Here is a 55,449-nt window from a genome sequence, read left to right on the forward strand (position 1 = left end):
AGCAGTGACACTTGATCAATGGCCGAAGCTGGTCCTCAGAATTGGCAAGGGGGGCCAGGAGAGGGAGGCCCCTCCCCTCTGATTTCTGGGCAAACCCTGCAGGAAGTCTGAGGGCCTAGAGCCCTCTGCATGAACGTATGGGCCAGCACCCCAGGACAGGATCATTAACAAAGGGAGTTCCCAGGGGGAAAAGAAAGCATCACATGTCCACACTATCGCATGAAAATATTTATTTGTGGATAATCAGAAGTCAACAGGACCAGCACAGACAGACATGGCCTCTATACGCTGACAGGGAGTTTTGTTATAAACGCACCCACACGCGCACAGGACGCAGGCCTGGGAGACCACCGTCCAGACCCACAGAGACAGTCCCTCCCTTGCAGCTGGGACCAAGGGGTGAGGCGCTTTGTTCTGAGACTATGTTACACCCTGGGAAGCTGCCCAGATCTGAGCTCCCTTCCAGGAAGGAGCAGGTCCACATGGGCTGGGCTCTGCCCCAGCATTTGGTCCCGTCAGTCCAGGTCTGCCATCCTTCGCCGAAATCCCAAGTAAAATTCTAAGTTAGAACATATGTAGCCATACAGTGAAAAGCATTCAAAACACCACCCACATACTTCTTGTCCCTGGGTGGGGGAAATGAAGAATTCACTTCCACTTCCCCAACATTAGACCCATACCTCCCACTGTCAAGACCGTGGTTCCAGGCATTGGCGGGGATGCGCCAGGGCTGGGGGCCTGCTGCAGGCTGGCTTCCACCCCCCTCACTCCTCGGGACACACCAGAAGGCTGCTCCCAGGGGGCAGGTCCCTGCTTCCATCCCCCAGCACTCACCCTCCTTGTGCCAGCTCAGTCTAGTGGCTTCCCACCAGCTAACCCAGCCCCACGCTCAGAACAGTATGCGGGAGGGCGGCTGGCTCTGCAGAGCCGGTGGGTGAGCAGGCTGGGCCCTCGACTCATTAGGACCAGTTTCCCCGTCAGGGCCAAGGCCGCTCTGGGGGCTTCCTGAGCACAAGGGCTCAGGGTGGTACTGTCTCCTGTCTGTTCCAGTCTGCCCAATTCTGCCGGACGAAGGGCTGGCCCTTGCTCTCTGGCTTCAGAGCCAACCCTCAGGACAGCGATGCCCCAGGCCAGGGAGAGTGGCCCACAGCCTCATGTAGGCATCTCCTACCACAATGGGCTTCCCGCTGCAGAAGATCAGAACTGGCCCCCTACTGGCGTAGGGCCAGGTGCTGAGGGGAGGCCATAGGTGGGGGACTTTGTTCACCCTGGGGCTTGGGGGTCCCCCAGCCTCATCCACAGCCGGGAGTCAGAGATGGCCCAGAGCCTCTGGCTCTGAGCACAGGGCTCTGCTTGGCTCAGACACTGGGAAAGCTGCTTATTCTGTTTATACCTGTTTATTCTGCCAGAATTTAAAAAGAAAATTCTAGGAAGAAATTTCCATTACTGTAAAGTTTTAAAATATTCTCTAAGTCAGATCTAGAGTTTCTCATTAAATTCTGTCCTAAACAAATGACCACACTGTTGTTTGGGAGCACAGATCACTAACGAAAGGCAGGAATGTGGTGTGTAAGACACTGTTTTTAATTAGTGTCTCCGCACTTTGAGAACAGAAACCATTTCACACTGAGAATAAACTGCAGAAGCCCACAGGAAGATGCACGCACGACGAAAAGCCCACGACGTTAGGAACTGTGAGGCCTGGCTGCGTGGCCACGCGTCCAGTGGAGCCTTCCAGCCAGCGGTGATGTCAGGACGAGCCTCTGGAACTCTACCGGGAGGCAGGACATGTGCAGGGCCCCCACTCCCTGTGCAGCACGATACAGACCGAAAAGCCTGGCTCCATCACCAGGAAGAGAAAACTAATACACTGAAGAAGGGCCTCCTAGAAAGGCGGCTGATGTTTGCAACCCGCCAGGGTGGGGGCCGGGGCCTCCTGCCCACCACTGCCCTTCCTTCTTTGCCCTCACTGTCCCTCTACTGGCAGAGGCTGCAGAAGACCCTCCAGCCACCTGATTCTGCACCTGTCACCTGTCACAAAGCGACCACAGCACAGAGATGTGCACGCCAGCTCTGCACACAGCGAGGCCGTGTGTGTGGGTGCTCGATCACTGTACTTTGAGAGACCTGCCTGAACAGTGCCCGAGGGCAGAAATGGAGAGAGTAGGAGGGGTCTCCTGGAGGAATGACGTCCATCCAGACCAACTGGGCCCACGTTCAAGTCTTCCCAGGCTTAGGGTAGTGGACCTGGCCTCCCAGAGCTGCCCTCCCCAGGGATGGGGTCCTTCTGAGTGCCCTCTCCAAGGACACAGGAGACAGCTCTCCAGGGAAGTCTTAATGCAAAGAGCCACAAGAAGTGATGAGAAGGGAAGCCCCCTGCAGCCTGGCATGGGAGGTGGCCTGGAACGAAAACAGGTGGGCTCAGCAGCCGTGCCCCTCTGACAGGCAGCACTGAGTGTGGGGGGCCATGTGGCTCCCACCCAGACTCAGAAAGCCAAGACTACCCTCACAGCATCCCCGTCTGCACAGAAGCCATTCTGCTCGCTCACAAACGCCACTCCCTTCCTTCGGCCCAGGCAGGGGCTGAGTGGACCCAAGCCCACGGGAGACGCACGTGATGAAGGCCCGAGGGACAAGCGGGCGGCAGAGGAGGAGGACACGGATTCCTAGCTGTTCTGGCACCAGAATGCAGTTATGTGGTCACGGGGCGCCTCAGATGCACATCGAGATGGTCCCGGACACCCCAGGCAGCTGGTCCCATCAAAGGGCAGGAGGACAAGGAGAGGGTGTGCGTGCCATGGAGGTCCAGTGGCCAGAACACTCTCACCTCCTCTTTCGTACATTTCAGGTGAGGAGCGAAATGAGGTTCAAGCCATGAGATGGATTGTGGGTCAGGGTGGACTCAGGGTAGCCAGTCATCCCAGGCCCCACCCGCCTGGCTCCTCTGGGATCAGAGGACTCACCCTGTGCTTTAACTCCACAGGGGCCTGAGGCTCCAATGCACAGCGTTTCTTTTCTTGCCGTGGATGACGACAGTGGGGAGGTGACTGTTACACCAGGACTCAGGTGTCACGGTGTAGGCTGCACGCTGTTGACATTGAACACACCCTCCACTGACTCAGCACAGTCACGCCAAGTCAGGCTCGGTCCACTGGGGCACGAACCAACGTGCTGCAAATCAGTTGCAACACGTTTAAGAACAAACAACAAACAAGGCTTCCTTTCGACCATCACTGACATGTATTGCGAAAGAACACAGACGAACAGGACGGCCTCAGCAGGCGAGGCAACGATTCAAGACTAGTTAAAAGAAAAGGATTCATATCTCATAACTCGACTTTAAGGTCTACAGGAGAAGGTTTGAAAAACTGGAAAGTACTAAAAATCCATAGTCTGATCATCAGCAGACGATTCAAGGCCAAGACATCTCTCATCTCGAAACAAATATTACTTTGCATGTTACTGAACCATGGGAAAGGAAGAACAAAGATGAATTCTAATTTGGACCCAACCTGTATCAAGAGCCAAGCCAATGGACCCTGGGTAACTTCTGGATGGGAAACTCCACACACAGACCATCCAGAGCCTCTGCTGTCACAGACGGAAGATGTCCACGCAGAAAGGACCTAAGACAGCACAAGGTGGGCAACAGCACGAGGAAAGGTACGCTTTGGATACAGTTTCCCATGGAAGCTGTTATTTCTACGTGAGCCTCCACCCTGCAAAGGCTCTCGGGAGCCCCCAGTGATTCCTGCCCGGTACGGAGGGCTCAAGCCTCAAGTTCTCCTTGTGGTCCGGGCCTTACAGCCAAAGGAGACAGGAGAAGGTCTGGGGCACGCCAGAATCCATGATTTTACAGAAAGCTCAACAGGGGGAACAGTCTCATCACTCTATGTCTAATAAAGGAAGGGAATGAATGAGAGCTCGTGTCGGGGACTAAGCCTCCAGAATAAGACCTAAAGGACCCAGGAGCAAATCGTGTGTGCAGGGTGCGCCTCCTTCAAGTGCACTGTACACGCAGAATAAGCCCCACGACCAGGACCGGGTTTGCAGGGCGGCTTTGCACCATTGCGCTGAAGAGGGATACATTCAGGTTCTTTCTCTAGTCTTACACTTGCTCTTGATAGTGAAAAAGAAAAGAAAAGCAGCTTTTCCCACTGGCTGGCGATGTGGCCGTCTCCCCAGCTCTACTCGGCAGTGACAGGATCTTCTGTAGAAGGCGCCACAGAGGCCCAGGGCCCTGAGTGACTGTGGCTGCCCCCGCTCACCGTGTTGGGGAGGCTGCCCCCCTCCAGGCCGCCAGCCACAGCCTTCCTCCTTCTCCAGGCCCAGTGGGCTGCGCCCCGAGGCACAGAGGAGCCTGGTCCTCGGAACCAGGAGACACGACAGGGACACACATGCCCTGACCCGCTGGCCGCCATGGCGAGCCGAGACCCACTGACCCTGTGCGCGGGCCGCCGGGGCACGCTGATGCCTGAGAGTTAAGACATTAAGAACGTGAGCAGAGCGGAGAAGAAAGAAGAGCGGAGTCGCACAGCAAGTCGGTGGAGACCGGCGTCTCTTCCCCTTAGGGCTTTCTCAACTAAGTGAGGACAATTCTAGTGGAGAGCTGAGAGGCCCTCTGGAAGACACTGGAACTGCCACAAAAGAAGGTGCGGGCTCCAGGAGAGGGCCTGCCTAGGGGGACAGCGCTGTGGATGGGGGGACAAGGGCTGTCCTTGGAGTATGCTTTCCCAGTGGCCCACATCCAGGCCCCCCACATTCTGCCATCTCCCCACTTCTCTCCAGGCTGTAGGTTCCCGGGAGATGCAAACCTCTGCACCCCCAGACCAAGGCGGAGGGCTGCTGAGATCAAGATACGCTGAGTCTTCAGGAGGGGCACCCGGCAGTGGACAAGTGGACTAGAGTCACGGCCTAGGTGTGGCCTTCGCTCGAGGCACCGAGAGCTGCTCCTCTGAAGCTCTGCCCCCTCCCCTCTCAGGTTTGGGGAGGGACGAGAGCCGGCTTCTGCAAGCCTCTCGCTTCCTGGCCTCTGGCCGGCACAGAACGCAGAAGGGGGGGGTACGAGGTAACTGGCCGGTGGGGTGAAATATGCCGACAGTGGGGGGCAGGAGCCCTCTGTATCTGTCTGTACACTAACACCATGGCACAATGCATTTGTCACCAGCAGCAGGTGGCAAACACAGGGCTTAACTTGTTGTACCATAAACTAGGCAAGTTTTCACAAGGACCCGGACACAGTCATCACCCCCAGCACCAGACTTTTCTTTATCTCTGCCACGTCCCCCAGTGAGTTACAAGGTGGTCCCGCTGATACACGTGAGATTTACGGACCCACTTGAGTTTTCGGGGTCCTGGAAAGGTCCCCACCAAAGTGACAGTGCAGGGTCTGTGTGTGTCTGAGACTGCTGGCATTAACCTGTCCATACGGCAGAACGAAAGCGGAACATCTGAAATCCCCAGGGATCTAACAGGCGGCAAAGTCAGAAATAAAAACATTCTGATGCAGGAACAAAGAAGGAAGGGCAAAACAGCAATAAAGATATTTGGCATAATTCTTCTGATGTGGACAGTTAAAACCGGGCACGGTCTCAGAGACGCACAGACACGGGGGCTTCCCCAGGCCCAGCCCACGCGGGACGGGGATCCCACAGACCCCCGAGCCAGCCGAGGAGGACACCCCTGAGACGGTCAACACGGAGCTGGTTTTCCAGGGAGGCCCAGGAGCCTTCGGGGGGAGGGGAGCTGTTTCCAAATTAGAAATTTCTGTGATCGCTTTGTTATTTTTAAAAAGCACAACTGGCACGTTTTCACAATTAAGACCAGTGGATGCTGGACACTCATGAAAGAAAAAAAATCTCAAGTTTCGGTCACAGCTCTAAGGCAGACGTTACACTTTTCACAGGAATGAAAATGGAGACACCAACACGCTGTGCGTCGGGAGGTGGTGCACGCGGCCTCACAGCACCGTGGCCTGGACGACGATCTCCGGGTTCTCGATATCCTTTTTGCTCTGGACCATCCTCAGCTCCAGGTGGGCCGGGTTGGGCTTCAGTCCTTTCCCAGCCTGGGCTGCAGAACGAACAGAGCGTTAACGGAGCGGGCGGGGCCGGGAGAGGCGACGCTTAGTTTCTCTCCTCCTACTGCCTTCGTCCGAGCCCCCCCCGCCGTCTGGATTACTCAGGAGTTCCTCTCTCAGAAGGGGGCTCCGAGCTGCTGCCCAATGACCCCAGGCCTGAAGGCCAAGGCCAGGGAGCCGGCGGAAGGCAGGGACCCCATTCACAGTGGGACAAAGTGGCCACACCAGAGTCCAGTGGGTGTCTCCCTCTCCCACCTCTCTGACTGAGGGTCCCAGACACAGCGCCGGCCAACGAGCCCGCCTGCGGGAAGGCTACGCGGTACCTTTTGCACATTTGATGGTCCGCTGCAGAACGTGATGCATGGCTGACACGGTCTTCTCACAGGCCACCTGCAGGGAGGAGAGAAGCACTAGATCCCCCCCCACTCGACTCTCTGCTCCCTCTGCCGCCCCAGTGGGATTTCCCACCGACACAAGCACCGGCCCCGTCCTCTGAGTCACCAGGGCCCTGACCACCATCACATGCTCCCCAAACCACCACGGGACAGCCCACCGCAAAGATCCCAGCGCTGAGCAGGTGCCTGCCTACTAAACTAACCGCCTCCCTCTCGACCACAAACAGCTCTGGGGCGGGCCTGTGTCTCGCGACCTGTCAGGATTGCCTGGTATGTCGTAGGTTCTTAATAACTGTTCCTGGAATGAACTGGTCACAAAGAAGCTACACAGGAAAGAGCTCCTGCCCCAAACCTGGCCAAAGTCATCACCTGCCGGTGTCTCAAAGTCAAAGACTCAGGCTTTAACTGGTGCTGAGGATGCAAGTGGAATGCCCGCCCCCTCCGCCACCTACTCGGGGAGCCGGGGCCGCGCTGAACCCCGACTTGGCCTTAGGCAGCCCAGCAGCGAGGCCTCCTCCAGGCACCAGCTGGTCAAGATGTGGCTGCCTGGACCAGACGGAGCTCCCGTGGCTGCTAATTAAACACGGCAGGTCTGCCTCACCCTGGGCCCAGGAGGGAGGCAGGAGGGGGCGGAACTGGCGAGGAGACGGGTACCTGTCAGCTTCGTGTCACAGCACTCGCCCCTGAGCCTCCCTCGTAGGGGAGAGGAAGGGGTGCAGCCCCAGGCCTGCATTTCACAAACACGGAGGGGGGCGAGCATCTGTCCCAGGGGAAATGGGGCCCCTCCAGGTGCCCGGCAAAGACAGCTTCAGGGGAATCCACTCCCAGATTCCCCACCTCCAAGTTCTTCCCTCCTCAAGTGGACACAGAGGCCAGTTCCTCTCTCCGACCCCTCCCCTCCCCACCCCACCCCCCCCCCCCCCCCCCCCCGCCCCGCATTCTCAGGCGGTGGCAGGCGCCACCCACCCGAACCACTGAGGTGTGCAGAGCGGGGCATGCAAAGGGCCCCAGGGCTGGTACGGCCCCGTGCACACTGGCTTTCTAATTCTTTGGTTTCGGCAATGTTGAGGCAGGACATGTGCTGGTCGTCACCGCCGGCCATCAGAGCAATCGGATAAGATATCACAACGCAGCTCTTCTGCTCAAAGCACAGAAGGAGGTCAAAGAATGCGCCGTGACTCCTGGGGTCACCGTGGAGCACAGAGAAAAGAGCCTGCACCCCACACCCCGATTCACCAAATCCCGTCTAGCAGCGGACCGTGCTCCCAGCACTGCCTGAGCAAAATGGCTCTCTCTACACAGATGCATTTGTGGGCATTTGCACACAAATCAGGGGGCACCAGCATGGGGACAACGCCTGGAAACAGGTCTTATCCAAGCAAGTCCGACTCCAGAGCCCGCCCCTTGTGCCCCAAGGGGCTGCGAGCCGCCAGTCTAAGGTCACCGCAGGAGTTAATCTCAGGACAAACTTGCACGGTGCTGCTCTCCTGGAGGATGCTCCTAGCTACTGAGGCTGAACACCACCTCTCAGTTGTAGCCAGAGCCCTCAGGTGCCCTCTGGGTCAGGACTTCCCCACGGGCAGGACCAGGACGACTCCGGGATGCTTTAAACACGTCCTGTCTAGACCCCCACAAGCACCCTGACCGCCCCTGCTCACAAACGAGAGAGACGGTGGGGAGTGGGGTTGGGGCTCACCTAGACGGGGACTCTGGAGCCCGGCCCAACCACCCTCCCCGCCCCCGGCTCACGGTGAGCCTCGTCTTCCCTCCCCGTCTGGGGCCCATGGGAAGCAGCTCCCTGCAGAGGCGCATGGGGCAGGGAGGGGTGCATCCTGCTGACCTTGAGATTATTGGGGTGCTTGTGCGTCCACGCCAGGAGCATGGCGGCAAAGAGGTCCCCGGTGCCCACGAAGACCGCGTCCACCCTGCGCATCTCCATGCGGATGCGCTCCGTCACCACGGAGCCATCGGGGCTCCCTGGGGGAGAAGAGCAAGGCTGGCTGGGACCCGAGCCCCTCGGCAGCAGAGGGCCAGCCCCACGGGGGCACAACTGGCCTGCCCTCCTCCTGCCCTGCAGGCCACAGGGAAGCTAGCGCTGCCCGCCCAGGGCTCAGTGCCTCCTGGTGCCCCTAACGCCCCCCCAGCAGCTGCCCCTGTCCCAAGGGGGGAAGTGGAAGACTGGAGCCCCGGAGGACCACACAGTCAGGCAGGCCTGGGGGGACAGTGTGCAGCTCAACAAGAGGCCAGCACACATGATATGACGAGGACGGAGACCACAGCCCCGGGGGAGTAGCAAGGGCACCTAGAGCTGTGGGGACCGTGTGAACTTAACGGAGTGGGGTACGTGTGCTTGAGGGCGAGTGCATGTGAGTGTGTGAGTGTTCTTTCACACAGACACAGAGGGATCGGCCAGCAGGCCGCGTACGGGCTGCCTAGGTGTGAGCCCCGCCTTCCGTGTCATTTTAATGCTGTGCGCAGAACACTAACTCAGGTGGCACTTCCATGAGTGAACCACCAACACAGTGGGGCACGGAACGCCCTCCCAGTGAGGACCCAGCTCCGTGGGAGGGGAGGCATGCGGACGCCTGGTCACCCGGGAGCCGGCCCATTCCATGTGGCCCCCGAGCCCGTAAGACGAGATGTGGACCCTGAGCTGCCCGCGTGGTGGTGGGCATTGAGAGCTGCTCGGTGACCACAGGGGAGCCGGTCAGCACCCTGTGCTCCATCGCACCCCGTGTCACAAAAACCTTTCTTTGATTCTGTTTTCAGTCTGATCTTTCTTGAGGTGACGGGAGTTCAGGAAACTGACTACCTGCTGAGTATGGCATGATTTTCCTCCTATGGAACCCAAAAGCTTCTCAGAAAACTCAGGGACATGGGGCGGGCGGAAAGGCAGAAGGGAGCCCAGTGCTGTGGCAAGGGCCAGCGCAGGACTCACGCATCCTCTGGCTCCCCAGTGCAATCAGGTAGTCGTTGCCCCTCGGGGAGGGCAGGTCGGAGCTGGTGATGACCACCGTGTCGGGGCCCATCGAGTGCAGCACGTCCATCACCTGCCGGAGCACAGGCAGTGCATCAGCTGAGGCCCAGGCACCCACACGGGGCTCTGGCGGCCGTTGCCCCAGGCCCATGAGCCCAAACAGCCAGGCACGACGGGAACTTGTGCCTCCGATGTGCTCTTGCGTGGTCTGGCTTAACGGGATGCAGATGGCAGAAGCCGAGAACATGGGGCACCGCAGCCCGGTCCCAGCCTGCCCTCACCAGTTCCTGCCCACCGTGGGGCAGTTTTGCTAGCTCAGAGCGGCCGTCCCCATTCCCTGCAGCTTCAGGTCCAAGGGTGCGTGCCTGCTGGCCCCCATGCTGCACCCTCCCTGTACTCACATTCCACAGGAAGACAGCAACCATACCCAGGCCGCTGTCCTTCCTCATCCCAGCTCCAGGGTGGCAAAACCACACACACCACCAAGCAACAACTGTCCATTCTGGGAGCCACTCACTTGCTCATTCATTCAGTCAACAAACATCTGTAACACCCCAGGGTCTGGAGCTCCCTGCCCTCCGAGGGCACAATGTCATGTGACAAAATACCCACCAGGCTAAACCAAGGCTCAGGAAAGTACCGGCTGAGCCACAGCGGCAGGCCTGGTATGGAGAGGCTGGGGCAGAGGACAGGGAGGGCCTTGTCACAGGTGGGAGGCCGTCTCCGCTGTCCCCCGTGGGGCCAGCGCCCACTGAGCTGCTCGGGACTCCCACCCTCTCGTGGGGTCACTCTGAGAACCTGAAAGGCTCCTGTGCGGACCCTGAATTGTGCGCACACACTCAGAGTTTCTGGTGCCCCGGGGCCAGCGTGGACTCCAAGTCACATTCTCCAGGCCGGGGAGAGGCTGGGCCCTGAGTCATGGCATGGCGGCCGCTCCCCTCCCCTCGTAGCCGGGGCCACAGAGCGGTGAGGAACTGATACGTCTTCCTTGTGCAACCGCCTCAGAGAAATGCTTGTGATCACACAGGCAGGCGGTGGGTGCCCTTTGCTCCAGAGCCCAGTGCAGGCTGTGGGCGACGTGTCCCCCGCCATGCACGCAGGCACATGCACTCACACACGTAAACACACACGGGGGGGGCACCCACCCAGCACCCACTTGCTCTGGGCACCACACGTTGTGCCAGGTCAGAGAAAGGCCTCAGAGCGGGAGGAGGGCACCCTCCCACCCCGTCCCCCTGCTCCAGCGTCCCCTCTGCACATCAGGGAAACAGAGGCACTGCAGCCCCATGGGCCCGGGTGTGGCCACAACTGGCCGCCTCCAGCTCTGACCCAGGGACGTAGCTCCTTGGAGGGTATTTCCTGGACAGGGAAGAGAGCTCATGCTTCTGACGAGGCCCAGCCACAGACGGCATGAAGCTGGTGCTGGCCCCTGGCAGCACACCGGACCCAGGTTTGTTGCTTGGGCAAGCAGCCCAGAGGGTGGCAAACCATCTAAAGCTACAGGCAGACAGGAGGCCGACTGTCAGGAGTCCTGGAGGGAAAGTCAGAAGAAAGCTCGCCCTGGGCTGCAGCTCCTGCCGCACACTGCCAGCCCACCCCTCCTGACGACTGGCCCTGCAGGTCCCGGACGTGCCCTGCCAGCCCCCACCAGGGGCCAGCCACTTCCTTGCAATCAATCTCTTCCTACACATGCACACACACACAAGTGCGTGCACACACACACACATGCATGCTGCACACTCTCACACGTGCGCACACACACCACATGTATACACATGCATGCATACAGACTCCCCCCACATGGGCATGGACACACGCACCCACCCCTCTTCCTGGTCCCTGGTGGACCCTGACAGCTATAGACGATTTTTGGTCGACACCAGGGAGAAACAAGTGGACGGTACTAGCATGTGCCTGGCGCCTGCTCAGTGCGTGTCTGCTTCTCTGACCGTCCGCCAGGCGGCAGAACCTCACCCTGCAGTGGGCCTTCCCCACAGGCAGGTTGGGCCAACCCCACAGCCTGTGGAGGGGCCCCTCCCACAGACGCACGGGTCACGGGCACCAGGTGCAGCTGCTGCTTCTCTCTGAGCAGGAAGGCGGGGACCAACGAGACCAGGGGACAAGCTGGGACGCAGAAGTTACACATGGCGTGGGTGTGCTGCAGGACCCGGCAAGCCAGACGCACGGCGCTGGCACAGAGTGAACGCTCAGTAAACGCTGTGACTATTATGGGCTGAACTGTGTCCCCTAAAAGGAAACCATGAGGCCCAGGCCCCAGTCCCTCAGAACTTCCTACTTCCTTATAAGGTTCCTACTTCCTTATTTGAAAACAGGGTCTGTGCAGATCTGATCAAGTTAAGATGAGGTCTTTTGGGTGGGCCCTAAACAGGGACGACTGGTGTCCCAATCAGAAGAGGCGATCAGGACACAGACACACACGGGGAGAATGGCAGCGAAGACAGAGAGGCGTCTACTAGCCCAGGAACGCCAAGATCACCAGCAACCACTGGAAGCTGTGGGAGATGCCAGGAGCAGATTCTTTCCCGCAGGATTCAGACAGGGCGCGGCCCTGCCAGACCCCTGATTTGGGACTCCTGGCTGCCAGACCCACGAGAGCACACTTCTGCTGTTTCTGCCAGGGTCTGTGGCACTTTGTTACGGCTGCCCCAAGACGCTCACACGGCGACTGCTGCACGAGCAGAGCAGACCCCGACAGCATTGAGCGGCGGGTGGCCAACCAAGTGGGCCAAACAGATTGACATCGCGTCCCCTGGCCCTGCTGGCTGGCTGACTGGACCCAGGATGCTGGCCACTTGGAGTGCCCATCTCCCATCCCCGAGAGCATGTGGCCGCCCCCTCCCCGCCATGAGCAGTGCCTCCCGTCCCACACCAGGCCCCGGAAGCTCTCCTTACCGCTAACGCCTCTTCCTGGCTGTGGATCTTTCTGCCGCTCAGCAATCTGGAAGACAGGCAGGCAGGTGAGATGTCACTTCTCTGGGTTCTGCCTGTGACGTTCCCAAAGCTGTGGTGGCCCTGGACATGTCCCTCCATCCCCACAGGGGACTAACTCAGCACCTGCTGGCCATCACCCACCAGGTGGCACTGTGACGTGTCTGGGGACCAGTCAAGAGTAACATTTAGTTTTCAAAGGGGAGTCTCACACATCACAGGGGTGTGGTGAAGTTCCAGATTGTGGCTATGTTTACGTGTGACAAGAGCGAAAGACAGCAGCCACATCAGGCCTGGCACTCAGGCAGCAGGTATCTGCCCGACTCCGGGATGGCCTGCCCCCAATCTCCGTGCAAGATTTCTGCTCCCCCCAAGGCAGGACCTTCGGAGGAGCCCCTCAGTGGCCTGAACGAGCAAGCCCAGGGCAGACATGGGGACGCTCCCCACACACCCCTGTAGCTCTCCCCTTGGGGAGGTCTGAAAGCATCAGCCGTTTCTAATTACTTACTCAGCCTCAAACTGGTTGGGGGTTATAATGTCTGCAACCGGCACAACCTTTTCTTTGTAAACTGGAAGGAGGTCCTCTGGAACGTACTGAGGAAGAGAGGAGACAGGAGCACAGGCTGATGCACCCAGAGGAGGAGGAAATGAAACCCAGGAACGTTCGAGTCCAGGCTCGGGGACCGTGACTGTGCAGAAGAGACATTCACACCACAGGGGCAGCGTGTGGGGACCCAACGGCTCCCAGGGGCCTGAGGGAGGGCCAGGGCGCCTCCTTCCATCCCTAACATCTTAGGCTTCTACGGAGGCCCTGGCGTGACTTTCTACCTTCTCCACTTTACGACGTCACCCACTCTGTCCCACGGCAGGTCGGTGAGCTGTGTCCACTGCCTGTGTACGGCTTGCAGGCTGAGAGTGATTTTCACTTTTTGTCTTTTAAAGTACGCTTTTTGGTGAGGAAGATTGGCCCTGAGCTCACATCTGTTGCCAATCTTCCTCTTTTTTTTTTCTCTCCCCTCCCCAAAGCCCCAGAACATAGTTGTATATCCTAGTTGTAGGTCATTCTAGTTCTTCTATGTGGGACGCCGCCTCAGCATGGCCTGATGAGTGGTGCCACGTCCGCACCCAGGATCTGAACCAGCGAACTCCGGGCCACTGAAGCAGAGTGTGTAAACTTAACCACTCAGCCACAGGGCCAGGCCCCGATTTTCATATTTTTACAGGGTTGGGAGAAACAAGTCAAAAGATGAGTAACATTTTGTGACACAGAGAAATTACAGGGAATTCAAATTGCAGACAGTCCATACACGAAATTTTACTAGAAAACAGCCATGTCCGCTCATCTGCAAACTGTTTGTGGCTGCTTTTGGCTATAACAGGGACCACAGCCCAAAAACACCTACTCTCTCGCCCTTTACGGAAAACCTCTTCCGCCAACCCGCTTCTCCTCCTACCCAGGGTTATGTCTTCACCCCGAGTACAGTCTCCCAGCCAGGCATTTAGAGAACCGGCGTCCCGTGTTTCGATTAACAGCAACGGGTCCACTCACCCCCCTGATATATGCATGAAATTACTAACCATGGAGCCCTCGCCGTTCCACTTGTCACCCATCACCGGATCACACACTGGAGAGACACAAAGGGCATCTTATCAGCAAAAGCTGCAGCGGATGAGAAAAGAGCCCTCGATGCTGACTTCTGTTGTTAAATCTCACGTATGCAACTAAAAGCTGGGAAAAAGTGTGGCCTCCCATTCTCATTTATCCTGTCACCTGGCACTGAGCATTTTGTTGTCCTGCCCCACCCGGGGCATCCATCCCCACCGTCCCTAGGGTCAGTGGTGGTTGTGCACCTCACTGCAGGGCCTGGCAGCCCAGCCTCCACATGCCGACACTGACTACAGCATGCTCCTGACCTGCTTCTCTCACACAGACGCCAGGTTCACTGTGAAGACGTTTCTAACCCACGTTCTCAAGACTCACATCTGTGGAGGCCCAGCAGATTCACACTCACGGGCTGGGAGAGGCGGCACGTGAACGGGGCGCCCAGAAGGAAGGGGGCTGAGCTGCCATTCACAGGGGCCCAGGCCGACCCCACTGGAGAAGGTGGCGGCCCTGAGGGCACGCGGGGTGAGCGCAGCGCCTACCGTACACGAGCCTGGGGTTCTGCTGCTTCAGCTCCCGCACGATGTCCACCACCATGGCCAGGAAGGACTTGTCCCTCGTGTAACCTTTGGGAGGGAAATCCAGGCCACCCTCACAAAACAGAAGGCTCACGCCAGCTGACCGCAGCAAAAGGGAAATAACCGCCATAGAAAGTGTTCCTCCCTGGAGAACGGCGGGCTGTTCTCAGATCCTGGGGCCACAGTTAAAATGAAGTGTCCCCAACAACCGGGGTAAGCAAGGGGACACCAGGCATTTCCCAAAAGAAACGTCAAGTTTTAAAGGAAAGGAAGAGGCCACAGTGACAGGTGTACAAGGAATGTTCTCCTCCTTCTGTCCTTTCACTTGCAAGAATAAGCATATTCACTTTTAACTACGTATGTAAATACAAACGGGTACTTCTTTTTTACCATGAGGGTTTGTAAACAAAACCAACGCACCAGGTGGCAGCGTATCGCTCGCCTGGGTGTTTTCACCCCCCGACACCTTCCCCAAATCCCACCTGTCCCCTGCCGTGGGCTCCAGAACCCCAGTGTGGTGACTTGGCTTGGCCAGGACAGTCATCATCCAAGCAAGAACAGCCTGGCCAGGATCCCAAGGTCATGCTATGGGGTCATGGCAGTTACTAGAGTTCCACCGGGTTCTTGGTGGCACACGCCACGCCCCCTTGAAGGAGGCAGGGACCAAGGAGAAGCACGGGAGTGGGGGTGCTCCGGGCCTTCCCCAGCCCAGTCCCGGCTGGAGTGAGCCCCACCAGCACCAGCGCTCAGCTCCCTCCGGGCCTCACCTGTGAGCACATAATCATATTTGTTCACGTTGTTCAGCTTCAGACCTTCGTACAGCTCATGGAGTTCATCCGAGTTCAGCACCTGACCCTTCCAGTGTGTGTAGCCTGTGGAGAGAGCCGGACTCTCAGGGCCCTGACACATGGGGACACAGGTGAGACACAGCTCACCTGATGGCCTGCTGAGGCCCACACAATCGGCCAGTCACCCCCGATGACGCCAGCGGATGGTCCTTTCCCCAGGGGTTGCTGCAAGGACTCAGTAAGGTCACCCAGGCATGGTGCCTCGGTGGGCCCTCCTGGGCCATCAGCCTCAAAGAACCCCCTGGAAGGTCCTCTGGCTCTGATACCGTCTGGGGTTGTTGTTACTGACGTCAGGGTCCCACCCTCCCACAGCAGTTCCCTCTGGAATTCACCCAGTGCAATGAGGGCGGTCAGCTCTCCAGGCCAGCTAAGGACGCCTGTGGAACCTGTGTCACGTTGAGAGATGGGACGCGGGGAGGGACACGCCAGACCCACAGAGCTGTGTAACTTCTCCCTATCTGTAGCAGGGCTCCTGGGGGTGACCTCCCCCCCCCCCATGTCACAGTCACTTGCTTTGCCAGCCTCTACCATACATGTTTCCCCATCCAGGACAAGTTGTTCCATCACTGTTACCTGGGCACCTGGCAGGTGAGGGCTTGTCCTGTCCTTGCCCGCACCCCTCCCCGACAAGGCTGAGTTGCAACAGAGCAAGTCTTGGACCAAATCGCAACCAGGAGCCACATGTGAATTAGAAACAGGCCCAGGGGCTCGACCTGCTCTCAGCCCCGAAATGTACCCAGGTGAAGCATTCCCTCCAGGCAGACAGACATGGGGGTGGTCTGCGGGGGGACCTTCCTGCCATGCGGGACCCTTGCCCACACAGGCTCAGGTAGGGGCAGGGTGGAAGGTCAATGGCTAGCCCATACATGCGGGGTGGGGCTGCACCATGGACACCCCGCATTTCACCCATGAAAACGCGTTCCTGGCATCCCTTAGGCCCTGAGGGATCTCTCTGATGGATGCGTTTCTAAGCACGAAAGTCAAAACCTCAGGAGGGTGGATTCCCACGATAGCCAAGTCCATGTGGACCACCAGGCGGTGGACCCCGGTGGACAGGCCCATGCCCTCACCCGGCTACAGGCTTCATTCAGGCGAAGCCCCACAGGCCAGGCAGTGCAGGCCCAGAGGAGAAGGAGCGATGGCTCCCTCCACCGGGTGGCCTGTGGGCATGAGGGCTGGCTCCCACCCGAGGCGGAGCCATGGTGAAGAAGCAAGTCTGGAACAAACGCCCAAGAACACCTGTCAAAGCAATTCTCCAGGGACTGCTGTGGCCTCTGGGACGTCAGCCAGGGGCAAATGCCCACCCTGTATGTTCCATCAGAAGACAGCGGCGTACCCATCAGACCGAGAAACTGACTGACCCCTGTTAGCCGGGTAACCTCAGGGGCAGGAGGGGCAGGGGTGTCCACCACGGGCCAAGACCAGCTTCTTGCTGCTCCAGCTCAGGTGTCCATTAGGAGCTGGCCGTGTCCCGGACAGGCGTTTGCTCCACAAAGACCTGGGCTGCCACAGAAAGCCCGCAGCCCAAGGGTGGGGGAAAATGGTCCTTCCTGCCCCTCGGTTTTCCAAACATCCTACCAGACAGGGTGGGACTTAAGGCGACTGCACACGTAGTATATTTGTGTCCTAGGGCGGCGGTGACAAAGTCCCCCAGACCAGGCGGCTCCAACAGCAATTCTGGAGGCCAAAGTCCAAGATCAAAGTGTGGGTAGGGCTACTTCCTCGGAGGCCTCTCTCCTGGGGTGTGTAGATGGCATCTCCTCCCCTGTGTCCTCACGTGTCCTCTGTGTATCTGTGTTCTGATCTCTTCTTCTCATAAAGACACCAGTCAGGTGGGACGAGGGCCACCCTCGTGACCTCATTTTACCTTAATCACCATCTCACAATACAGTCACATTCTGAGGTGCTGGGTTAGGACCTCAACACACAAATTTGGGGGGACACAATTCGGCCCGTAACACGCAGTGACAAAGGTGAGTCACACAGACCTCCAGGTCTCAAATGCAGGGAATCACGCAGAGCACGCAGCCCCTCGGTGAGGCCGGCTTCCCAAAGAGACAAGGGGGCTTGGTCCACACCTTTGAGCCCTCCTGCCCAGTTGCTCCTTCTCCACGGCTCAGGACAGGTCCAGAGCCTTCCAGACCCTTCTGAAACAGGGGAGGGGCACTTGGACCCTCTCTCCAACCCATCAGGTTATGGATGAAAAAACAAACTCTGCAGAGGTCGAGCGAGTGACCCCAAGGGACACAGCTCCTCAGGCAGCCAGAGCGGGCCCAGCAGGCCTGTCCCGTCCCAGCCTGCTGGGAAGGCCCCTCACTGTCCCCAGCCTGTCCCCAGCCATCAGGCTCCTGGTGTCCACACCAGCTACCTCTCCTCCCAGGATTTCACCACTTGGCCTGGCAGCTGGTCACACTAAAAACTGTAAGCGCCAAGCCAGCTGGGCCTGCCCTGCCCACTGACCTCCAGTGCCACCAGTTTCTTCCAGCTGTCCCCGGGGCAGGGATCCTGGCTAACAGGCAGCTCGAGGACACCTGTGCGGAAGGAGCAACTTGAGCACACTGGGTGGGCAGGCGCTGCTTCAAAGCCTGGCGCTGCCCTGGAAGGCGGGCCCTGGGGGAGCCTCTCCACGTCCCAGAGGGCAGAAAATGAATTGGGGTGGGGGCCTTGCCTGTTGAAAGAGGGCCTGTAAGAATGCGGGCTGGGGAAAGCTGAGCAGAGAGCCATCCTGAGACGGCTGTCCCCAGAAAGGCCAGCTGCAAGGCCGGCCCCCACTGGCGTCTTGTAACTTGCATTCCCCCATTCGCAGAACTGAGAAGAGAGGCTCACTGTTTGCAAGAACAATGTGCTTTGTGCCACCACCTGCTTTGCCTGAGAGGCGAGAATTCGGTGCATGCCAGGCAGAAGCTGCCCACAGGACCAGCCCCCATAAAAATCCCAGGCGCTGATCTCTGACGAGCTCCCCGGTAGACGACATGTCACATGTGTTGTCACGGCTCCTTGCTGGGGAGTTAAGTGCGTCCTGCGTGACTCCGTGGGAGGGGCTCTGGAAGCGTGCACCTGGTGTCCCCGACCTCCCCTCATGCTTCCATTCCCTGCGCTGAGTTAGCTCGGTTAGGCCTTTTGCCGTCAGACAGCATAGCCATGAGTCCTCCCAGCCCGTCACCGAAACTGGGGGTGGTCCTGGGGACCCCTGGCACAGTGGGGATCCACCCTAGGAACACCAGGGCTATCCCTGCCCCCTGCAAACGTTCCCTCAGCCTCCCTCAGCCCCCAAAGCCTGCCTACCCCAACCCAGCCACCTCTCATGATCAGCCTAGACCCTCCCCATCCACGGGGGTCTCGGACGCGGATCGCAGCACTGCAGCATCCGGAATGCAGATTCTCAGGCCCTGCCCAGGCCCGCGAGCCAGACTCCCTGGAGCCCCGCACTCAGTTTTCACAAGGCCCCAGGCGATTCTCAGACACACACAAATTCCAGAAACCCTGATTGAGATCAGGAGGCAGCAGACCATGGCCCCTGGGCCAAATCTGGCCAGCCACGGGTTTTTGTACAGCCTCCAAGCTAAGAACCAGTTATGACATCTTCAAATGGTTGGGAAACAAGAATACTTTATGATTTGTGAAAATGATATGAAATTCCATTTCTGGTGTCCATAAATAAAGTTTAAACTCTACTGGAACACGGCCGCACCCACTTCTTTACTCACTGTTCTCTGGCTGCTTCGTGCTCCAACAGCACAAGAGTGGCAAAGCCTCAGTCATTTAGCATCTGGCTCTTTACAGGGAAAGCTTGCCAGCCCGGCTCTGGAGTACCTGCTCCCCCAGGAAGCAGGCTCTCTGGCCTCAATCTTAAGAGTGATTTCTGACTCTAATCACAATGACATCCCACTTCATGCCCACTATGATGGCTAGTATAAAAAAGACAAATAATAACAGGTGTTGGAGAGGACGGGGAGAAACTGGAGGCCTCGGACGTCGCTGGTGGGAATGTAAAATAATGCGGCCACTTTGGAAAACAGCCTGGCCATTCTTCAAACAACTACACACAGAGTTACTATCTGATCCAGCAATTCTATACCTCGGTGAAAACAGGAGAAAACTGAAAACACGTCCACAAAAACACTTGTGGAACAGTAGCATGATTCATAGTAGGCATGATTCATAACCCCAAATGTCCATCACTGAATGAATGGATAAACAAAATGTGGTAGATACAGGCAGTGGAATACGATTCAGCCTTAAAAAGGAATGAAATACTGACTCATGCTAAAAATGGATGAACTCTGATAACATTAGGCTGCATGAAAGAAGCCAGTCACTAAAGGCCACATATCTATTGTATGATTCCAATTTACGTGAAATGTCCAGAACGGGCAAGCCACAGACAGAAAGTGGATTGGTGGTTGCCAGCACCTGGGAGGAGGAGGAATGAGGAGGGACCGCTAACAGGTAGAGTTACTTTGGTATGGTTTCTGCTGGGGCAATGAAAGTGTTCTGGAAATATACTGGTGATGGTCGCACAACTCTGTGACTACACTAAAAACCAGTGAATTGCACACTCAAGTGGGAGAATTAATTCCACGGCATGTAAATATCTGAGTAAAGATGTTGTTTAAAAAGAAAAAAGGGATTTCTGACCTGGAAGAGTGGGCGGATGTCGGCTGGCAGGACTGCGTACTTGGGACCAGAGCTGCTATACCGGGCGACCCCGACCCCAGGAGACAAGCAGAAGCAGGCTGAAGTGGTCAGAGCCTCTACATGGCTCAGGCGTCCCAGTGTGGGATCTATGGGGAGGCTTGTGGAGCAGGGTATAGACAGATTGTGGTTGAACCCTCAAGGCCGGTCATGCATAGCCTGAGCTGAGCACCGAGCACACAGTAGGACCCATGGTGGAACTAACACAACAGCGAGGCCTTTGCCAGACAGCTCGAGAAGCACAGTGCTGGACAAGGGTGCTCATGAATGGGGACAGCCTCTCTAACCGGGTGATTCACACACGGCTCATGCAGTAAATCTTTCTCCCCGTATAGACAGGCCTTAACAGATGCTTGCTGGAGGTGAGTGCAGTAAAAAAAATAATAAAGCGCCTCTGTTCTTAAAAAAAAAAAAAGGTAAAAATAGCAAGTACTCTTGGGTCCAAAGCCCAGGACAGAACAGACAGGGCCCCATGGGCGTCCTATACACACAGGGAGCGATTTGGCTCTACTCCCCGGGAATGGCGGCCGTGGGGCTGCATGGGAGCGGCTGAGTTATGAGTCCTCACCACCAGCTCCCCAGGTACCACGTGCCACACTGCCATGGGCGCTGGGATAAAAGAAACACCAGCCTCAGTTCTGAGCAGCAGAGTGTGGGCAGGGGGGAGGGGAACAGCAGAAAGGGGTACCTGGGCTCAGGGGCACAGTGAGGCCTCACCTAGCTACTCCCGGTTGGGGTGGTGGCACCTGAGCCACAGGGTGGCCCCGGGGAGGCCTGCCCTGGAGGCCCCAGTTAGGCTGCACAGACAGCGCCGTGGGCCCAACACAAGGTGCTCAGAGCCGCCCACAGATGGGAGCTGCCTGAGGGGTCCCCTGGCCAGGCAGGCCCTGAACAGCATCTGGGGGCGGCTGGGCTGGGGGCAGCGGGCTCTTCCCTATCCCGGGGGACTCCCAGGACCACAGGGGTGGGCCCCCCTGGAAGGGAAGCCCCCGTCCTCCTCCTGGCTCTAACCAGCCCCATACCTGCGTGGGCTCCCAAGCATGCGGGAGGGAGTCTGTCTTCATCCATCCATCCCTCCAGGGGCAGACCAGAGGCCCCCTTCTGTCTGGGAGCCCTCAGGACGGCCTGTCCACCACCAACTGAGAAGGTTCCACGGGAGCCCAGGAGACAGCCAATCACTAGTGAAGCCCCCAGAAGCTCCCGTCCTCACCCGGAATCTGGCGCAAAGGGCGCAGGAGTTTCTAGGCCAGGTCTTTGCTTAGCTGAACAAATGCTGATCGTGGCACAACATAACATTCAGCAATAAATTTAACTCCATTGTTTAATGTCCAAGCCAGTTTGGCTTATTTACTTAAAAAAAAAAAAACAAGAGGGCAAGAGGGTGGTTAAAACAGCCAATAAAACACAAAGGATTCAGAGAAGTTCGCTGGATCGAGTTCGACTTTTCATTTGTTTGTTTTGACTTAAACTTTCTGGGACTTCTCCACATTTCCGAGCACCCTGGACATTCGGCAGAAGCAAAGGCAGGAAAGGACCACAGCCTTTTCACCAGGGCCCGGCATGCAATTGCTCCCTCTCGATTGCAACACCCCCTCCCTTCCAAGAAGAATCGCACCCAAGAGAATTACGGAAAATCTTCCCCGTGCGGGCTGACCCTGAAGCACCTGCCCTCGTATCCTGTTGGCACCAACGCCAGGCTGTTTCTGGGACGTTCTGTGCTCCCAGGGTTCCTCCTGGGTTCAGGTAATTTCAGAAGAGGCGACGTGGCGACGTCTCCAAGAACCGAGAGGCTTTGTTCTCCCGCTCCGCACGGTGTGGGGATCACGGGCCAGCGCAGCCCGAGCTCAGGAGCTCGCCTGACAACTCGAGGGCTTTCCGAGGGCAGTGACCTTCACATACCCTTGAGCCAGCAACTCTGCTTCAAGGAGTCCGTGCACAGAAATCCTCGGGTCCTCGTGCACTGAGACACCCACACAAGCTGCCCCAGGCACTGGTTTTAATAGAGAAATCAGGATCCACCCACTTGTGCACCAGCAGCATGAACATGTGGGGCCCTCCCCACGGCCCGCGGTGTCACCCCAGTAGACAGCGGGGGGCATGAGCTGGCACATCACTCAGAGGACAGCACAGCCCTAGAGTAGGAACTGGGATCACTGTCCTTGTTTTACGGAGGAGGAAATTGAGGCACCGAGAGGTTATGCCACAGGCCCCAGGTCACCCAGCTCCAAAGCAGCCAAGCGGAGATTCAGAGGCAGCAGGCCAGACCACGGCCCCCGCCCTCCCATGCTGGGCAGCCCTCTGGTTCCATTTCCCCACCTGTCACATAAGGGGTGGGACCCCAGATGTCTACAGGGCCGTTTCTCGTGCCCACACTCAGCTCTATGATGACGCTGAGGTCAACACCTTACCTGTGTGGTTTGAGAACTGGACAGAGTTCACCGCGTCGATCTCAAACCCCAAAACCTGCAAGACACACAGAGAAGGACCAGGTCTGAGAGAGCCGGGCGGTCCGCTGCCCCACAGCAGGTGCCCGATGACCGACGGCCTGGGGCCAGGCTGGAGGAGGGGAGTGGACTGAGGCCGGGCGAGTGCAGGTCCCCAGCACAGGCTGGAGGGTCTCCGACGTGGGGAACAGGAGGGTCTCCCCGAGTTGGGCCAGGTATTTGTACTCTTGGTGCTGTACATGTCTGCTGATGAACTTGTTCACTCCTTTATTTAAGAAATATGTTGGGGAGCAACCAGCCCAAAGGGCAGAAACTCAGAGGCCACAGCCCTCCTGCTGGAACTCAATGGAGAAGCACTTTCAATCCCTCTGGAATCCCACCAAACGAAAGTGCTCAAAGAAACCCACGAGCCGTCCATCGGTCAGGGTGCTGAAGGGCGGTATGAGGTTTCAAGCCCCCACTCAGACGAGGAGGGAAGGCCAAGGGCTCCCCCACTCGGGGACACAACTGACTGCTCCCTCCCCAGGAGCCTGGCTGGCAGCCCCTCTGTCATCACATGTCAGCTGGGGAAAAAGAAGGCACCCAGCCTGGGTGCATACAGAGCATACAGAGCAGGCGACGGAGAAAAGCTAAAGCCATCACTGAGCGAAGAGCTGAGTTTATGGAAGGTGGGAGCTCTTCCTTTAATGACAGGGAAGAAATGGCCCAGAAGCCAATGCTGACAGGTGTTCGTGGTGAGAGGGAGAGAACCAGAGAGAGCCTTCCTGGTGCTTATCTTTACTCTTCTGATTGTCCACGTTCATTCAGTATTGATTCTCTCAGACGCTATGACATAGAGGACACTGCAGATCCCTCGGGGGGACAAGGCACACTCTCTGTGGGGGCCCCCGCACCCAATGGCTGTCAGAGGGGGCAGACATCAGGACACTTCTCAGCCCATCTCTTGGCCTCCATGTGCCACCCTTACCCTGGGTCCCTGCCAGGCCCCACAGGCTTCTTCCACCTGCCTCTTCCAGGCTGGCCCCCGCCGACATTGTCGCAGGCGGACCCAGGACGATGGCCCTGCTGCGTGGTTCCCTCCCTGCCTCTCAGAGCGTCCACTGCATCGCTCCGCAGAGCCAGCCATCTCAGCTGCCGGAGGACCACCACCCAGCGCCGCACAAAGGCCTCAGGTGCAGGGCCCTGTGCTTGGGGATGAAGCCACGAGCCATCACCCACCAGGACGCGAGGCCCAAACACCCAGGAGCAAATCAATCCAGCGTGAGCCGTGTACCAGGGCCCGGCCAGGTCCTCCAGACCTGCGGGCACCAGGCAGCCACCCCCAAGAGCAAAGGGAGTGGCCTCGGGGCCATCAGCGCAGGAGGGACATCACTCAGGCCCTCCTTTCGCATCCCCCACCCTACATGAACGATGTCACCAGGGGAGGTTGGGGACTCATATATGGACCCATCCACCATTTGCCCTTTGGACACTCGAGTGCAAACAAGCTCTCAGCCGGCCCCGACTTTGAAGCCACATGAAACCACGTCATGACAGACAGGTGTTTAAATTGGGCTCCATGTGTGTTGACAGCTGAGCTGTCCTGCCGGCCCCCACCACCGGGACAAGGTCATCATCTTTCCTTTCGGAGGCTCTGGCTTTGCCCACAGCTGGGACGTGGGACTAAACTGGGAGTGCTGTCCCCCCACAAGGCCAGACCACGAAAACCACGTCATCCGCCAGGATCAGCGTGAACAGGACCAACCATGCCTGGAAATCCGGGACGCAGCTCACCGAGTCCCGGGACCTCTGCCTCCCCATCTCTGTCTGCTCCATGCCACCCAGGCCACCAGCAGGGCCTCTCAGAGCTACCCCCCACCTCCCAACACCCTTCCTGAGGGAAGCACACCCCTTGCTGGCCGCTCCATCCCGGCAGCTCCCTGGGGCACACACGGGGCCCACCCTGCCGCCTGCCTGCACCAGGCTGCCCGGAAGGGTCCTCCACCTTCTCCCCAACTCTCCCAGCTCCATCGCCCCCACTCCGCTTCCAAGGCCCCAGCCTCTCGGCCATGGCCTTCCAGGCCCCACTGCATCCGTGCTGCGGGTCAGTCGCCGCTGCCCTCTGTGACGGTCAGGGCTCCAGGAGGGCAGGACCTGTTCTTTGGGACACGTGGGGACAGAGCAGGGCTTACTGAGTATTCGCTGATTTGATACACACACCACACGTATTTCCCATGTCTGTGTCTGCCATCCTCGTCCCCTGCTCTAGGCCCCAGCCCCCCACAGGGGGTGCCCAGTCTCCCCTCCATTCCCTCCCGGCCAGCCGGGTCTCAGCTGGGGGCCCCTGGGACGTCCACTTCCACAGCTGAGGCCACCAAGGGCCACCACAGACCTCGGCCCCGCCCGGAGTGTGGGGATTGGGGTCACGGCTAGAGCTCAACTGATGATGACGGAGAACGGACTGGCCGGGGACTGAGGAGAAAGAGGCCAAGGGGCGCTGAGGGGCTCAGCGATCAACAGCCAGGACTTCCAGTTAACGTGGCCGCTGCCCTTGAGACCCTCGCCCTCCCCCAAACTCCAGGAAAAGGAGGACAAAGGACCTTTTTATAATTCTGGTCCACAGAGACAAGGCAGGGAGGGGGCAGACGGTGGGTGAGAGGTTTCAACAAACTCAGTTTGTGTGTATATGAGAGAGAGGCAGACAGACAGGGAGTCAGAACCAAGGGGAGAAGCTGGTCCCAGGGCCCACCCCTCCGCCATCTTGCCCTGGCCGTCCCTGCCTTCTCCTCTGTGTCAACTCCCCACCCTCTTTTCCCCTTCATCTGACACCACCAACCAACCTTCAAGCCTCCTCGTCAGGTTCAAAAACAGGCAAAGCTCTGGCGTGGGCAACGAGGAGAGCGGGGAGGCGGGGGCGCGACCGGGAGCTGGCTTCTGGGTGCTGCGCATTCTCTTCTTCACGTGGGTGGCGGGGACATGGAGCGCTCACTTTGTGAAATCGCTAAGCTATACATTTATGACTCGTATTTAACAAGTCTTCTTAAAAATTTTAGGCCGGTATTATCAGGACTTAAAATAATAAAACAAAAGTCAACAGTCTTTTTAACTAAGAAGTTAAGATGGGCACTTTGCAAATTGACTTGCCAGATTTCACGGCCTCCTATACACGGATATAGCCTGCAGTATTTCAAATGCTTTACAATTCTAATCAATTCTGAGGAAACAGATTGGAAGCAATGATGACACAAATCCCGAAAATCCTGCCAAAATATCCTGCTCCACTGCTTCTGGATGTGCAGATAATTAATCCTTTGGAGCTGGCAAATTGGAAGTCGCTATTTTCCGCTTCTAAAAGACAGAGAGAGCTAAGCCGCCAGGCTGGCATCTCCATTTCAAATACCAGCAGCGACATCAGCTTACTAGTCAGTGTCCCATGCTAGTGTGAGTGCACCTCTCAAACGGCAGGTGCGGGGCTGAGCGAGACTCAGAGAAAGACCACGCAGAGGGGCCGAGCTCCACCACGGAGCCCTCAGACCCCAGAGGAAGGAGAGTCCTGTGGTTTAAATCTAGTCTGCAGCTCAAACGCGCCCTGTGATGCTGGGGCTGCGACCCTGGAAATCACATCCCTGCTCAGCCAGTGGCTCCCAACGGCATTTGCAACAGGGAGGGAGAGAGACACTGGGAGAAGAGAAGGGTCCTGCCCCTTCCAGGTGGCTTTATCCCAGCGCTCTGCTCCTGCACAGTGATGGGCTTCCTCTAGCAGCAGCTAAATCCACTTCTTGGATTTCCCATCGCTGGCAGAATGCCTCGTCACCACCCTCCCCCCCGCCCACGGATCCCCTCCTCCCAGAGCTCCTAACGACCACAATCTCTTCTCTCTGATCCCGTGGTATCAGCTGCCGGCAGGTGCCTCCTCCACTAAATTTTCATGTTCCCTTTTTTTCCCTTTTCTGTTCTTCCAATATCTGCCTTAACAGCTGTCTCTATTAAATTCTCTGTGAAAATAATCACTCTGGTTTCTGTTTCTGGACTGGCCCTGCCTGACACACCTCATCTTCCCCCACCCACAGGGGACCCGGACACAGACTGATCCTCGGCCAGGGGTCAGCGCTGTGTCCTGGCCCCCCACACACCGTGAGCAGCCGGGTTCTCCCCAACGGTTGCCTGCCCGGTGTGCGGGCAGATCAAGTTCCTGTAACCTCGGCAGCCATCACGCGAATCACATCATGTGGCAACAGACCAGGGTGCCCCGTGGACCCTCCTGCCTGTCAAGACCACCCCATACGGGCCAATTTGTGGGAGAGCACTGCTGGTCTAAGTATTCTCACAGGTGAGAACCACACAGTTTTACAGTAAACCTTGGAGCTCAATGGCCTGTGGGCTCCTGCAAATTCTCAGAATTCTAAGAATGGCCCCGGTGGCCCTGGCTCACCCTTGCACAACCCCACGGGAGTGTGGGCGGAACCTCTAAATCTGACAGTCTCTCCCGTGATTCTGTCCTGTGGCAAACCAGAGATTAGCTAAGCCAGTCTGGTCCAACAACACGAACCCTTTAGACGCAGAGTTGTCTCCAGCTGATGGGCAGAAGAGGACATCGGAGCGATGCGAATGAGAGGAGGACCAATACACCGTCGCAGGCTTTGAGGATGCAGGCCACATGGTGAGCAATGCAATTTGCAAGTGAGTTTTACACACAGCCATTACTAAGAACTGAGTCATGAAACCACACATATAAATTACATCTTAAGCAAACATAAGAAATAGCCGAGCCCCACCACCCCCTAATTAGTCCGCTGTATTTCACCATTAGCCAGGCTCCTGAGCCTTCTGCATCCGTTGGATTGGCATGGCAGGATTCTACCCAATGGAGGCCATGAGGCATCTCTTCCAACCCCAGCCAGCACTTTACCGTCAGCCGGGTGGATGTACTCACACCACAGGAACTGGCCCTCCCCCACCCCGAGACAGTTTTTTAACATTCACCAGCACACGGCAAAAACATCCAGACAAGACTTGTTTTAAGAAAAAAGAGGAAGAACTGACTAATCTAGACCCAGGGAGGATGCGGGAAGGAGGCCTTGAGAGGCAGGGATGGACCCCCCTCCACCAACCCCTGCTGCCCCGGGCCAGCGGCTCCCCCTCCCAGCACCGCCCTGGCTGACCCTGGTGGTGCCTGCCCTCCGCCTCCAGCTTCCCCACCCCACCCCAGTCAGGGGCCCGGGGAAGCGTCTCCGTGCCCCATCTCTGCAAGGATAGCCTGCAGGCCTGGCTCAGGATCCTCACTCCCATTCCTGTGAGTCTGAATGGCCTCCCCGCCACCATTCTCCTTGCCCCTTCCCCCGACCCCTGGTGTATCCCGCTAAACCCCAACCTTCAAGGGCTTGCCACTGCCCATGGGAGGAAGCCCAGACCCCCATTCTGTGAGTCCCTCCCAAGCGCCTCTGAATGAAGGCTGGCAGTGGCCAAAGCCCCAGCTTTGGGCTCTACCACCAAACCCACTCCCACTTCAGAAAGGGCTGGGAGTCTCGGCTGAGAGGGCCCGCGACAGAGCAAGCTCCCGCTCCCCCGAGTACGTGCCGCCCCCCCTCCGGCTGCTGAGGAAGACCTGCCACACGAGACCACGCAAGCACAGCTGACGCCAAACAGCCAGGGCTCTCATAGCTGAGAGGGGCCACAGAGACTCCCAGCCAGCCAAAACCGGAGGCATTTCTGGAGAGGTCTTAGCATCGGATACGCTGCCTGTCACCCCTAATCAATGTCTGGCATGTGGCAAGGCCCCCCACCTGCTGTTGGAGGAGAAGTGTGGACAGGCGCACGGCACACAGGGAGAAGCCAGTCTCCCGCCAAGGGAGGAGTCCGCACACACGGCCTGAGTCCCAGGCTGGCGGGATGGCTCGGAACTGGCTCCAGCTTCCGAGCCCTGCCAACGCACGGGGGAAACACGGCAACCGTCAGCGCAGACTGCACCCGGGAGAGCACTGTCAAACGTCCCGGAGTCGTGCAGACACAAAGAGCAGTGATGGCCAGGACGCAAGGAGGCGATCAACCTCTCCAGTTCTACGCGCCACGGCAGCCAGAGGATGTCAACGCGGGCTCCCGTCCTCTGCCCCAGTGCAGACCTCGGGCTGCCCTCCTGGGCAAAATGTCCCTCCTCGAGGGTGGCTACATGTGCCAGGGGGCCTGAAGCCATGCTCCGGTCCCTCAGCCTTGGGTGGTGACGCATGCTCCCCGCGGCCAGACGGCCGCCTCACAGCTGCACCGCCAGCCCACTCTGCCGGCAGTGAGGTTAACTCGGCAGCCAGGCGATCTGCCCTCACTGGGGAGGCAGGGTGCTCAGAACAGCAGGAGTGGGGAAGCTCTGGAATATTCCAAGGCAGGGCCCCACCTGCCCAGACCACCCTTGGGAGAGTGGTTAGTGCCAGGCAGGGACAAGGGTCACAGTCATTAAGATCCTCGTGGTGGCTTGTTTTGCAAGACGTTAGCCACTTTCATAGGAAATTGGAATTAGAAAAGAGGGAACACGTGTCATGTGACTGCTGTCATCTAGATCAGCCTGGGGGGTCCATGTCCCTTCTACCAGTTACCGGTCAGCCTACAATTCTGCTCAATCCTCCTCCAGCGTCCTCTCATCTCTCACAGGAACTTCTGCTGGAAACAGCCCTCAGCCCCGCAGAGACAGCTGTCCCCAACATGTCACACGGCCTGTCTGCCCTTGACTGGCAGCCCCCTCTCCATGCAGGGGGCGGTGAGGAGGGGATGGGGTCACGGGTCTGCCCTCACCCTCCCTGCGCTCTGCAAACACCGGATCATTCTGCCCCATGCTCTATCTCCTCTGTTGCTGGTCACAATAACACGTTCCCCTCAGCCACTAAAAGGTACTTTAGACTCGAGCCCGGAAAGAAATCCAGAAACAAGGTCAAGGTTCTGCTCTTTCCTCTGCTGTACAGCATTCTTCTCTTCCCGGGGAAGGCGGCTGCCCCGGGCTGCCGGCCTGACACCGTGAGCAAGCGGTGTGCTTTGGGGACCTGGCCAAAAGCAGTTTGGGAACCACGGCCCTGAAGCCCAGAGCCGCAGGCGTCCAGCCGGCACAAATCAGTGTCACGCTCACCGCGAAGCAGCTGTGCTGGCACCGTGGGCAGAGCTCCGTCCAGGCAGCACCCTGGGAGCCCGCACTCCTGACTGCCAAGGGGACTGCTCTCACTCTGCCGAGGAGGCTGAAAAAGGCTCAGAAGGCAGGGCCAGGCCTCTGAGCCAGAACTCCCAGATGAGGGGCCGCGGGGTCAGTCCCCACAGGTGGCCTCTCTGGCACCCCTCACATGCATTTTCCAGTCTCTGAGTAGCAGGAGGGCAGATCTGGGGGGCCCAGACAGAGCCAACCTCCTCCCGCCATTTCTAAGTTCTCTTCCCACACTCAGCTGTGTGAACAGGCGTACCTTTGGAGTCTCGAGCTATAGGGTGACCATCAAAACTCAGAATATAATCCCCTAAGCACAGCTCTGGGTGTCCAGGCATGGAAACCCGGCTGCAATTGGCAAGTGCGGGACTCCAAGGCCATTTCCAGGCTCTGCCCACCCCAGCCCATGCCGCACTTGGTGAGGTTGCTGCAAGCCGGTCAGCAGGCCACCCCCACCCATCTCCCAGCTCCTCCCCACTGCAGTGGGGCTTAGACGTCGGGGTGGGGGAGCAAAATGCCCACGTGGGACCCTGTGGAGCATCCTGCAGCGCTAACAGACTGATCCCACAAGAGCCGAGCAGCCTGGGCCAAAGGCAGCAGGTGCAGACTGACAAGGAACCCAGACTTGGGCCAAGGAAGCGCTCAGGGGTTAAGGGCAGAAAGTGTCCTCTGGACTAAGAAGCGTCTGGAAACTGCTCTTGTGATGGGCTGAACTGGGTCCCCTCCAAATTCCTCTGTTGAAGCCCCAATCCCTGGAGCCTTGGAATGTGGCAGTATTTGGAGAAACGGTCTTTAAAGAGGGGATTAAGGTAAAAGGTAAAATGAGGTCACTAGGGTGGGCTGTAACCCAATCTGACTGGTCATCTAATAAGAGGAAGAGATCAGGACACAGACACACACAGAGGGACAGGGACGCCGTCTACAAGGAGAGAGGCCTCGGGAGGAACCAGCCCTGCTGACCCCTGGATTGTGGACTTCCAGCCTCCAGACTGCGAGACAATGACCTTCTATTGTTGAGCTGCCTGCTTCGTGGCGCTTTGTCAGGGCCACCCGAGGACACCAGCAGAGGCCTGTTTGAGGCCCGGCTGCGGGGGAGCATGGTCTCAGCACCACCAGCCCTGCACCTCCCCCTCTCTTCTGCTCTCCCCATCCCTCAAGACCACATCTTATTACTGTAATTAAGAGGAGGGGGAGGTCATTAGGGCAAAGGACGCAGGGAAGGAAGCCAAGACCCAACCCACACCCACTCCTGACAGCGGTCCCGGCCTCTACGAGGCGCCCCAGGCACATGTGGGTGCCACCCAGCGCTCTTTCCTGCCTGGTCCTTCTGCATGCTGGGAGGTGAGCAAGGCACCCCCGGCCCACCTCATGCAGCAGCCGGCACCTCCAAGAGACTGCTCACTCCCCATCTCCCCCAGTCCTAAAACAGCCTGTGAGGCAGGTCTCACATCCATTCCACAGAGGAGGCGACTGAGCACCACAGGGCTCCAGGCAGCAGGTGGCCTCTTCAAGGTCACGACCCCAGTGAAGAGGCCCTGCCTTCCATGACACCCGCCCGCCATGTTCCTCCTGGGCCTCACAAACGTCGAGGGGAGCAAAATGCAGGGCGATTAAATCAGAGACAGAGGGGTCACTCCTGCCCCAGGGATGACAGGAGGGAGGAGATGACACACTTCTCCACCCCCCCAGCCTATGGCCGTCAAGCCCACAGGGAAGGATGCTGGGCACTGGGGAGACCCCAGGTAAGAATAACAGCTTGGTCCTTAAGAGGCACTTACTTCCCCAGGTGGCAATCTGGAGGAGTCCCCTCCCCCGGAGTAGGTGTGGAAGTTAAGAGCGTGTGCCTGGAAATTCAGGAACAAGGGACACCACTGCAGGACCCGGGAAGAGCTGAGCAAGGGACAGTTTGCCCCGTGGAAAAGGAAAAGGGCACGGCAACAGGTGGATGGGGAGGAGGACAGGGCAGAGGGCATGGAGAAGCCAGCAGGGGCCCGTGCGCCTCTGCTGGGGGCGAGTCCCACGGCACCCTGGCGAATGCCGTGCTGGGATGCTCCTGTCGCTGGGCAGGGAGCTGAAGCTGTTCTCAGAGCCCAGCCTGGTCCCATCCTCCCAGGCTGCCCTCCACCTTCCCCCGCAAGCACAGGTCCCCCCAGTGGCCCTGCCTGCACAACCCACCTAACTGCCAAGTCTCCCCCTCCCCGAGGGGCTAGGGGCGGGCAGTCCATCCAGAGCAGCGGCCAAGAGCGGGGGCTGGGGGACAATCCCAGGCTAGCACCCTGACCACTCTGGGGAGTCAGCTCCCCACTGGCTGGAGTGAGAGGGGCAAGGACAGGACTGTGCACTAAGCACCCCACACTTCTCAATGGTGCTCGCCGATGAGTGGCGGCCGCCCTGCTTTGGACTGAACCCTGCTACCTCTCCACCTGCAAGTCTTTGCTCCACTATTTCCCCCTTGGCGCTGGGCATCGCAGCCTCAGGTCAACCCTCAAACTCTACTGGGAGGCAGTTCCAACCCGTCCTACAGTCCTTCCAGCCAGCCTGCACTCCGCAGGTGGCAGTGACCCATGGCCTTTTATGTCCTGCAGGGCCCAGCAAAGGACTAAGCATGCACAGCAGGGGACATGGGACCTGCCGAGACCTGTTCCTAGCCCGGGGTCAGGCCCCGAAACACCAGCCAAAGGTGAACGGTACAGGAGAGTCATCACCTTGTGCAGACAGGCCAACAAGGCAAGGAAGTGCTGGTCACCCCAGCGTTGCCTCTGGCCCAGCACGACACCCCGCCACACCCAGGCCTCCTCCTGTGCCTTCAAGGGCCACGCAGCCATAACCCTGGGGCTGCAACAGGAAGGACTGGGCGCCGGTCAGTGAGCCACAATGAGATGGGGTGAGCGCCCAACCAGGACAGACACACGAGGCAGAGGCGGAGCGAGGGGAGCTTGTGGGGATGGCCAGTAAGGAAAGCCTAACACATTTAGAAGGTGGCTTCTAAAGTCAAACCCTGCATGGGACTGAACTGGTTTCTGGGATTTTCTTCTTCAGAGCTAACATCTGCAGGCAGGCCTCGTCTGCCCCATCCCCGTCCCGGGGGACCACCTCCCGGAAGGTCAGCCGCTCGCCCGGGGGCTTCACTATCCATGAGCTTACTCCTCCCTCCCACAGGGGGCAGGGACAGAATCCGGGGCGCCCGGCAGGTGAGCACTGCAGGCACCTGCCTATCCTCTCTCCTCCTCCGCTCCGGGGACCCCCGCTCGCGTGACGCCCCGGCCGCTGCGAAGCATTTTCTCGCCTCCAGGGAGCCCCCGCCCGCAGCTGGCCGGGCCGGAGGGAAGGGGCGGAGGCTGGCGAGTGCGCGGGGGCTCCAGCCTAACTAATCTCTCCCGCCCCCCATTCCCTCCCACCCTCAGGGGCCCACCGAGTGTGCCCCCCGCCCCCGCAAAGCACTCGCCTCCGGAGCCCGCATCGGGCACCCCGCACTCCAGACTAGGACCTGCGGCTGCCTCGGTGGCCCGGCCAAGGTCACTCGGCCCGGCTGCGGCTACCCCGCAGCGGGCCCGCACTGCCGGGCGCGGGGACACCAGCCGAGTTACGTAAGGCCGGCCGGGCCGGGCCGGGGTGGAGCGTACCTGCAGCGGGAACGTGGCCGCCCGGTTGCCCACGTAGCCGCGGACGACGTGGCTCTGGATGGAGAGCACCCGGCACTCCTCCTCCATGCCGGGCCTGCCGCGGCGGCGCGGGGCCGGGCGGGCGTCAGCGTCTCCGCCGCTGGCGGGGGCTCCGGCTCCGCTCGCGCTGCCCTCCGCTGCGCTCCGCTCCGCTCCGGCCGCCCCGCTCGGCCCCGCTCGGCGCAGGCGCTCGGCTCGGACGCCAGGCCGCCTCCCTCTGACCTCAGCGCTGCTGGGAACCCGCGGGTCCCGCGCTGCGCTGGGGGCGGGCCGGGGGCGGGCCATCGCGCAGGCCCGCCCACCCCGCTCCTCCCCGGGGACGGAGAAAATCGAAACCGCGCTCCCCTGGGCCGCGGCGACCACGTCACTCTGCGCTCCCGGCACGTGGGTGGGGGTAGCCACCCTCCAAAAGCCGGGTTTGCACTTTTAATTTTTCCCACTAAGGGCACTGTTGCGTCGTTCATTCATTCATTGAGTCATTGATCCATTCATTCATTCTACAGAGGTCCGCGCGCCCTGGCCCTGCGCCTCCTTTCTGACGTCCGGGCCCCATATTCCCGGGCGCAGGCGGACCGTGACCCCGTCCGACCGGGACAGTCATGGAGGAAACGCGCGGGAGAAGGCGCAGAACTTGGAGACTGCGGAGGCGCAGCGCGGGGAAATGACCGGGACCGCCTCCCCACCGGCCGCGCCGCCCGCAGTGCCAGGTCTCCCCTCCAGGGGCGTCAGGGCCGCCGAACGCCCTACAGGGCCCGGATCCCGCCATCCGATCCAAACTCACCCCTCCGGCCACTGCGCGGACAGGCGCAGGGACGCGGGAGCCCCGGGCCCGCCCCGCAGGACCAAGGACCCAGGCTCGCTCTGCCCGCCCTGGCGCGCCCACCGAGGGGACGCGGAGCTGACGATCGCGGGCCACGAGGGGACTTGCCCTACCCCGCAGATGTCTGGGGGGCGGACATCTCCCGGGCACCATGAAACCTTTGGAGACCCCAGCCCCCCAACCCCAGCCACGTGGCCAGCCCTCCCTTCTCAGGTGCCCCGGGCTGGGCCACGTGGCCCGTGACCACCCCACCACCTGGCCTGGGGCCTGCGAGGAGGAACCCAATGCCCCGAAGTCACAACCCCCAGCCCCACACCCCGCCTTTCCCTCCCACCCCACACCCCCAACCTCTGAGGCGCCCCCTGCGGCTTCCCCTTGCTACCCCCCGGGTCTCAGACCTCCAGACATGGTGATTTGGGTCTCTTCTGGTGACCCAAGGCAGCGTGTTTAACCTCCTCTAAGCCTGGTGAGAAGGTCGAGGCAGTGACCCAGCAGGTGACAGGATAAGGAGGAGGGAAGGCAGGTCCTCAGCCATCCAGATTTTAAAGAGGAGGAATGTCCTAATGAATAATAATTAGTTGTTAGGTAATCACAGCTAACATTTATTGAGTGCTTACTATGTGCTGAGCTCCTTTCCTGCATTAACACACTTAATCTTCACCAGCATTCTATACGGCCCGGTTTCATCCCATTTTTACAGATGAGGAAACTGAGCAAGAGAAACCAGAAGTTGCAGGCTGAGTGGCACACGCTGCTGGGTGAGAGGCGGGAATCCGCAGGGCCGGCAGCTCTGGCCACTGCCCTCACTGCCCTTTTCTCCTTCCTGCTCTGTGAGGTCACCCGCCCGTGGCTCTAGGATGGCCTGCTGAATCCTTCCCTGTCAGCAGCTGACCTCACCCCTCCCCACCTGATCTGTCACCTCCTGTCCCTCCCTCTCCCTGGGCAAACCGCCCCCACTCTCCATCCCACCCCTCACAGCTTCAGCCTGGGGATTCCCAGGCACCAAGAGGGAAAGGGGCTCGGGGACCCTGCTCCTCGACAGAGGGCCCGGGGAATGATGTTTTGGTGAATTCACTTTTCCTTCGGCTTTTGAAAGGTCAAGGTTCCCCATTCCCAGAACCCATGGTTCCCGAACTGGTCACCTGAGAGTCACCTGGGTCTCTAGTCACCCTGGTCAGCTAGCCAAGGCCCAGCCCTGTCCGCCTGCTGGAGGCTGGCCCCCAGGGTGCTCTGTCAGCTCTCCAGGGGCTTCTGGGACCACTCAAGCTTGAGAGGCACTGTTTAGGCAGCTGAGTTAATTTGATGTTTTTGTGAACACTGTCAGTTGCCACTAGTTACCAGACCACGGACAAACCTCTTTCCTTAATGACTCAGGCAGTGAAGACCTTCCAGAAACTGCCAGTCTATGGAAAAGACACTCCCAGGCCTAGCCAGCCAGGTCATGGGTGGGCAGCTTCACCTCTGTGTCCAGGTGGGGGGCAGAGCCCCTCAGGAACCATCCCACCCACTTGCATGTCCCCGCAGGCCTGTGGACAGCCTTTCTTGGGAGAGGGCACTGTTCCTAATGTGCGGTGCATGCCCTGAGGGGGTGCCCTCAGCTGGTTAGGATGAGGTGGCCAACTGAGGGATCCCTGGGGGAGATTATGACTGCACAGGCAAGTGGGTGGGGTCTGGTGGTGGGCGGGGGCCATTCGAGAAAGTCATTCACCAAGAAAGAAGAGAGGTAACTAAGAGAATTCTCTGTGCTCTGAGCTCATCTTCCATGACAGCACGTGAGTGACCGCTCTCTGAGTTGCTGGAGGTGGTGTGGTGTGTCCACAAGGACACTGGGCCTTGGAAAATGACCATGATTTTGGTGACCTTGTGTCAGCGCTCAGTAATTTTTTTGAAAAAGCTTTCCATTTGGACACAGTGATGTATTGTGTGTAATTGTGTGAGTATTGTGTGTAAATACCTTTTCTTCTACACCCTGGCGGCATTTGAAATGCCCTCACCGGGAGACCACACCCAGAGAGAGTTAGGACAACAGCTGCCGAGCTCCAGAGGCTCCTGCGTGAGGGGTGTTAGGAGTAATTTTTCTCTAATGAAATGAGGGGTATGCAGGATCTGTGGTTGGTCAGAAGTCTGGACAGGCATCTGCGCCCCACCAACCTGGGGAGCCCAGCAGCCTAACACCCTCAGAGCAGCACCCTGGGTCCGGAACCTCACTTAGGCCTGTGTCCCCCCACTTCAGGGGGGTGCCTCGACCTGACCTGAGAAAAGGCTGGCTGATCCTACTCTCAGAGCAGTGTCACCTTCGACTCAGGGTGAACCTTGTGTATAAGCTGCCTCTTATAGGTTGAATTGTTCCCCAAAATCCATATGTTGGACTCTTAAGCCCCAGTAGCTCAGAATGTGACCTTATTTGGAGATAGGGCCTTTGCAGATGTAATCAATCAAAAGTGAGGTCTTTAGGATGGGCCCTCATGCAAACTGGTGTCCTCATCCCCAGGGGAAGACGCTGTGAGGAGATCCAGGGGGAAGACTGCCATCTACAAGCCCAGGTCAGAGGCCCTCAGAAGGAACCAGCCCTGCCCACACCTTGCTTTGGGGCTTCTGCCTCCAGAACTGAGAATAAGTTTTTGTGGGTTAAGCCGCCCCATCTGTGGCACTCTGTCCCACCTGACTAATACACCGCCTGTCCAAATGCCTAAAACGACGGCATGCCGGGCCATTTTGGGGTCTGCTGGCTGACATGCTGCACACGTGTCAGAGTCCTGGCTTCACCCTCTTGCACCACCTGGTAGGTATCAAGCTTGCCCCTAATCATCCGAGGGACTGGCATTGACCCCAAAGAACCTGACAACCGTGACAGGACAAACTGGCTGGGCTCAGCTCACGACATCGTGTGTCCCAGATTTTCTGAGCCCCTCCCAGTTTCAAATGTTCTGTCCCACTAGCAGACCGTGAATACTGATTTTAGGGTCAGAAAAAGCAATCGCTGTCCCAGGTTTCTCCTGGCCAGAGTGCTGTCTCTGACCTTGGCAACAAAGGACACGGGGCTCAGTGGCCTAAACACGGTTGTGGACTGAATGCTTGCCTCCCCCAAATCCACATGTTGAAGTCCTACCCTTCTAACTGGTGGTATTTGGGGGGGGGGGGGGCCTTTGGGAGGTGGTTAAGGTTAAATGAGGTCATGAGGGGGAGCCCTGATCTGCCAGGATGGGTGTCTGTAGCACAAGAAACATCAGCGAGCTCACTCTTTCTGTGTGCAAACACTGAGGAAAGGCCCCGTGAGCACAGAGCCAGAAGCCAGCCGTCTACCAGCCCGGAAGAGGGCTCTCACGGAAGTGAAGCCGTGGCGCCTTGATCTTGGACTTCCAGCTTCCGGAACTGTGAGAAAATAAATGTTTGTTATTTAAACCGCCCAGTCTGTGGGATTTTGTCACGGTAGCCAGAGAGGACTAAGGCAGTCACTAAAAACATCCTTTTGCCTTACGGACCGTGCATTTCTTTGATGCCCTGCCACTATTTTCAGACCACACCTCCTCATAGACTAGAACACATTCCAGAAGGCCGCTCCCTGTTGTGCTGGGTGGGTTTCGTTTTATTTGGCTGAGAGGTGGTAGCCGAGCGTTTAAAAACATAGGTTTTGTTATTATCCAGGTGTAGTGAGGTCAACAGATCAGGGACAACTGCCATTGAAAAGATAGCATGTCACGCACAGCTCCCAAGAGATGCGGGCTTGCCATGCCACGCAGGGCCGGGTGGGGAAGAACCAGGCGGGTCAGGAAGCAGAGGGGGTGAGGGGAAAGCATGGGCAAGAGCCTTTATTGTGGTTCCCATGAGAAAGGCAAGGCTACGCAGGTAAGCAGGATGAATACTGACTAGTCTGAATAATCTTGGCAGGCTCCAGGGCAGGGTCCGTCTCTGGTTGCCTGGTCCCTGGCCCTGTGGTGATTACGGCTGAGGGGTAGTGCCCCCCACAGTGTAAGAGCTGATAAAAGAACGATTTGGAATGGGGGCTCCGGATTGTTAGTTTACTCGTGAAAGTCACGTTTGTTCTCTCTAAGAAGTGGCAAACCTTGGGAAGGGTCCAGTTGCCAGAGTATCAAGAATACAGAAAATAGGAAAATGCATTTAATACACTGGGTGAGCTCTGGACCCTGGAGCCACACTGCCCAGGTCGGATTCCAGATCCTCCGATGGCCCTGTCAGCTTGTGACAAGTTCCGTCAACTCTTGGACTCAGTTTCCCCATTTCCTCAAATGGAGAAGTGATAATAATATCTACGCCGAAGTGATGTTGAGGGGGTCCAGCAGACCGCCCCACCTGGAGATGGGGAACCGGGCCTGGCACGAGCGAGTGCTCAGTAAAGCTTCCTTTTCATTATTTATCCTGGATTCTGCTGGGCCCGGTGGAACAGAAGCTGATGGAAAATTCCACTTTCTCCCATAACTGATGGATGCCAAGCCACCATTTTTATGGGGTGAAGAATCTAGCTTGAAATCCTTCCATTCTTCAGAAGTGGCTCCATCCTTTTGGGGATAGGGTTTTGGATGTTTCTCAGTTCCAGAATGTCTTTATTTAGAGGCAACAACTGAACCCAAAGCCTGGATTACAGGTTTGTTTGTATGTTTATGAGTGGATTATCTTTTTTGCTTTCCTCTTGGGAATAGCCAAGATGTCTTGAACCTTTAAAGCTGTTTGGGCCAGTGTCTTCAGGAACACTGGAGAGCTCTCTGGATTCTTTCCTGACCTGTCTGGGTGTAGTAGTTTGATTTGAATCCTCCAGCACTCTTGTCTGGTTAAAGCTCACCTTGCAGTCTCGGGTCAGCGAGCTGGCCCCTGTGACAACGTCCCCAGCTCTCCCTGCTCTGCAGGCTCCGCCTGAAACAGCTCCAAGCCATCTGAAGAGTTTTCTCCCTAGAGGTCGTAGAAATGTGCAATCAGTTTCCACTTAAGCGCACGGGGTGGGGGGGGGGGGGGGGGGCGCTGTCTCTGCTCACAGATCCCATCGAAGAAATAACCTTGAGCGCCACCCTCTGATCCTACGCAGCCTTTACTGGCCGTGTCTCCTCTTTCTGTGTGGTCTTCTTTCTACGCACATCTGTCTGCTTTTACATGATACGTGGTAAGTGCTCAAAAACATACCCATGTTAGATTGTTTTTGAAAATTCGGATTGTAATATATTGCGTATGGACATAATATTATATTTTTATACTTTCCATCTGTCCTCCAATATTTCTCAGCGGTCTTTCATGGCTGCATCGTTCCCAGCATGTGAAGGTATAAGAATTTCTTTAGCTAATCCTCTAGTATTTGGACAGTTTGTCTACAGTTTTTCACCATTATAAATAATTCATTGGACTTACTTGTAAGCAAATCTTTGTGTGCATTGCTGCTTACTTGCTTAGTACAAATTCCTCGAGGTAAAAGAGTAAAAGATCAGTGAAAAGAGTAGCGTATAGCTCTAGATTCTTCACATATGTCGCCCAATACGTTACGCTCCAGGGAAGTGTCTAACCCACGCTCCTGTCAGCAGCCGGTGGTAATTTCACCACAGCCTCATCAGGACTAGGTATCTGTATTTTTACAGAATCCCTGGAAATTGGCAATAAAAAACACAGGAGACACTTTTAGATATGAACTTGTGTAACCTGTCCCTAGCGTTTTATAGACGTTATGCAAATATAAAGGGTTAATCTAATTATAGCAGTTGGATTTTTAGAGGTCTTCTGTTTGCTTCTGAGATCACGCCAAACAGGCCAGTCCTCCTCAGCCAAGGGCTGACCTGGACCTGATCACGCAGCGTCTGTGGCGATAAGAGCCGCGGGCTCACACCCCCTCGGCACCTGTGGTCCTTACTAAGGACTGCGCATGCCCAAGGTGCGCCGTCAGCTCACCAGCGCCGCATCTGGAAAACAGGGGTAATAACAGCGTCCTTCACCCAGTTCTTGCGGGAATCTCATGAGATGGTTCCCATAAAGCACACAACAAGTGCGAGCATGATAAAACCAGCTTTTCCAACCAGACTGCAACTCCGTTAGGGCCAGGACCAGTCCTACACCCCAACATCTATACTGTGCTACCTGGTGGCAGTCAGTTAATAAATGTTGGACGGAGGGATGGATAGAGGGAAGACATGGATGGGTAGAGGGAGGAAGGTATGGATGAATAGATGGATGGATGGACCAGTGGATGGACAGATGGGTGGGTGTATGGGTGGACAAATTAATCAACTGGTTTAAAAAAGGCAATTTCTCAAAAAATTAAACATAGAATTACTGTATGATCCAGCAATTCCACTCCTGGGTATACACCCAAAAGAACTGAAACCAGGGACTCAAACAGATATTTGTACACCCACGTTCCATAACAGCATTATTCACAATAGCCAAATGGTGGAAACAACCTAAATATCCATCAAGGCATGAATGGGTAAGAAAAATGTGGTGTATACATACAACGGAATATTATTCAGCCTTGAAAGGAAGTAAATCCTGGCATCCTACAACGTAGAGGAAACTTGAGGACATTGTGCTAAGTGAAATAAGCCAGTCACAAAAGGACAAATACTGTATGATTCCACTTATGTGAGGTACTTAGACTAGTCAAAATCATAGAGACAGAAAGTGGACTGGAGGCTGCTGGGGGCAGGGGGAGGGGATGGGGAGTAGGTGTTTAATGGGAACAGAGTTTCAGTTTTACAAGATGAAAAGGGTTCTGGTGATAGTTGCACAACATTATGAATGTATTTAATACCGCTGAACTGTACCTAGAAATGGCTAAAACGGTAAATTTACATTTTGTGTACTTTACTGCAATAAAAAAAAGGCAAGCAAGCTTGATGCAACATCAAATGTAATGAAAGCAAATCCCTTCCACTCCAGGAGCTTACATTTCAGATTTAAGCAAAATAAACACAAGTGACTGGCTGAGGGTGGTAAAACATAACATTCAGTTAGAACAAAACACAGAACTCGAGGTGTGGCTGGTGTTCTGGTTCATTCCAGCTGCTGGTGGAGCGCTGTGCTGGCAGAATCAGAGGAGCCTGTGGGCTGGGAGTATACTGGGGGCGGAAAGGCAGACCCTTCCTGCCTGGGGAGGGGCCTGGGCACCTCACCCAAACCAGAGTGTCTGAGCACACTGTCCCTGGAGGTCCCCAGCGGTGGGGGTGGGCTGGTGCTCAGACCCGTGCAAAGTCGTGTCTGCTCCTCTTGGGCAGCCAGTGCCCAGAGGGGCCTCCTTAGCTGTGAAATCCCACCGGGGAAAAGCTGGTGCCTGCCCCTTCTGCTTCCCTGGGATGTGGATGGAGGAGGTGGGAGGGACCCAGGATGCTGTCACTGGCGCTGTGCCCATCAAAGCCCATACCCAGAGCCTGCTTTCCCCTCATTTCATCCTGGTCCTCCTCCCAGTGATTCCCTCCTTTCTCGAACGCTCCAGTCTGCCCCTCTACCTGCCCTTTTGCTTTCTTCTTCCAACATGTGCTGCCTTCTCCTGCTGTCTGGCCCTGTGGGACACTGGACACAGGGAACTTGTGGGATGGGAGGAAAGGATGGCATCCTGGGCAGGGCATCCTCACTGGTGGGCGCCCTCCTTGACAGTAGATGTGATTAAACGCAAATGAGAAGCACTGAGAGGCCCCTCTGTGGCTGACACATCCGTGACCAGGACTCCCAGGCCCTTTTGGACTCTGCTGGGCCAGCCAGGAGCTCGGTGGCAGCAGGGGGAGGAAGCGTGGGTGTCTCCTCACCTTTGTGAGGATCAGGCCCAGATGGCACTCAGCCCACGAGGACCTGGGCTTCAGAGCCTGCTGAGGACAGGCAGGAGGCAGAGCCAGCCACCAAAGGTCACCTACTGTAGGATTCCATTAATGTGAAATGTCCAAAATAGGCAAATCCATAGAGACAGAAAGCAGATGAGTGGTGGCCAGTGGCTGGGGTTTGGGGAGAGAACGGGAGTGACGGCTGATACCGACATGATTTGTCGGGGGAGGCTGTGCCGAAAATGTTCTAAAATTAGATTATTGTTACGGATACACAATTCTGTGAATATACTAAAAACTATTGAAATGTATGTTTTAAATGTGAACTAAATGGTATGTGAATTGTATTTCAACAAAGCTGTTTTTAAAATTATAAAAAATTGCAGAGTAAAAAAAATAAAGAAAAGAGAAAACCAAATTCTTTAAGGAAAAATCCAGACTTAAAAAGAGATGCACAGGGGAGGTGATTTTTTTTTTAAGATTAGCACCTGAGCTAACAACTGTTGCCAATCTTCTTTTTTTTTCTCTTCTTCTCCCCCAAACCCCCTAGGACTTAGTTGCATATTCTAGCTGCAGGTCCCTCTGGCTGTGCTATGTGGGACGCCGCCTCAGCATGGCCTGATGAGCAGTGCCATGTCGGCGCCCGGGATCCCGACCAGCGAAACCCCGGGCTGCCAACGGAGTGTACTAACTTAACCACTGGGCCACAGGGCCGGCCCTGATTCTTTTAAAACTACATATTCTTTCTCTCTTTTTTTTCCTACAAAATAACACAAGTTGAGATTTCTGGTTTCGGCTCTGATATGCATAGACCTTGGGAGTTGTCACTCTCATCCTCACAACAAGAAAAAAGATGAACAAACTGAAAATCAGGGACTTTTCTTAGATCTGTCAGATCAGAGAATTGAGGTCATGTGACAGACCGCCACCCCCTAATCTGGAGATGTGGGAATATGGAGTCACCACCGAGATCTGCTTACCTCGGGCGGAAGCTTCCAGAACCAGTAACCATAAGAACGGTTACACCGTTCCCCTATCCTTATAATTGAGGAATTGCTGGAGGCAGAATGTGGACTAACTGGAGAGTTAAAAACTTTTGGTGGGGGGCGAGGGGCGCACTTGGTGGTTTTACCTCCGGGAGCCCTGCCAGGATCTAGCTGTAGAAACCAGAGAAAACCCTCCCGCGCTTGGGGCAGGAGGAAGGGAAAAGCAACCGTTTTGAAATACACCCTGAGCAGCCTCCCCAGCGAGCCCCCTGGAGGGGACTTTAGCAGAGCCTGTGTGACCCGTGGGAGTACAGCCCCTCTGCCTTCCCGTCTCAGGAGAGGGGAGAAAAAAAGACTAAGAACCGCTTCTAAGGGGCACAGCCCAGGGAACGTCTTCAACATTTCTTGCAAGGCAGGTCTACTGGCCGCAAAGGCCTTGTTTGTCAGAGAAAGTCTGTATTTCTCCTTCACTTTTTTTTTTGAGGTCATAATAGTTTATAACATTGTGAAATTTCAGTTGTACATTATTATTTATCAGACACCATATAAACGTGCCCGTTTACACCTTGTGCCCACATCCACCCCGCTTCCCCCTGGTAACCACTAAACTGTTCTCTTTGTCCGTAAGTTTGTTTATCTTCCACACATGAGTGAAATCATACGGTGTTTGTCTTTCTCTGTCTGGCCTATTTTGCTTAACATAATACCCTCGAGGTCCATCCATGCTGTCGTGAAATGGCACGATTTTGTCTTTTTTATGGCTGAGTAGTATTCCATTGTATATATACACCACATCTTCTTTGTCTATTCATCAGTTGATGGGCACTTGGGCTGCTTCCACATCTTGGCTATTGTGAATAGTGCTGCAGTGAACATAGGGGTGCGTATGTTAATTTTGATTGTTGATTTCAAGTTGTTTGGATAGATATCCAGCGGCTGGATAGCTGGGTCATATGGTACTTCTATTTTTAGTTTTTTGAGGAATCTCCCTACTGTTTTCCATAGTGGCTGCACCAGTTTGCATTCCCACCAGCAGTGTATGAGGGTTCCTTTTTCTCTACATCCTCTCCCACATTTGTTATTTTTTGTCTTGGTGACCATAGCCATTTTAACAGGCGTAAGGTGGTATCTAAGTGTAGTTTTGATTTATATTTCCCTGAGGATTAGTGATGTTGAACATCTTTTCATGTGTTTATTGGCCATCTGTATATCTTCTTTGGAAAAATGTCTGTTCATATCCTCTGCCCATTTTTTGATCGGGTTGTTTGTTTTTTTGTAGTTCAGTTGTGTGAGTTCTTCACATATTTTGGAGATTAACCCCTTGTCAGATATGTGATTTGCAAATATTTTCTCTCAGTTAGTTGGTTGTCTTTTGGTTTTGATCCTGGTTTCCTTTGCCTTCCAGAAGCTCTTTAGTATGATGAAGTCCCACCTGTTTATTTTTTCTTTTGTTTCTCTCATCTGAGGAGACGTGATATTCAAAAAGATCCTTTCGAAACTGACGTCAAACAGTGTATTGGCTATATCTTCTTCTAGAAGTCTTATGGTTTCAGGTCTTACCTTCAAGTCTTTGGTCCATTTTGAGTCTACTTTTGTGTATGGAGAAAGATAATGGTCTACTTTCATTCTTTTGCATGTGGTTGTCCAGTTTTCCCAACACCATTTATTGAAGAGACTTTCCTTTCTCCATTGTGTGTTCTTTGCTCCTTTGTCAGAAGATTAGCTGTCCAACTCCTTCACTTTTTTTTTTAAAGATTAGCACCTGAGCTAACAACTGTTGCCAATCTTTTTTTTTCCTGCTTTTTCTTCCCAAATTCCCCCAGTAGATAGTTGTATGTATTTTAGTTGTGGGTTCTCCTAGTTGTGGCATGTGGGACGCTGCCCTGGCATGGCCTGACGAGCGGTGTCATGTCCTTGCCTAGGATCTGAACCAGTGGAACCCTGGGCCACCAAAGCAGAGCATGCGAACTTAACCACTCGGCCACAGGGCCAGCCCCCAACTCCTTGACTTTTTTTTTTTTTAAAGATTTTATTTTTTCCTTTTTCTCCCCAAAGCCCCCCAATACATAGTTGTATATTCTTCGTTGTGGGTCCTTCTAGTTGTAGCATGTGGGACGCTGCCTCAGCGTGGTTTGATGAGCAGTGCCATGTCGGTGCCCAGGATTCGAACCAACGAAACACTGGGCCGCCTACAGCGGAGTGCACAGACTTAACCACTCGGCCACGGGGCCAGCCCCCCAACTCCTTCACTTTTGAAGGAAAATTTCACTGGATACAGAATTCTAGTTGGCTGTGCTTTTTCTTTTAACACATTCAGCATTTCACTCCACTCCCTTCCTGCTCGCATGGTTTCTGAGGACATCAGATGTAATTCTTACCCTTGTTCCTAGAGAGGAGGTGGGTTTATCCCCTCTCTTCTTTCGAGATTTTCTCTTTGTCTTTGAGTTTCTGCAGTTTGAATATGATATGCCTGTGTGTACATTGTTTTGTATTTCTCATGCTTGGTGTTTTCTCAGCTCCCTGGATCTGTAGTTTGGTGTCTGTCATTAATTTTGGAGAATTCTCAGCTCTTAATTTTGTTGTTGTTGTTGTTTTTTTTGAGGAAGATTAGCCCTGAGCTGACATCCGCGGCCAATCCTCCTCTTTTTGCTGAGGAAGACTGGCCCTGAGTTAACATGCATGCCCATCTTCCTCTACTTTATATGTGGGATGCGTACCACAACATGGCTTGCCAAGCGGTACCATGTCCGCACCCAGGATCTGAACCCCAAACCCTGGGCCGCCAAAGCAGAACACGCACACTTAACCGCTGTGCTACCGGGCCAGCCCCTCAGCTCTTATTACTTCAAATAGTCTTCTGTTCCTTCTCCTTCTGGTCTTCCCATCACGTGTGTGCCATACCTTTTGTATTTGTCCCATAGTTCCTCTGTTCAATTTTTTTTCACTCTTTTTTCTCTTTGCATTTCAGTTGGGAGTTTTCTATTGACATATCTTCAAGCTCATTGAGTCTTTCCTAGTCATACAGATGTCCCCAGGTCAACCTCTGTGTGGCCCTGCCTGGCAGCCTTGTCTCATTTGGACCTCTAAGTAAGGAAGGGTTCTGTCTTTATCTATCTGAATGTCACTGTGTTGTGTCCCACAGTCAAAGAAAATCTTTAAATCTTATAAAACACTGATAAAGAACAGTGTCCAAAATACACATAGATTTTTAAAACTCAATGATAAGAAAACAAACAGCCCAATTAAAAAATGGGCAAAAGATCTGAACAGATGACTCACCAAGGAAGATATACAGATAACAAATCAGCATGTGAAAAGTTCTCAACATTAAATGTCAGCAGAAAAATGCGAATGAAAACAACAATGAGATACCACTACACACCTATTAGAATGGCCACCATCCCAAACACTGACAACACCAAATGCTGGCGAGGACGCAGAGCAAGAGGAACTCTCATTCACTGCTGGTGGGAATGCAGAACGATACAGCCACTTCAGAAGACAACTTGGCGTTTCTTACAAAACTAAACATGCTCTTACCATAGGATCCAGTAATCACTTTCCTTGGTATTCCCCCAACGAGTTGAAAACTTACGTCCACGCAAAAACCTGCCTATGGATGTTTATAGCAGCTTTATTGATACTTGCCAAAAATGGCAGCAACCACGATGTCCTTCAATAGATGAGCAGATAAACAAACGGGTCCAGCCACACGATGGAATATTATTCAGCAATTAAATAAATGAGCCATCAAAACACGAAAAGACATGGAGGAAACTTAAATGCATATTGCTAAGTGAAAAAAGCCAATCTGAAAAGGCTACGCACTGTGCGATTCTAACTATCCAACATTCCAGAAAGGGTAAAACTACAGAGATAGTTGAAAAAAAATCAGTGGTTCCCAGGGTAAGAGGGGAGGGTGGCATGAACAGGTGGGGCACAGAGGATGTTCAGGGCTATGAAACTCCTCTATAAGAGACTGTGATGGTGGATACACATCATTACACATTTGTCAAAATCCGTAGGATGTACAACATCCAGAGCAAATCCTCATGTAAACTATGGACTTTAGTTAATAATAATGAAATGATGCTGGTTTGTTAATTGTAACAAATGTACTACACTCTTGAGATGTCAGTAACAGGGGAAACTGTGTATGGCGGAGGCATTTATGGGAACTCTCTGTACCATCTGCTCAACTTGAAATTGCTCTGAAAAAAATAAGATCTATGGATTAAAAAAAAAAACATGTTTATCAATAAAATCATGGTAAATCTATGACCCGTTGCTAACCTTTCGATGTAAATCTAGAGTTTTTATTTTCATTTAAGAGCAAAGGAATCCTATTGCTCATGCTATTTGAGATCCTGCCATTTCCGTTAACATATGATGGTGTGCATCTTTCCATGTCAATAAAAATTACTCTCCATCGACATTTTTCATGACTGCATTTTACTCCAACCTTTGGATATTTATGTTTTTTCTTAGGCAAATCCTGGTCTCGGTTAATGGATATTTGGGTTGTTACTACTTTTTCACTGCAGAGAGTCTCATTTAACCTGCATGAATCCAACTACAAGTGCTCCACCAAAAAGAAAAAACCAGGAACGAAACTAGTCAGTGGGTGTGGCTGAGGGTCCCTGTGGGAAGCGGGCTGACTGGCTCCTCCACTCAGCTTGTCTCACTTTCTGTGCTTGTCACAGCAGGAGCGCTGTCAAGCTGAGCCAGTCTTTAAGGTTTAAAGACATATTTTTTGAACAATCTGGCCTCTAAACCCACGTCAGACATTTCCTCTGTGCTCGACCAGAGTGACAGGGCTGTGTTCCAACATTAGAGGAAATGCTGTGGCTGCACTCCACCGAGGGCCTTCGAGGAGCTCCCGGGGGCAACTGTGGTTCCTCCTATGTCTCACCTACCCAGGTGAGCAGCTCTGGGAGCACATACTCGCACACAGTCTTTACACGCACTCATAATTAGCTCCTAATGTCAAATTTCTTGCAGTGCAATTTTTGGGTTAAATGGCACGCACTTAGACGTCTGAGAATTCGGGTGCAGATTGCCAAACCGCACTTGTATAAATTTGTGCCAAGGAAACACCCACCAGCTGTGTATGAGAACCATGTAGAAAAAGACAGCATCTGAAACCAAAGATTCAATGAAGGACTTGACAGGAGCTGGGACACAGACACGATGAATGAACTGGAAGACAGACTACAAGCAAATCTCAAACCAAAGCACACTCAGAAAATAGAATTTTTAAAAATCAGAGAAAGAGCTTAAAGGACACATGGCACACAGTCAGAAGGCCTGGCCTAGGTGTAGTTAGAGTCCGAGATGGAGAGGAGAGAGAGGACGGACTGAAACAGTATTTGAAGAGACAGTAGCTGGGAATCTCCCAAAGACATCCATGCAGCCAGTGAAGCAATGCCCTGACCCCCAGGCGGGACAAACACAGAGAAAGCTATCCCCAGGTACATCCTAGAAAAAACGCTGAAACCCCCTCTGCCGCACGCCATCCCAACACAAGGGTCTGCAGTGACTTCCTGGACACAGTGGTGCTCGGCTGGGTGACCCCAGCCCAGGGTGCTTTGGGTCTGTGCCCCCTTTGGATTGGCCAAGGGTTAGGACATGCTAGAGGCTTGTGTTTGGGGTGAGACAGGCTTCCCGCCCAGCAAAGTACAGGATGGCCCCACACAAAACCAACTCTCCCGGCATGCTTTCAAGTGGGCGAAACCCTGTTAACAGTGATCCTCCCCTAGAACCTACGTGTATTGTATATCGAAACACTGCTATGGACTGAATTGTGCCCCCCCAAATCCATGTGTTGAAGCCCTAAGCCCCAGTGTGCCGTGTTTGGACCAAGGAAGTATATAAGGTTAAATGAGGTCATAAGGGTGGGGCCCTGGTCCAGTGGGATTAGCGTCCTTATAAGAGGAGACAGCAGAGCGGCTCTCTCTCCCTCCACCCCCGGAGGACACAGTGAGAAGGTGGTCCCCCATACACCAGAAGAGAGCCCTCAGCAAGAACCCAGCTGTGCTGGCACCCGGATTTCGGACTTCCAGCATCCAGAACTGTGAGAGATAAGCGTCTGTGGTTGAAGTCGCCCCGTCTGTAGTATTTTGTTACAGTGGCCCAAGCTGACTAATACAAGGACAAATGGTTGCACCGTTTTAACACAATTTTCCAGGAGTGCAAATGCGGTGCAAATTGACAGAAGATGACAGTTTGTTTTGTTCTGACCTTTACCCACGGCTGTTCATCATCTCTTAAGGTCACGTTTCCAGCGTAGCGCCCTGGGGTCTGAGCGTCTGTTCTGCGTCTGCCTCGCTGGCTTTTGCAACTGCTCATTGCAGCGACTCGGCATGTCGGCCCAGGCACAGCCCCTCGGCCGGGCACCCACATGCCCAACCAGTTCATCTCCCTAGGAAAGCACTTCTCCTTTGTATTACAATCAGGGCACCACACTGATGTTTTAGAATGTGAATGTAGCAGTGGCATCCATTTCATTTCAGGAAGGAGGTGTTCCGTTCTTGTTATAAAGGGGGCCTGGGTCTGACGGGAGGAAATATTTTATTCGGTAATAACATCCCCCCCATCAGACACAGGTGCTGAAGACTGGGGCTCCTGAGAAGCTCACCCCCCGAATTCGACTGCATCTCAGAGGCAGTCCAATCTGTTTTGAGACATTTCAGCAAATCTTTGGTTAAGAGGGAGTGTGGACTGACCGTTATGCCCAAGGCCTTGGTTCAAAACCGGCCCCATCACTGACTGACTTATAAGACCCTTCTCTGCCTCAGTTTCTTCCTTTGTAAAGGTGGGGTGTATTAGTTTTCTAGGGCTGCCATGACAAGGTACCATAAGCTGAGGGGGCTTCAACCACAGAGATGTATCGTCTCTCAGTTCTGGAGGCCGGACACCCAAGATCAAGGCGCCGGCCTGGTTCCTCCTGAGGCTCCAAGGGAGAACCTGTCACAGGCCTCTCCCGGTTTCTGGTGGTTTGCCGGCAATCTTTGGCGGCCCTTGTCTTGTAGATGCACCTCTCCAATCTCTGCCTTCATCTTCACATGGCATTTTCCCCGCGTGCATTGTCTGTGTCCAAATACCCCCTTTTTATAAGGACTAGTCGTATTGAATTAGGGCCCCACCTAATGAATCTCGTCTTGACATGATTATCTGCAAAGATCCTCTTTCCCAATAAAGTCACACCCACAGGCACCAGGGGTTAGGGCTGCAGCCTCATTTCGGGGACACGATGCAATGCATACCCTGAGGTTCACAGCATGGGGCATTGAATGGCATGTACAGCCATGTAAACTTCACAGACGCACTGGGCACACGGAGGTCAGCGCCGATGCGCCTACACCTACGCGGTTCATGAAGTCCAAGGGCAGGGGCCGGGTCCACGCTGAGCTAGGAGGTGCCCGCTGCATCCAGGGCGTGTTCCACAAACTCACTGAGGGCCTCGCATGTGGTTCTGGGGATTGAGAGCTGGCCAGGAAGGGTGGGAGGGGCCTTCCAGACAAAAGATCCGCACAAAGTGGGTCACGAGCACGGCATGTTTTGGGAACAGGTGGGACGTGTGGTTACAACGGCACAGGGGAGGCTGCCATTGCACTGGAGGGGCCAGTGGTTCGGAAAGCAAGGAAGGGGGACTTCGCCCAACGTCTTAAAAAAATCGTCACATAAACACCCTGAATCCCAACCGGATGCCACACTCCATCCTTCGTACGTTTTTGTCAGCAGATTTCAGCACGTAACCATATGTCCATCATTTAAGATAAAGTTCCCACCTCAACTGAGTTAAAAATAAATAGCATGGCCAGAATTACCTGTGGGGAGGAAAAAGCAATGTCTCCTTTCACTAACAGGAAGTCAATTATTGGGGGAAGGTATGAGTTTCAGAACCTGCTGCCTTTTCGAAGAGTCGCTACGGTCAGTGTGAATTATTTGCCAGGACGTCGTGAGCTGTGGTGCCCATCAATGGTGCTCAGTAGAAGGTGCGTCTGAAACAGGACTCAGATCTGGAGCTGCCAGTGGAGTATATTTTCGACTTTTATTCTTAAAAACCTAGGTGGAGAAATAATTGCAGGATTTGAAGATTGATGGACCAGAGCCTTAGTCACCAGGCAGTGACAAATGCCTGGAAGAATTGCAGCTGTTTTTAGACCGGGTTCAGAGAGGCCGTGAGTCCCGGGAACAAAAGGCGTGTTCTGAGCCCCTGACACACGCGCGTGGAGGCGGAATCACGGCCCAGACACAGCCGCGGCGCTCGCTGCACTTGCTGCTACTGGCTGAACGCAGGGACTCAGCATGACCTGCTTCCCAAAGGGAAAAGGATCAGCGAGGCGGGTACGGCTGGCCTTCCCTGGGGCAGCTCTGGAAGAAACAAGAGTCTCACCCCTCCTCCGGCCCCTGCCCTCGTTGGCCCCCAGGCCAGGCCGGTCCTCGGGAGCCGGCCACCCACAGGGCAGTGGTCTCCCACAGCCCCAGGAGACACCCCTCTTCTGGGGATGTTCCCAGAGAAAGGTCAGAGGGTGTCTCTGTGTGATAACCCCCGAGAGCCTGGATCTTGAAGGGGCCCCCACTGGATGCCCTCAGTGGTCACTTGCCCTCGGGCCCCACGTAGAGCTGCCTCAGGCCTGTTGCTGCAGAGAGGGGACCCAGAGGCCGGGCCTTCAAAGTGGAGTGAGGACCAGGCCTGCCACTGGCTCCCAGCTCCTCTTGGAGGGCAGGAAGGAGGGAAGGAGGGAAGGAAGGAAGGAGGGAGGGAGGGAAGGAGGGAAGGAGGGAGGGAGGAGGCAAGGAGTGAGAGAAGGAGGGAAGGAGGGAAGGTGGCACACAGCCCGCGGCTCACGGTGAGAACTGGACCTTCTCCCAGCTTCCTGAACACCCCAGCAGCATCACCGTGGAAGGTTCAGACCACAGAGCCCAGACCTGTTTGTGGCTTTACAGGCCCAGGACACTGATCCACGTCCAGTCACTTTTCTGCATTTGGTGCTCTGTTTTAACACAAAACTTTGACTTGGCTCCTGTTTCACTTACAGAAAAGAGATACCTGGTTGGGGTGCTGCTAAAATAATCAAGTTTATCCCAGGGTTCCGACCACTCGCCGCGCAATCCAGCCACGTGTCCGCTGCCTGATGTGCTGACCCCAGAAGGTATGGACCGCTGAGGTCCTGGGTGGATGCACAGCTTAGGGGCACGTTTGAGGGAGAGGCACACCCTGTTGGGGAGAGAATGCCCTGCCAGGGTTGCCCGTGTCCCCACAGTGTGGGCTCAGCGCCTGGACAGCTGAGAACCCACCTCGTTGGGTTATTTCCCAGGAGACACAGACCGGGCTTGCCTTGTGTGCTGGGCCGGGGCTGCCCTGGGCCCAGGTGGCGGGGAGTCCAGCCTGCATTCTAGGGGGTCCAGTCCTGACGCTAGGCCAGGGGAAATCGTCCTGGAGTTGAAGATAAAGCCCCTCCTCTGTCAGCTTCCTGAGAAAGCAGGAAAGCCAAGGTTGCAGGTGTCATGGCAACCAGCCCAGGGCTCTGAGGCATCAGCTGGCTCAGCAGGGCCAGGGGTGTCAGATGGCCAGGGCCTCCCACACTGCAGTCCCGAGACAAAGTGGAAAGACTACGCCCCCTGCCGGACCATCCCCAGGGCGATCCCAGCCCACCGGGGGGCTGCAGGGTCAGGGTTAGACATACTCTGCTTCAAAGATGCAATGTCCAGGGCAAAAATAAGGGGCAATGTTCTAGAATAAGAGAAACTCTAAGACACAACAAGCAAATGCAACGTGTGATCCTGGTTATTTCCTGGTTAGAAAAATGTGTTTAGGGGGTCGGCCCGTGGCCGAGTGGTTGAGTTCGCGCTCTGCTTTGGCGGCCTGGGGTTTCGCGGGTTCGGCTCCTGGGTGCAGGATCCCACATAGCACAGCTGGAGGGACCTACAGCTAGAATATACAACTATATACTGGGGGCTTTGGGGAGAAGAACAAGAAAAAAAGAAGATTGGCTACAGATGTTCGCTCAGGTGCCAATCTTTAAAAAACAAAGGCGTTTGGGGGAAACTTAAAGCTGAACTCGTGTGAGGGGACGTCGGGGATCTAAGCGGGCCGGGCCGGTGTGACTAGGGGAATGTCCGGTTCCAGAGGACATCCCTTTGGCAAGGCAGGCTGGAGTGCGAGGGGATACATGTTGTGTCGCCCATAATCTCCTTCGAGAGGGTTGGGCAGAAAGGGTCTCCAAACCAGGTGCATGGCAGAGGTCATCAGCTCGCTCTAGATGACGGGTCTGTTTGTTCCGCTCTCAAGGCTGGAGGGGAGGCTGAGCCCAGGGGTCTGGGCGGAGCGTCTCTAGGTTGGACCTTGAGGACAAGAGCCGGGGGAAGCCCTCTGCTTTGCTGGTTTTTCAGCTGGCTGGATTTGATTCAGTTCACCAAGTATTTGCTGAGGGCCCTTCTGTGTCCAGGGCCCTGTGCTAAACGCTGTGGATCTGTGGACAGTGTTCCTCCCACCTGCGCGGGCTGGTGGACTGCAGGCGCCCATGCAGTGGGCCTGGGGGCCTGAGACTCTGCCTTCTTCACCAGCTCCGGGTGGTGCCCTGCTGCTGGCCAGGGTCTGCACCGCAAGGAGCGAGGCCCCAGCCCTGTGGCGCCAGAGCTTGGCGAGGTGAGGCACAGGTCTGAATGTGGGCTCTGCAGACTGGCAGAGCTGGCATCAGGGCCCCGCTCGCACATCCCAGCTGGGTGGTCTGGGCAAGGGCCTGACTCCTCTCAGCCTCCTTTCCTTGTCTGTGAGCAGGGACTCAGCATACCTTCCGGGCAGCGGGGAGACTAGACCCAGGGACACCCGTGATGCGCAGAGCCCGGCAGAAGAGAAGGCTCCCTTGGGAGAAGCTCCTATGTCTCCAGGGGCTGCAGACCCGGCTTCTGCGGCTCTGTCCAAGCTTTGGAAGGTGCGCCCCCCACCACACCTGCCCCAGCCCGTGCCCAGGCTCCGGCGCCTCCCAGTGCCCCCTCCGGAGCTGTGGAAGCATGAAGGTGAGCTTTACTTGGGCTGTGGAGTCTTGGCGGAAGAGCCCTTCCACTGCAGGGAGACGGGGGCACGGGGAACTGCCACCAGCTGCTGAGCACACTGAAGCTGTCCTCTGCGAGCCAGAGCCCTGGGCGCACAGGGCAGCCCCTCGCTCGACCTACCCAGCCTCCCCGTTCTCCTGTACATTTTATTAAGTGCTTCTCAATTTGTTCTAAGTCCCTTGATCAATTTCTGGAGACCCTGAATGGCTGTCTTTGTTAATTTTGACCAGCACATCAGAAGTCTCTCCTGGGGAGAGGTTTCCCTGAGCTCCTCCTCACACTGCCACACTCCTTCCTGTTCTTTGAATTCACGAAACATGTACCTGCCTCAGGGCCTTTGTATGTGCTTTTCCTTCTGCTTGTAATACTTTCTCCAGATATCCACATGGCTCACTTTTCAACCTCTTTTGGTCTCTTCAAATAGTACCTTCTTGTAAACAGTTCTTGCCAGCATGGTCAGGTAAATTACGGAAAAAACCTAAAAATTAGCAACTGCTTCCAGATCATCTTTATACTTCTCTGTGCTTTAAAGTTCAGTGGAAACTTGAAAGGATGACACATCTGTCAAGTGTACCACTCTGTACGGCATTGGCTAGGCCTGTGGGCGGGGGGTTAGCACTCACGAGAACCCTGGGCCCCGACGCACCTTCTCTGCTTGGTCTTCTCCCTCTCGGAGCTCTGGTCCCCAGCTGACATCGCACAGCTTGTCCTGTCTCCTCCAACTCGGTCAGCTCCACCAGGCACTGGGCTATCTGTTGTCTCTGCAGGACGTGCTAGAGGACGGGACCTGGCCCGCAGCGGGCCCTCAGCAAGCACCTGCCGATGAATGAATGGTGTAGGGGATATGCTGAGTACCTGGGGGGAAAATAGCCATTTTGCAACCTGTCTTCTAAAGAGGTGGCTCCTGTCACATGCAGCACTTTCTATGGGGCACCACGTGAGGACAGAGCTGAGCGCAATGGGGGCTAGAAGGAGCTGAATAGCTGTGTACAGAGAGAGGAGGATGTGGGACAGTGACGCCCGTGGAGGCGGGAGCATGGGAGCCGGCTGGTGGCCCAAGGCTCAGAGCTGCAGGCCCAGAAATGGGGAGGAATCTCCAGCTGATGGATCACTCCAAAAAAGGACGTGTTTCAGGCGTGATTCTAGGTTTGTGGTGGGTGAGTGACAGAACCCCTCCCTTAACCCCCAAACCTTCGGCAACACATTTGCTCCCTGCCGCCTGCAGTATATAGGGGGTCCGGGATGAGGCCCTGGGCCCCACATTTGGGGTGACGGAATAGAGAGCAAGAACAGGGCAGAGGAAGACACTCAAGCCTGGGCGTCCATGGAACATGCCCCTCTGGGGACACGCACTCCCCTCGGGGAGCGTTCTAACTTCAGTGAGGTGCAGAAGGGCGGCCTCCGTGACACCTGGGCCAGTCCTAACAGCCAGAGACTGAAACCTAAGTGCC

The 55,449-nt window shown here is 55.8% G+C and overlaps 1 protein-coding gene across 1 annotated transcript; it reads right to left on the minus strand.

Annotated features, from left to right (window-relative positions):
* Positions 1–2,214: 2,214 nt before the first annotated feature.
* LOC124234271 (pyridoxal kinase-like) lies at positions 2,215–33,605 on the minus strand. Its single transcript, XM_046651520.1, has 11 exons — positions 33,345–33,605; positions 22,533–22,587; positions 15,349–15,453; positions 14,546–14,629; positions 13,979–14,025; positions 12,909–12,994; positions 12,365–12,410; positions 9,413–9,524; positions 8,315–8,451; positions 6,403–6,469; positions 2,215–6,072 (listed from the first exon to the last, which is right to left on the minus strand). Exons 1-11 carry the CDS (start codon positions 33,429–33,431, stop codon positions 5,960–5,962), a joined length of 939 nt encoding a protein of 312 aa, XP_046507476.1. The 5' UTR covers positions 33,432–33,605; the 3' UTR covers positions 2,215–5,959.
* Positions 33,606–55,449: the final 21,844 nt, after the last annotated feature.

Source organism: Equus quagga, unplaced genomic scaffold, assembly GCF_021613505.1.
Source record: "Equus quagga isolate Etosha38 unplaced genomic scaffold, UCLA_HA_Equagga_1.0 73442_RagTag, whole genome shotgun sequence".
NCBI lineage: Eukaryota > Metazoa > Chordata > Mammalia > Perissodactyla > Equidae > Equus > Equus quagga.

Excerpts from the sequence above, each read along its gene's own strand:
- LOC124234271 (XM_046651520.1), bottom strand. The coding sequence starts at position 33,431 with ATGGAGGAGGAGTGCCGGGTGCTCTCCATCCAGAGCCACGTCGTCCGC. Across the intron at positions 14,630-15,348 it reads ATATGATTATGTGCTCACAG|GTTACACGAGGGACAAGTCC; the intron begins GTGAGGCCCGGA and ends TCCCTCCCAAAG. Across the intron at positions 12,995-13,978 it reads GGAACGGCGAGGGCTCCATG|TACGTTCCAGAGGACCTCCT; the intron begins GTTAGTAATTTC and ends TCTCTTCCTCAG.